General features: G+C 37.4%; 1 protein-coding gene and 3 pseudogenes across 1 annotated transcript; all 4 read left to right on the top strand.

Annotated features, from left to right (window-relative positions):
* Positions 1 to 23,597: 23,597 nt before the first annotated feature.
* Positions 23,598 to 24,533, top strand: LOC138429698 (olfactory receptor 4C13-like; annotated as a pseudogene).
* Positions 24,534 to 37,060: 12,527 nt separating this feature from the next.
* On the top strand, positions 37,061 to 37,990 carry LOC138429759 (olfactory receptor 4C6-like; annotated as a pseudogene).
* A 16,487-nt stretch (positions 37,991 to 54,477) lies between these two features.
* Positions 54,478 to 55,416, top strand: LOC138428634 (olfactory receptor 4C15-like). Its single transcript, XM_069569355.1, has one exon. It carries the CDS (start codon positions 54,481 to 54,483, stop codon positions 55,414 to 55,416), a length of 936 nt encoding a protein of 311 aa, XP_069425456.1. The 5' UTR covers positions 54,478 to 54,480.
* A 10,741-nt stretch (positions 55,417 to 66,157) lies between these two features.
* Positions 66,158 to 67,067, top strand: LOC138429574 (olfactory receptor 4C11-like; annotated as a pseudogene).
* Positions 67,068 to 72,089: the final 5,022 nt, after the last annotated feature.

The raw sequence follows: 72,089 nt of genomic DNA, 5'->3' as shown, positions 1-72,089 counted from the left end.
GCCCAGGTCCAGATGGCTTCACAGCTGAATTCTACAAAAAATTTCGAGAAGAGCTAACACCTATCCTACTCAAACTCTTCCAGAAAATTGCAGAGGAAGGTAAACTTCCAAACTCATTCTATGAGGCCACCATCACCCTAATACCAAAACCTGACAAAGATGTCACAAAAAAAGAAAACTACAGGCCAATATCTCTGATGAACATAGATGCAAAAATCCTCAACAAAATTCTAGCAATCAGAATCCAACAACACATTAAAAAGATCATACATCATGACCAAGTGGGCTTTATCCCAGGGATGCAAGGATTCTTCAATATCCGCAAATCAATCAATGTAATTCACCACATTAGCAATTGATTTTTGTATGTTGAGTTTGTATCCTGCAACTGTTGAATTTACTTATTAGCTAAAACAATTCTGACACAATTTTTCATATATTTTGTATGTTAGATCATATTCAGTATGTAGTCTTTTAAATCTGGCTTATTGAACTTAGTTTCATGCTGTTGAGATTTATGTGTATTATTGTATTTATCAATAGTTTATTTATTTTGTTGCTGAGTGGTGTTCCATTTAATGGATGTATCACAGTTTGTTTGTCCCTTGCTCCATTAACTGATTTTTTTATTGTTTCCAGATATTTGAATTTATAAGTAAAGCTGCTATAAATATTGATATATAAGTTTTTGGAAAAATAAGCAAACAAGCTTGAATATAGTATAGAATAATTATTTGCATGATACTAGATGTCATAAACAATTGACAGTGATGACTGAGACGTAGGAACCAAACAAGTTGAGCTCTATGATTTTTCCAGGTTATTATCTTCAAAAAGTTTCCATGATGTGGTTCAGAGAGGGATACATCAAAAGCTCTTGGGAGACTCCTGAGCTGAGGAGATGAGAGTTACTAGAACCCTTTAAAGTTCTTTTCTCCCTTCCATAAAAATATTTTTATTGCCTTGGTGGTTTTGTCATTAAGTCATATCCAATTCTTAGGATCCCATAGACTGTAGTCTGCCAGGTTCCTCTGTCCAGTGGATTTTATAGGCAAGAATACAAGAGTGGGTTGCTACTTCCTTTTCCAGGGTATCTTTCTGACCCTGGGATTGAACTTGGGTCAACTGCATTGCAGGCAGTCTCCTGCATTGCAGGTGGATTCATTGCCAACTGAGCCACCAGGGAAACCCATCAGGAACTGATACAAGAGCTTGGTAAGTTTGCAGTCCTCAAATTGCCATTCTCTGCTGCTGATGAATAAACTGGCTCAGTTCACTTCAGTTCAGTTCAGTCGCTCAGTCGTGTCCAACTCTTTGCGATCCTATGAACTGCAGCATGCCAGGCCTCCCTGTCCATCACCAACTCCCGGAGTTCTCCCAAACTCATGTCCATTGAGTCGGTGATGCCATCCAGCCATCTCATCCTCTGTCATCCCCTTTCCTCCTGTCCCCAATCCCTCCCAGCATCAGAGTCTTTTCCAATGAGTCAACTCTTCGTATGAGGTGGCCAAAGTATTGGAGTTTCAGCTTCAGCATCAGTCCTTCCAATGAACACCCAGGACTGATCTCCTTTAGGATGGACTGGTTGGATCTCCTTGCAGTCCAAGGGACTCTCAAGAGTCTTCAACACCACAGTTCAAAAGCATCAATTCTTCGGTGCTCAGCTTTCTTCACAGTCCAACTCTCACATCCATACATGACCACTGGAAAAACCATAGCCTTGAATAGACGGACCTTTTTTGGCAAAGTAATGTCTCTGTTTTTTAATATGTTATCTAGGTTGCTGAAGAAATGGCTGGCACTCTGTTTCAGGTCTATATTCTGACCAGGGGAGGACAGTGGCAGTTGGCACCCAGGAATGAGTGTTTGCTTCGAACAGTAATCCCCAGAAAGGCTGAGTATTTCTCCTTGCCCTGGGAGTAATACTGATTGCAAATTGTTTCAGATCCTTGAGAGAAATGTTAGGATGCACATTTATGCTACCTATCTCTGGTGATATCACAAAGATAGTATTGAAGAATGACTAATGACTGTTATTCAAAATGCTCTTACTTTGGAAAATCATCACACTTGGTAATTGGAAAGGGCCTGGATTTACTGAATTGAATTCTGGGATTCATTTCAAACTGCTCTTCACAAACCTAGATTGCAGTTTATCATCATCATCATTATCAGTCTCACCATTACATTAGTTGGCTTAGATTCTCACAAAATACACCAGACTGGGCAGTTTCAACAGAAGATGTTTATTTTCTCTCAGATAAGAGGCTAGAAGTCCATGATCAAGGGGACAGCAAGGCTGGTTCTGGAGGGCTCGCTTTGCGGTTTGCAGACAACTGTCTTCTCACTGTGTTCTCGCGTGGCCTTTCCTCTGTGCACAAGAGCCAGCTCTGTTGTCCCTTCCTGTTCTTCTAAGGACACCCATCCTGTCACATTAGGTCCCTAGTGTTAGGACCTCAATAGTACCAGCTATTCTAGTCCTCATTGTCCAAGGTTTCCTAGTTTAGGTACCAGATACGAGTGAATAAACATTTTAGGTGACTTCAACCTGTTTCTAACTGTAAACATATGACAGATGTGGAGCTAGAAGTACTTAACTAAGCTAAGCAAATTTCCGATCCATTGAAATCACTAACTGTAATAAAGCGAATGTTGTTGCTTTAAAACCATAAATGATGGTATACCTTTTTGGTGCTACAATAGTGTCTGAAACAGTGCAGTCATTTAGGCCCTATGTTACTGGCTCATAAATACATATACTAATTGAACAAAAGAGAAAGTTAAGAAGAAAAGAAAATATATATTTTAACATATAAAAGTAGTGGTATTAAAGGTTACTGGGAAGCAGAATAATTATTCAGTATATGTACTGGGAACATTCATTTACCCTTGTGATCAGAGAGAAATGTTTCCACTTCACACTTTGAAAAGAAACCACTTTAAAAAACTTAAAGATAATTATCTTTATAAACTCAAGGCAGCAAGAACTTTGATATGTGCATGCATAGATATTTCATCCTGGATCCACTTTCCATATCCCTACATTACACCATAGGGAACGATGAATCCTTGATCCAAACAATGTTTACTGCAGTATCCAGTGTGAGCACTTCCCATTCTCATAATTTGAAAGTATGCAATTCACTATTCACTTCCTTTCTGATTAGAGAGCTTCCCTGACAGCTCATATGGTAAGAATCCACCTGCAATGCGAGAGACCTGGGTTTGATCCCTGGGTTGGGAAAACTCCCTGGAGAAGGGAAAGGCTACCCACTCCAGTACTCTGGCCTGAACAGTTCCATGGAATGTGTAGTCCATAGGGTCACAAAGAATTGGATATGACTGATTGACTTTCTCTTTCACTTTTTACTTCCAGTTTTCTGATTAGAAGATCTAGAATGCTTTTTATTTCTTGCATCAAAGAATAAAGGGAAGCTCATTGTTGATATTTCTTCAATATGTGCTAAATATTGGGGATATTAATATTGCTAAGTATAAGTGATGCAATTATAATTTCAGAAAATGGTAAAGACATGTTTTATGCCTCAGTTCCTGTGTGCTGGGTTGAATTATAATAAGAAACATGTAATGCCAAAGACTTATCAGATGCTTTCTTAACAATCTTTGATCCCAAACTATTATAGAACCACTAAATTAAAAGCAGAAAAAAACACCTTTGATTTATCATTTAAGTCCAGAATATATAGGTTACAGAAAATCAGAAAGACTTTCACTAGTTTGTACCCAAAATGTTAAACATTCATTGTATTAAAAAAAAAAAATGTACTCTATTTAAAGTCGGCTGACTCAGGGTGTCTACTGGGATATGTGGTAAGCTTATATTACTAGAGACTTTACTTAGAATTGTTTTTACTTAATCTCTCAGACTTTGAATAAATTTTCATTTGTCTGCAAGCATTTTCCAGTTTTCTGTTTGATGATTTCACTGACCATTGCTTGTGTAGTAGTGCTAGTTCAGCCTCCATGTTTGCCTTCTTTCTCCCCCTTGTGGTTCATTTCTAGTTTCATATGCTATGGTTCGATAAGATGCTTTATATGATTTCAAACTTAAAAAACTAAGACTTATTTCTGTGTCTTCTAGAATGTGATCCAACGTGGAGAATGTTCCAATTGCCCTTAAAAAAGAAATGTATACTTCTGCTTTTGACAATATGCTGGTTGTTTGATCCAGATATTGACACAGCTGTCTGTAGGTCCCAGTGATTCTGGGGCTAGTATTGATCACTGGTGGCTGAGGCTGAGGCCTATTGGGTATTAGGGCCTGTATCCACCCACTAGTGGATGAGCCTGTGTAGGGGGGTTAGTGCCAGTCCACTGGTAGTTGTATTGGGTCCAGGGAATCCTGACTGTGTTGGATTCCTGGTGGGTGGGGCCAGGGCTTAAGGGGGTGCTAAGCTGATATTTCCCCTGGGAAGTGAGATGAGTCCTGGCATGGTGGGCTGAAGGATCTTTACAATCCCAGGGTTGGTATCCACCTATTGGTGTTTGAAGCCACATCCTAGTGGGTCCTGGACCTACCCCACTGGTGGGGGAAACTCACCCTGGGGTTTCTGTGGCAGGTGCAGGAGTTCAGAGTCTGATCTTGGCCCAGCCCACGGTGGGACTAGGGGCCAAGGAGTCATGGATCTGGAGCCCCTGTACCTGGTGAGTGAGCATGGTTGCACATGGCTGGGGTTTCAGAACTTCCCACAGTAGCCAGCATGCCGGTGGACAGGTTTGTTGAGTCTTTTTTTAACACCTTTCACCAATATTTTGTAGTTTTCAGTGTAGAAGACTTTATCTGTCACTTGTTTGCTCTTAATTATTTTGTTTTCTTTGATGCTACTATAAAGGAAATTGCTTCTTAATTTCCTCTTTGTTGTGTTCATTGACAGCATAGAAATTCAACATCCTTTCGAGATGAAAAGTTCTCAGTAAATTAGGTACAGAAGCAATGTATCTCAATATGATAAAGCTGTATATAACAGATCCACAGGGCACATAAGACTTAACATTGAAAAGTTGAAAGCTTTCCCTTAAAAAATTAAGAATAAGAGAAGAGTGCATGCTTTCACAGTTTATTAAATACACAGAACTTTAAAAAAATTTGTTTGAATTTTTAGAGTTTTCCTCAAGCAGATTGCATCATCTCTGAAATGAAGTAATTTTATAATTAAATTTTACTTAATTTTGCTGTCACAGTGCTTCCAATGTTAGAAACATTCCAGTGTTTGGATTTCAGGTTTAACATCACCTTAAAAATCATCTTCTCTGACTATATTATCCATAGCAAAATTCGTTTATTTCTGTCACCATCCTCTATTTGTTATCTTATTATCAGCGAATAAGTCTATAATTACCTCATTAACTTTTTTCCTTTATTGTTCTATTCTTCATAAGAATATGAGATTCTTGAGAGAAGGAACTTTTACATGACCCATCCCCATCATTTTACGATTTACTGTGTCCTCACTCATAGTAGAATTCCTGGCTTTAAACAAGTACTTTAAAATAGGTAAATAATGATTAAACCGATGATAAAATTATTATATATCTAAACAAAGTTAAAGGCAGAATAAACTTACTAATAATTAAATAAAAAGAGACAAAAGCTTGCTGTGGCAGTTTGGGAAATATGTCTTTAATTAGGTGAACTAGAAGAAAATGCCTGAGCTGATATTTTATTCTTGAGTTGCAATAACTTCATAATTGTTCTAAGACCATATTTTCCTCCATGTTACACTAGCTATATGCTAATGAAAGTGACTCAGTCATGTCCGACTCTTTGAGATCCCATGGACTATACAGTCCATGGACTTCTCCAGGCCATAATATTGGAGTGGGTAGCCTTTCCCTTCTCCAGGGGATCTTCCCAACCCAGGGATCAAATTCAGGTCTCCCAGGTTGCAGGCACATTCTTTACCAGCTGAGCCACAAGGGAAGCCCAAGGATACTGGAGTGGATAGCATATCCCTTCACCAGCGGCTCTTCCTGACCCAGGAGTCGAACTGGGTTCTCCTGCATTGCAGGCAGATTCTTTACCAGCTGAGCTATCATGTTACACTTCTTGACCCTAATTATATGATTTGACGTAACATTATCTTTGAATGTACAGATACTTTAAACATATAGTGGAAAACCCCAGTGAATTTAATTAAGCAAGAATCTATATTGGACACACTCCAATTTTATGATTCAATGATCAATGTGGTTAAGAGAGATAAAAGGTCTAGTTATCTTTGCCAATATCAGGACAAAGGTGATCTCCTTTTAAGAACTGATATAAAATTTTCAGGGGGTCCTTTGTTAGGCTTAAAGCATTGCATAAAAAGAGAGAATAGCACAAGAATTTCTGTCAAGTTCTCAGCTCAACTATTCTGGACTTACTAACATGATAAAACAAGAACTAAATAAATGATTGAATGATTTTTTTTTTCTTTTTTGAAAACAGTAGGAAAAGCAGTTACTAGAGAAATCTTTTTCTGTGAAATGATTGGTTGCTATCTTACTATGTAAATGTAGGATTTGTTTGTGTTTTTGGTAAATTATCCTAATGTGGTATTTTTTTTTCTGTATGTGTGTGAAATGTCTTTTAAATAACTTAGAGTACAAATTAAAAAAAATTATTTTGAAAAATCAGAAAACTCCATGGAGAAAATGAAAAGCCACTGGAGTGGTATAAACTATTTCTTCAAGAAATAATGCAGCTTTTTGCCCTCTGTTGTCAAACTGGATGAAAGAAGAATTCCAGATCCAAATGAGTGATTTAAAAACGTATTTTGCAGATAATGAGCAAGTCTCCACAGGTAATACTAACAGTGGGAAGCAGACTACATAATTGTGTGATTTTCTTTATTATGTAGGAAATTACTTTGAAAGTTATCAAATTTAAATTCAATTCCACTTTTATCATGTAAAAATGTGTGACCTTGGGAACATTAACTGGATGTTCTTTGCCTTAGGTTTCTTCAACTGAAATAAAGATTATAGTTCTTGTTGCTGTAAATTTAAATGTGATGTATTAAATTGTGAGTACATGATTGAAATCCAACATAGGAGTTTATTTTTTATTAGAGCATAAGGACTTTACAATATAGTGTTAGTTTCTGCTGTACAATGAAGTTAACCAGCTATATGTACACATATATATCATCCTTCTTAGAGCTCCCTCCCACTCCACCCTCACGAATGGGAAACTGCTATATAACACAGGGAGTTCAATTCGATACACTGCAGGAGTTTTGAGGAATGTAGCGATAGGATTAGAACAAGATTTAAAGAGAATCATGTGATTTGCTTTAAGAGAATATTTTTTTGGAGCCCAGAATAAAAGTGGAAAAGCATAGCAGGAGGCTATTGCATTGGGCCGGGAATAAAGTGGAGGGTAGAGAATGATCAAATTTGTGATGTATTTTGGAAATAGAGACAACTCGTTGCTAAAGGTATCCCTAAGCAAGAGAACAATAGGGAGTGAAGAACATTGTGAGGTATTTCTTTGGCAGATGGCGGGTAGGGGTCTGAGCAATTACATGGAAGGTGGTATCATTTAATGACATAGGGAACTCCCTTTTTATTATGGAATATTTAAAATTTATTTTTATATATACTAAATTGATATCCAGTCATATGTCCAAAGTTGGAGATGTTGTGTGTTGTTTTACAATATCTAATAGCTGTTTCCATTGTCCATCAAAACTATCAAAGTGTAACAGGTGCTGGATTCCAAAGCTTCATTTGTAATATTTTTTTTTAGTCATTGTACAGATTTATGTTGAATTTTAAAACAAAGTTGAAAATAAAAAGAAATATGCAGACTGGAGGCAAACTTAAAGTGCTTTGGCATCTCTTGGGTAGAAAATGAAGAATATTCAACTGAAGACCCTATGAAAGAAGTCTCAATGAGGTTTGAGACAATTCAGCACAGTGACCTTCTATTTAAAGTTTTATCTAGTCACAATGAATATAGAAATCAGCCTTAATGGATCTCAAGTATTATATCTTTGCGGCTTTATAAATGGTGTACCATTTTTAAGGAATTCCTTTTTCATATTCTCTTGTTCTCTTATATTTACTTTAAAGCATCTTCTGGGAAGTGTTCTCTGACTTCAGCTTGACTGATAATATATTCAGTTTGATTGTTATTATACTTTAGCTTAATTTATATATATTAATTCTAAACTTGTGTGAATATTCTTAAAAAGGCACTTACTAAAGGGTCAGGAATTTTGTGTTATATCACTGAGGTTAGGGAACTATGCCTTATTCAACTTGGTATTCACAATGTCTATGACACATTGGACACAGATAGATAATTTATGCGTTTTTAAAATAAATGATTGAAAAAGATGAAGCTTATAATGCATAAACTGCCCCCGCCATCTTGCTTTGTAGGTTCAGTTCAGTTCAGTTCAGTCGCTCAGTCGTGTCCGACTCTTTGCCACCCCATAAATCGCAGCATTCCAGGCCTCCCTGTCTATCACCAACTCCCAGAGTTCACTCAAACTCATGTCCATCGAGTCGGTGATGCCATCCAGCCATCTCATCCTCTGTCGACCCCTTCTCCTCCTGCCCCCAACCCCTCCCAGCATCAGAGTCTTTTCCAATGAGTTAACTCCTTGCATGAGGTGTCCAAAGTACTGGAGCTTCAGCTTTAGCATCAGTCCTTCCAATGAACAGCCAGGACTGATGTCCTTTAGAATGGACTGGTTGGATCTCCTTGCACTCCAAGGGACCCTCAAGAATCTTCTCCAACACCACAGTTCAAAAGCATCAATTCTTTGGTGCTCAACTTTCTTCACTGTCCAACTTTGCATCCATACATGACCACTGGAAAAACCATAGCCTTGACTAAACGGGCCTTTGTTGGCAAAGTAATGTCTCTGCTTTTCAGTATGAGCTGCCATATGACCCAGCAATTCCACTCCTGAGCATATATCTGAAGAAAATCATAATTTGAAAGAATACATGCACCCAATGTTCATTGTAGCAGTATTCCCAATAGCCAGAACATGGAAGCAACCTAACTGTCCATCAATAAAGGAATTCATAAAGAAGATGTGACATATATACATAATGAAATATTACTAAGCCACAAAATGAACAAAATGTCATTTGCTGCAGCATGTATGGACCTAGTGATTGTCATACTGAGTGAAGTAAGTCAAATAGAGAAAGAAAAATATCACACATCACTTATATGTAGAATCTAAAAAAGGTTATAAATGAACTTATCTACAAAACAGAATTTGAGTTACAGATGTAGATGATAAACTTATGGTTATAGGGAGGGGTATAGTTGGGGAGGGGTAAATTGGAAGATTGGGATTGACACATACACTCTGTGATATATAGAACAGAAATGCAATCTCACATTGCATCACAGCAAAGCAATGGGCCCATAATCCTGAAATTCACTGAACTTACATTTCCCTAACACTCAGAAACATGTTCTATTCCATTTGTTTCTTTAGCCCTTTCCACTTTTCTTTTTTCCTCCTGCTACTGCATATGAAGAACATTGATGGCTCATATTTCAATGTAGATATGAGGTGTGAGTATGTCTGAGTTGAAATTATTTGATGGTAAGGAAGGTAAGGAACTTGTACATTCCTCATGTTTGGGGCAGGGTTTTACCTCTTGTCCCATAGTCAAAATGTGAATGATAAGAGCAAAAAGGATTGACCATTAAGGATACATTCTACATTTGCTCCTACAGATGCAATTCTAATCTTTGCAAATTATTCTGGGCCCTAGGAATTTGATACCTATAAACTACATCAGGCAAGCAGACTTGCCATTTAGCTGTTGGTTGGGTCCCACTCATGGGAGCAAACAGGAGATCTGAGAGTGAAAATTAAGATCACCAATGTATTAATTCCCCTAGCACTTTCCCTTAAGAGCCACGATTTGGAATGATCATACCTTTCTAGTCAAGCCAAGGCTCCTGTCAATGATCCTTATTCTTTAGTTATAGCTATTACCATCCTCTAAAAAAAAAAAAATTCCTCCTTTGGCCTCTTCATAGCTTGATACTAGTAACTTCTCACTGTTGCTAGCCGTAGGTATATCATTATTTTAAAAAGCCTCTTAATCTTGAAAACTTTGTGAATAGCTTGCAGATGTTTCTTTGAAGACTAATATCTGTTTCTGTCAGGACTCTGACATACAGGCAGGGGTTATAATATTTAATGCACACATTTTTTATAGAAGAATACCACAAGCATTCCCATTGAAGCTGTAAATGAATCAAAATTTCCTTTTTTCAGAATTGTTACTTTGGGTTTTCCTGTATTAAGTAATATAACAATAAGCAGAAACACAAACATCTTTAGCTAAACACAGAATCTCCTCCTGTTGAAATATCCTGAACTGAAAACACATAGACATTGACTTGAAGAATAGGAATTGTCTTAAATACAAATGCATAATGCATCCACAGAAAGTTACTGTGCTGAAAGAATAATTTTAACACTTAAAAATCACATTCTAACATGTATACTATCATGTGAATTGAATCGCCAGTCTATGTCTGATTCAGGATGCAGCATGCTTGGGGCTGGTGCATGGGGATGACCCAGAAAGATGTTATGGGGAGGGAGGTGGGAGGGGGGTTCATGTTTGGGAATGCATGTAAGAATTAAAGATTTTAAAATTTAAAAAATAAAAAACTAAAATAAAAAAAAAAATTTAAAAACACTTTTCTTTTTCGCCTTAGAACTATAACTATTAGCCAAAATGACTTTCTCCCATTAATTTTAATAAAAATACATTTTCAAGATTAGCTTTTTTTTCACTTCTGAAAAGAAAGAATTCTTTTTTCTAAAGTGTGATTTTAATAAAAACCGAGAAAATTAAGTTACAAGGTGAACTTTATTTTTTTCTGGTAATGGCACAAACACCTGTGCCTTTTATTCATCTTGAAGAATTTCTCTATTAGATTGGTTCTCTAGTTGACTGATTCTAATTTTGGGGTGTTTTTGTATAAATGAAAAAAACCTTCCTGTAGAGTTTGTTGAATTGACTAAATCGTCCATTGTTAGAATTGACTGCCCATTTATAGCTTTAGGATTAGTAACAAATACATTCAGTGTGCGTGACACATTCTTATTTTTACCTACAGTTAACTTTTTGTACCAGAGTTTTGCCATATACAGTTAAATTTTTTATACCAGAGTTTATACCAGACTTTTCACCCCATAAGAGATGAGTATGACTAAATGAGGAGGTGATTAGAGACATACGTAGGAAAAGGACACATTACTAAATAAATGAGTATCCACAACTAGTTTTCAATCTAGAAGCTAATTAAATTATACATATAGTTAATAACTTACACAAAAATAAAAGTTGAGACATAAAGGTTCAATACAAAATACACCAATATTTACTTCATATTCTGTTTTGTTGTTTAGTCGCTAAGCTGTGCCTAAAACTTTGTGATCCCATGAACTGTAGCCCACCAGGCCCTCTCTTCATGGGGCTCTCCAGGCCAGAATACTGGAGTGGGTTGCCATTTCCTTCACCGAGGGGTCTTCCTGACCCAGGAATCAAACCCGAGTCTCCTGCATTGGCAGATGGATTCTTTACCACTGAGCCACCAGGGAAGTACTTCATATATATTTTCCAGTTAATAAAGGAGATGACTTTCTCCATTCAAGGGGTGGAAGAACCATTTGAATGACTCACTGAATTCTCAAATAGATGCCTTTAACAATTTCATTTTTTTAAGTTGATCATTGCTTTGCTGAAGAATAGATGCTTTTGAACTGTAGTGTTGGAGAAGACTCTTGAGAGTCCCTTGGACTGCAAAAGGATCAAACCAGTTAATCCTGAAGGAAATAAGTCTTGAATATTCACTGGAAGGACTGGATGCTGAAGTCGAAGCTCGAATACTTTGGCCACCAGATGGAAAGAGCTGATTCATTGGAAAAGACCCTGATGCTAGGCAAGGTTGAAGGCAGGAAGAGAAGGGGATGACAAAGGATGAGATGCTTGAATGATATCACCGACTCGATGGACATGAGTTTGTCCAAGCTCTGGGAGTTGTGATGGACAAGGAAGCCTGATGTGCTGCAGTCCATGGGATCACAAACAGTCCAACAGGACTGAGTGACTGAAGTGAACTGAACTGAACCACAATGTCAATAGACAAAAGCAGTTTGTGGAATTATTTACATTTTACAAGATATACACAGAGTTAATATATAAAATAAATATTTCTAAGAGATTAACTAATATGATATAAAGAAAATAAAGAAAATATAAACAAGCAGTTAACAAAAAATAAATCCAGTGGCCAACAAACATATGTTAGGATGCTGAAACTCATATGTAAACAGAAAAATAGTAATTGAAGTAACAGATTGCTTACAGAAATATTACCTTGGGTTCTTGAAAGTCATTCAATCAAGTTTCCCAGATGCTACACCACCTTCTGATTTCTAACAGATAACTAAGTATCTTTAGAGAACATTAGCAATTGAACCTATATGAGATTTAGAAATATCTGCCCTTTAAAATAACCCCAGATAGATAAACTCAAAATATTTCTGGGTATACTTAATGTTGGAGAAAGGAAATTCATTCTGTACCTCTGTAACATGAATATATCCCAAAAGAGTATTACATAATTGAATTGATCCTCATATCACATGCTAACAAGCTTGTGCTCAAAATCCTTCAAGCTAGGTTTCAGCAGTATATAAATCAAGAACTTACAGATGTACAAATTGGGTTTCAAAGAGGAGGAGGAAACAGAGTTCAAGTTGCCAAGATCACTGGATTAAGCAGAAAACAAGGGAGTTCCTGAAAAACATTTACTTCTGCTTCATTGACTATGATTTGTGATTCTTCGATTTTGTGGATCACAACATGGAAAATTTTTGAGGAGATGGGAGTACCAGACAACCTTGCTTGTCGCCTGAGAAACTTGCATGCAGGCAAGAAGCAATAGTTAGAACCAGACATGGAACAATGGACTGGCTCCAAATGGGGAAAGCGATTCATCAAGGCTGTATATGGTCACCTTGCTTATTTAACTTATATGCAGAGCACATAATGCAAAATGCTGGCTGGATGAATTACAAGCTGGAATCAAGAATGGCTGGAGAAATATCAACAACTTCAGATAAGCAGATGATACTACCCTAATGACAGAAAGTGAAGAGGAACAAAAGAGCCTCTTGATGAGGGTGAAGGAAGGGAGTGAAAACGCTGGTTTAAAACTCAACAGTAAAAAAAAGTAGATCATGGCATTCAGTCCCATCACTTTATGGCAAATAGATGGGAAAACAACAGAAACAGTAATATACTTTATTCTCTTGGGCTCCAAAATCACTGCAGGTGGTGACTGCACCCATGAAATTAAGAGACACTTGCTCCTTGGAAGAAAAGCTATGACCAACATAGACAGCATATTAAAAACTAGAAACATTTGTTTGCCAACAAAGGTACATCTAGTCAAACTGTGATTTTTCCAGTAGTCATGTATGGATGTGAGATTTGGACCATAAAGAAAGCTGAGCACTGAAGAATTGATGCTTTTGAACTGTGGTATTGGAGAAGACTCTTGAGAGTCCCTTAGACTGCAAGGATACCCAAACAGTCAGTCCTAAAGGAAATCAGTACTGAATATTCATTGGAAGGACTGATGCTGAAGCTGAAACTCCAATAATTTGGCCACCTGATGTGAAGAGCTGATTCATTTGAAAAGATAGTGATTCTTGGAAAGATTGAAGGCAGGAGAAGAAGGGGACAACAGAGGATGAGATGGTTGGATGGCATCACCGACTCAATGGACATGAGTTTGGGTAAACTCCGGGAATTGGGGATGGACAGGGAGGCCTGGCATGCTGTGGTTCATGGGGTCGCAAAGAGTCGGACACGACTGAGCAACTGAAGTGAACTGAACAGTCATCAAGACAGTATGATACTGGCACAAAAACAGAAATATGGACCAATGGAACAAAATAGAAAGCCCAGAAACAAACCCATGTTCCTATGGGTACCTTATGTTTGGCAAAGGAGGCAAGAATATACAATGGGGCAAAGACAACCTCTTCAATAAATGGTGCCAGGAAAACTGGACAGCTACATGTAAAATAATGAAATTAGAACACTTCCTAACACCATACACGAATATAAACTCAAAGTGGATTAAAGACCTAAATGTAAGATCAGAAACTCTGAAACTCTTAGAGGAAAACATAGGCAGAACACTCAATGACATAAGTCAAAGCACAGTCCTCTATGACTCACCTCTAAGAGTGATGGAAATAAAAACAAAAGTAAACAAATGGGACCTGATTAAACTTAAAACTTTTTCACAGCAAAGGAAACTATACACAAGGTGAAAAGACTACCCTCAGAATGGGAGAAAATAATAGCAAATGAAACAACTGACAAACGATTAATTCCAAACTATACAAGCAGCTCATACAACTCAATGCCAGAGAAACAAACAACCCAATGAAAACATGGGGAAAAGACCTAAAGAGACATCTCTCCAAAGAAGACATATACATGGCTAACAAACACATGAAAAGATGCTTATCATTGCTCATTAATTAGAGAAATACAAATCAAAACTACAATGAGATATCACCTCACACCAGTCAGATTGGCCATCATCAAAAAGTCTACAAACAATAAATGCTGGAAAGGGTGTGGAGAAAAGGGAGCACTCTTGCACTGTTGGTGGGAATGTAAATTGATACAGCCATTAGGAAAGATGGTATGGAGATTATTTAAAAAACTAGAATAAAGCTATCATAAGACCCTGTTCATTGCAGCACATTTTACAATAGCTAGAACCTGGAAGCAATGTCATCAACAGATGTCCATTGACAGATGAATGGATAAAGAAGTCAGGTACATATACACAATGGGATATTACTCAGCCATAAAAAGGAACAACTTTGAGTCAGCTCTAATGAGGCTGATGAACCTAAAACTTATCATACAGAGTGAAGTGAGTCAGAAAGAGAATGATACATATCATATTCTAACACATATATATGGAATCTAGAAAAACAGTACTGAAGAATTTATTTTCAAGGCAGCAATGGAGAAACAGACATAGAGAATAGACTTATGGACATGAGGAGAGGGGAGGAGAGGGTAAGATGTATGGAAAGAGTAACATGGAAACTTACATTACCATATGTAAAATAGATAGCCAAAGGGAATTTGCTGTAGGGCTCGGGAAACTCAAACAGGGGCTCTGTATCAACCTAGAAGGGTGGGATGGGGCAGGAGATGGGAGTAAGGTTCACAAGGGAGAGGATATATGTATACCTATGGCTGATTCAGGTTGAGGTTTGACAGAAAACAACAAAATTCTGTAAAGCAATTATCCTTCAATTAAAAAAATAAAACAAGAGAGAGAGAGATCACTAGAAGTCAGTAGAGCCCTGTCTTTTTATACAAACACATAGCATATTGTACAATACGAAGTCTGAATATCAAGTAATGAGGAAAAATATACATCTATATTATATATTATACATTGATTATCTATTATACATCTACATATATATCATATATTTTATCTCTATATCTATATAATACATCCATAAAAATGGCCATTTTCAAAAACAATTAAAGTTTAATCCCTACTTACTACCTTATATCATAGTGAAGATGGGTCAAAATTTACATATGAAATATATTTTTAAATGCTTAAAAATTAAAAGTCTACAAATATGGGAGAATATTTTGGTAAAATTTTAATTCGTAAATTCTTTCTTAGTAAATCATAAAAGAAATTAAAATATTGACAGATTTAAATACACAAATGTCAATATAATTGTACATGGCCTAGGATATCCTGTACCCTATGGATATAAATCAGATCAAACAAAGCATCAACTGAAAAAATAATAATTCAACACACATGGTAAATGGGATGCTTTCCTTGGTATTTAATTAAATCATAAGAATAGTATGGGAAAAGATCAGCAGTCAAATAAAACATGTGAAATCCATTCACAAGCAAACCATGAAAAGGTATTTCCATGATTTTAAGATGTGAAGAGATGCCAAAATGTAAATCTATATATTTGTATTTAAAGCATACAAATGAAACACAACAGCATTTTTAAAACTGTCATATACCAGCAATGCTTATCAATTACTGATTGTTAACAATGTGATCAAATATACACATTCCAGAATTAGGGGAGTAGTGACTTTGAAGGTCATATATGCTATTTTGGCAGGAAATATGAACATCAATATTTCAAATGTATATACTGGTTGACTCAACAATTCCACTTCTAAGATTTCACATTTAGAAAATTTCATAAAGACTTATTGTATCTCTTTCAATTCTGGTTTCCTCGGTGTGTATGCCCAGAAGTGGGATTGCTGGGTCATAAAGAGACACATGTACCCCAATGTTCATCGCAGCACTGTTTATAATAGCCAGGACATGGAAACAACCTAGATGTCCATCAGCAGATGAATGGATAAGAAAGCTGTGGTACATATACACAATGGAGTATTACTCAGCCATTAAAAAGAATTCATTTGAATCAGTTCTGATGAGATGGATGAAACTGGAGCCGATTATACAGAGTGAAGTAAGCCAGAAAGACAAACACCAATACAGTATACTAACACATATATATGGAATTTAGGAAGATGGCAATGACGACCCTGTATGCAAGACAGGGAAAGAGACACAGATGTGTATAACGGACTTTTGGACTCAGAGGGAGAGGGAGAGGGTGGGATGATTTGGGAGAATGACATTCTAACATGTATACTATCATGTGAATTGAATCGCCAGTCTATGTCTGACGCAGGATGCAGCATGCTTGGGGCTGGTGCATGGGGATGACCCAGAAAGATGTTATGGGGAGGGAGGTGGGAGGGGGGTTCATGTTTGGGAATGCATGTAAGAATTAAAGATTTTAAAATTTAAAAAAAAAATAAAATAAAAAAGAAAATAAAAAAAAAGAAAAAAAAAAGACTTATTGTAGAATTGGTTATCATCATATAAAAAATAGGAAAATATGAAGAGAACTAGATACATTAATTTTAATGTATTTTCATATAACACTTAAACAGTATAAGGAAACAGAATGAGTTAGGTCTATAGAGCCTGATATGTAAAGATTTTGAGGAAGACTAGTGAAATGCAACAGGTATACAGACAGACATGATCACAAATCCGTATATGCACGTATTTTCACAAAAAAATTTTGCTTAAAGAATTTTAGGAATAGAGTGACTGCATCTGGAACAACTGGGAGAATCTGGTTTGGTGTGGAATGAAGTTTTATTCTACACATTCCTTTTTACATGGTTTCTATTTTTAACATTTCCTATTGGCCATTATATTTTCTGTTTCTTACCTAAAAATCTAAAACGTTCCATTAAATATCACCCTACTTATTTAACTTATATGCAGAGTGCATCATGCAAAATGCTGGGCTGGATGAAGAACAAGCTGGAATCAAGATTGCAGGGAGAAATATCAATAACCTCAGATATGCAGATGACACCACCCTTATGGCAGAAAGCAAAAGGAACTAAAGAGCCTCTTGAGGGAAGTCAAAGAGGAGAGTGAAAAAGTTGGCTTAAAACTCAACTTTCATAGAACAACTGCGGTTTTAACTTTCATAACTCCCATGGTGAACCCCTTAATCTACACCCTGAGAAATGAAAAATACCATGAGGAAATTTTGCAGTAAAAATGTGACCTTAGTTGGAAGAGGTCATGTAGGACATGATATTCTTTTTTTTAGAGAATCAAAGAATATTTTCAATATCAGTGATAACCACTAAAAAATAATTTTCTTTGGGTTACTTAAACTACTTATTCCTGAAACAGCTATATGAACTAATGCTTATCCCAGTGGAATAGTTTATAGATCTTAAACACCAAGAGAATTGCATAGCTTCAATCTCTTATAGATGTAATCATACTATGTTAAGATTCTATAGTGGAATCTGATACAAAATTAACTTAAATTCTCACACACATGATCATAGCTGCATTTTCAAATCTGTGAAAAATGAAATTTGTTAACGTATACTATAATTGTGCCATATGGTTGATTTTGTATATTCTGATCACATTTTGAACTGAAAAATTAAATTGTTCAACCGCAGTCTCTGGATCACTTGGCCTCCTTCAATAATTGAAATACATATTTAAGTCATTCACATCACGTCAGGGCCCAGAGGCTGCCTGCATTACATTAAAATGTCTGGGTACGTTTTTTTTTTGTTGGTTTTTTTTTTTTTTTTAGCAAAATGAATGTTTAACATTTTGTAAACAGATGATTTTGCTTTGTATAATAAATGCTAATCTGATTCTCTGTAAGCTGTATGTTCTTGACTTAAATGGTTAATTAAAAGTTGTCTTTCTCTTCACAGCTGCTCTACATCAGACTTGGGGATCAGATATTATACTATAAACATCTTATTTAAGGCTCTGGAATTACATGTTTCCTGTTAGAACTCAACTCACAGCATAGATACTAAGTCCTAAAATATGCCTTCATCCTTTTCTCAATTCTAATTGGATTCATTTCGTGTACTTAGCAATATCAATGCCTCCACATACCTGACACACATTAAATAAAGTTTCCTGTATTTCTCAGTGGAAGAAATAAAAAAGTGCTTTTAATCTTTTAATCAGAAAGAAATCTAGGACACTAGCTTCAGAATCAGGAGATGTGGGTTTTAATTCTCACTATGCCATCGTTTTATTCCATAACCTTTAAATTTTTAAAAGTAATTTACTTAGGTAATTTGAAAGCTGTTTCCAAGTTCTGTGATTCTTCCCATGTCAATAATTTGTTATAAATATTGTTATGTTTGCTTATACTTCTATTAGAACTAAAATTATCTCACTCCCTCAACTTTTCTATTTCTGATAGATAACATAAGAAATACCTTCCTGGTATAAAACTGTCTTAGGATTGGATTAAGACATGTTGCCTCTGAGTGACAGGACGAAATGATTGGATGATATCACTGAAGCAATGGACATGAGTTAAAGCAACCTCTGGGAGATATTGAAGGATAGGGAAGCCTGGTGTGCTGCAGTTCATGGGGTCACAAAGAGTGAGACATGACTTATTGACTGAACAACAACGAGACATATAAACTCTGCTCTTGAGTGCTTTGTTTTTTGAGAGCATGTTCTTGCACCTATCCAAGTGCATAAAGCTGCCAAGAGAACACTTTGGCAGGTATCTGGTTTTTGTGATATTAGTCCCTGAGTCTATCAAAGGTCAAAGGACATCTCAGCTAGATTTCTGATCAACAGTGATATGATCCACATATAATCCTTTCTGTTTTCATTCTGTTTTATCTTTCAAGTTTGAGAATCTGTGTAGCTGTCTTTTCAGGATTTTGAACTATTCTGTCCTCTGATTTATATTCTGGGAACAGACTTTCCTGGTATAGATCCAAGAAACTCCTTTTTGAAAAATTATTTTCATGGACATGAATGGTAGATCAATTAAAAAATAAAATATCATAATAAAAAAAAGTTACCCAACTAATAGTTTATACATGCAATATTAAATATTCAGACACAATATTTAAGCTCAGTTCAGTCGCTCAGTCATGTCTAACTCTTTTTGACCCCATGAATCACAGCACGCCAGGTCTCCCTGTCCATCACCAGCTCCTGGAGTTCACTCAGATTCACGTTCATTGAGTTGGTGATGCCATCCAGCCATCTCATCCTCGGTCGTCCCCTTCTCCTCCTGCCCTCAATCCCTCCCAGCATCACAGTCTTTTCCAATGAGTCAACACTTTGCATGAGGTGGCCAAAGTACTGGAGTTTCAGCTTTAGCACCATTCCTTCCAATGAAATCCCAGGGCTGATCTCCTTCACAATGGACTGATTGGATCTCCTTGCAGTCCAAGGGACTCTCAAGAGTCTTCTCCAACACCACAGTTCAAATGCATCAATTCTTTAGCACTCAGCCTCCTTCACAGTCCAACTCTCTCATCCATGCATGACCACTGGAAAAACCATAGCCTTGACTAGATGGACCTTAGTCGTCAAGGTAATGTCTCTGTTTTTCAACATACTGTCTAGGTTGGTTATAAATTTTCTTCCAAGCAGTAAGCGTCTTTTAATTTCATGGCTGCAATCACCATCTGCAGTGATTTTGGAGCCCCCCAAAATAAAGTCTGCCACTGTTTCCACTGTTTCCCCATCTATTTCCCATGAAGTGATGGGACCAGATGCCATGATCTTCGTTTTCTGAATGTTGAGCTTTAAGCCAACTTTTTCCACTCTCCTCTTTCACTCTCATCAAAAGGTTTTTTAGCTCCTCTTCACTTTCTGCCATAAGGGTGGTGTCATCTGCATATCTGAGGTTATTGATATTTCTCCTGGCAATCTTGATTCCAGCTTGTGCTTCTTCCTGCCCAGCGTTTCTCATGATGTACTCTGCATATAAGTCAAATAAGCAGCGTGACAATATACAGCCTTGATGTACTCCTTTTCCTATTTGGAACCAGTCTGTTGTCCCATGTCCAGTTCTAACTGTTGCTTCCTGGCCTGCATACAGATTTCTCAAGAGGCGGGTCAGGTGGTCTGGTATTCCCATCTCTTGAAGAATTTTCTACAGTTTATTGTGATCTACACAGTCAAAGGCTTTGGCATAGTCAATAAAGCAGAAATAGATGTTTTTCTGGAATTCTCTTGCTTTTTCCATGATCCAGCAGATGTGCTATTAAATATCTAAGTTCATATATGATCAATTGTTTTTTTTTCTCTCATCACGTTTTGTTCTCATGTAAACAACAAGATGAAGTTCACAAAGATGTACGCTATAGAAGTTCTCTGATGTTCAGTTACCTTACTTGAGATAATTGGTAATGATGGTAAAATATCCCTTGGGTTTAATAAGCCACAGGTAAGTAACTTCATAGACTTTGCTGCCAAACAGGATATGTGGTAGCACTTTTAAGGCTCAAGAGAAAGGCCTTCTCCACAGGTACTGTTTATATCTCAAAAAAACACTTACTGCATCTGAATTAGTTGAAGCTTTTAATATTGAAATTTGCTTTTTCTTGGTGCACAAACAGCTGCCTGGGGTCCTCACTGTAGACCTATGTCAGACAAGTTCATGGGTGAGATTCCACCCCCATCCACCCCTCACCATGAAATCATACAGTCATAGAATATAAGGTTTAAATGGATTTTACAAATCATATAATCACCTCTCACACCCACCAGTCTATGATTTAAATCTCTTTTAAGCATGTCAAGCATCAAGAAAAATAGGTTCAACTACAGTGCTATCAATTTAGAAGTAAAAATATTTCAGACTTTTTCTTACTGATATTTATTTAACATCTGTGTTAAACTACACATTATTCAAAAATATGCAATATATTTTAGTTACCACTTCCCCAATGTTGAGCCTTCTGTGTGGTTTCTAAATTTTCCACAGCTCTTTTTTTTTTTTTTTTTAATTTTTAGTTTTTTATTTTTTAAATTTTAAAATCTTTAATTCTTACATGCATTCCCAAACATGAACCCCCCTCCCACCTCCCTCCCCAGAACATCTTTCTGGGTCATCCCCATGCACCAGCCCCAAGCATGCTGCATCCTGCGTCAGACATAGACTGGCGATTCAATTCACATGATAGTATACGTGTTAGAATGTCATTCTCCCAAATCATCCCACCCTCTCCCTCTCCCTCTGAGTCCAAAAGTCCGTTATACACATCTGTTCCACAGCTCTTAATAACTGTGTTGAACATATTTGAACATTTAATTTTTCTGTTTTTAAAATATTTTCCATTAGATTATTTCTAGGAAGAGTATTTTGGAGTCAATGAAAAAAAAAGACAAACTAATTTCTATTTTTTCACAATTATGTCTGAATAACTTTTATTAATTATGTCTAATTCTTACTTTCTATTCACTTTACTTTTTATGATCTGCTGAGAAACTCCACCTCAGAATAAGGAAATACAATGAAGCTGCTGTACTTTGTTTTCACTTATGTATATAATTTTCATCTTGGAAAAAGGAATAATTTTTATATTATTATGATATTTATATTTTCTCTTTTCTTTGGAAAATTTATGTCTCACCTGTCCTCATCATATTAGTAATGCAGTATCCTGTAACCAAGAATGACTGATGATGGATGCTATGGGAAGATGGGAGAAGGCAGGGGAATGCCTGTAGCAGAAACATAATGGAGTGGGAGGGTGATTTGTATCAAGGATGGATGTTTTGCTGCTGTTTGGTGATGAAATGTCAGGGAAGGGATTACAAAGACATTTGTCAGGCACACTTTTTATGACTCTATGTGAACACATATACATTACTACACATAGTAATATCCAGTAAATACTTGTTGAATGAATGAACTTGTAATATTAACAATTACTTATAGTAACAGATTTTATATATGTTTGGGTATATATGCATAGTACTTTATCTCATCCAGCAGAGTCTTTCTTTCTATTTTTCACATCAAATCTCTATTTTTAAAACTTTGAAAACAATGAGTTGCTTTGCTTGATAGATCTTATTTTATTGCACACCTATGTCACAGTTTTTTATATGTCTACTGAAGCTGTAAATTTACTCAATGTAACTATGTTAAATTGTATGTGGAACAGGATTTTGAAGAATTAAAAATATTAATTAATAAATATTGTAATTATCCTGAAAATAAAATGACCCAGTAATATACTCTTTCCTAGAGGCAATTAATGTTTTCATACTTACCCCATAAAGTATGTCAGACATTATTAAAATGGAATGCAGCTTCCTTTCAAAGGCTTATTTATGCTTTTCATAAAGAGTAATGATAAACAGAGCTGGAGGACAAGAACACTTGAATTCCTCCGGGTTTATAGTCTGGTGAGGAAAGTGTAATATTACCCATGAACAATGACAGCTCAGAAAGCATTTACTCATCATCTAACAGGTTTCAGACACTCCAGACATCCTGCCAGGCATTGTGGTAGGTACAGTGAGTAAACACACTTGAATAGCATGTGCGCTCCAGTAGGTAAAAGGGACAGTGTGTTGCTAAGGACTTATGTCCATTTCCCTAAACTGCCTGCTTGTGATAGATTTGTTGATGTGTCTTTCTTTCCACAATTAGATCTAAGAATTCAAATGTAAATTCTCAAGGAAAAGAGAATAGCTCTAAACACTGTGGGACACCTCTCAGCTTTTGAGATACATCTGAGAATTACAGTTTGTAACCTCACATACATAAAGGAGGACTTGAAATCAAGGAACACTGAGATGACATGGCAGAGTTGCAAGTAGCTGAAATCAGGAGAATCCAGGTCTCATGTAGGGAGCCTAGTGTTTTCTCAGTATATTACACATCATGTGTTTCCCTCCAGATGTTTTAACAGGTGACAGGTGCTGGGTATCTGAAGAGATGGAAAGCATCATGAAAAAAATAAGAATGATTTGAAACAATTACCGGGGTAAAAGTTTCAAGGACTTGAGTCACAGCTATAGCGACTGCTCCGTTTTGTTCTAAGAAATTCAGGCCACAAACCTTTCATGATTAATTAACAGTTGCCACTTTTTATTCCTTTGTAAGAAATTCAGGCCCCAAGAAGGTATTACTTCCTAAATGGATGTTCTTATGCCTCCCAACAATGTGACTGAATTTATTCTCTTGGGATTCACACAGAATCTACTCTTGCAGAAAATACTCTTCATTGTCTTTTCATTTATTTTCCTATTCACTGTTCTGGCCAACTTGCTCATTGTCATTACCATCTCCCTCAGTCCCACACTTTCTGCTCCCATATACTTCTTTCTCACTTACTTGGCCTTCACAGATGTCTCCTACACATCCGTCACCACCCCTAAATTGATCACTGACCTACTGTACCAGAGGAGAACCATCTCCTTGGGTGGCTGCCTGACTCAGCTCTTTGTGGAACACTTCCTGGGAGGATTGGAGATCATACTCCTCATCATTATGGCGTATGACTGCTACGTAGCCATCTGCAAGCCTCTGCACTAGATCACCACCATGTGACAGGGGCTCTGCCAGCTCCTGGTGGTGGTGGCCTGGACTAGGCGGATCATCCATGCCACTGTGCAGATTATTTTCATGGTCAACTTGACCTTCTGTGGTACCAACATCTTCGATCATTTCATGTGTGACTTCTTTCCACTGTTAAAACTTGCCTGCAGTGACACCTACAAGCTAGGTATGGTGGTGGCAGCCAACAGTGGGGCCATGTGCTTGCTCATTTATTTCCTGATGCTCATCTCTTACATAGTCATCCTGAGCTCCCTGAAATTCCATGGCTCTGAAGAATGACACAAGGCCCTCTGAACATGTGCCTCCCACTTTACAGTAGTGGTGTTCTTTTTTGTCCCTTGTATATTCACCTACATGCGTCCTGTGGCCCCCTATCCTGTGGACAAGTTGCTGGCTGTATTCTTTGCAATCCTCACTCCTATGTTAAATCCTATCATTTATACAGTGAGAAACATAGAGGTGAAAAATGCCATGATGAATTTGATGAAGAGGAGAATAACAGACTGTTCATAAAGCCAATAGTATGATGATTTTTCTATGTAGAGAGGATTATATCTATTGTAAAATATGAAACAAATTAATAAATTTTGCAGATCATTGACATTAAAAAAGGCCCAGAAATTAAAATTTGTTGAATGCTTAATGGATAGGTACTTTGCTAGGTGCTTTTAATAACTTTTAATGTACTCTGCCAAGGCTTTAACATTCATGTGCATAGATTTAGGATGTGCAATAGAATAAACACCTATGAATCCCTAGTGAGATGATTATAGAGTATGTATTTCTACTGTACTAAATTCTTCATACAAATGTTGCTTGGATGAAATTGGCTTTTCCCTAGGACCTGCCTTGATTTCAGATCTTCTTTTATTTTTACTTAACCTGAGGTAAAGCAAATAGATCCTAGAAATTCTTAGATATATAGGGAAGGGATACTTACCGAGTGAAAGAATCACTGCTAAATTTTTTTTTGCACTGTGAATTTATCAAAAGCAAAAAGAGAAACACTCACTTAAAGGAGGAAGAAACAGTTCTCAACCTATCTTTAATTCTTTTTGTAGCATAAAAAATAAACCAGAAATTTAAAAATTGTTCTTAATTTGGTCTTATTTTCTTAAATATCCTATCACTTACAGTTTTTATTGAATATAAAGGAATTGTTTTCTTTTCTTCTTACCAATACTTGAGGAGTCTTTTGAATAAAGAAGAGTAAACATTCTTTAATCACATGTCAGCAAGAAGAAGAAAAAAATCTAAGAGTTTTAGCTACAGTATTTGAATCCAGGTGTTCCAAATCTCAGGTCTATTTTCTTCAAATAAAGCACAGTTGTCTTTGATACACTTCAGTTCAGTTCAGCCACTCAGTTGTGTCTGACTCTTTGTGACCCCATGGACTGCAGCACGTCAGGCTTCCCCGTCCATCACCAACTCCTGATACATTTATGTCTATAGATAAGAAATGTATCTGTAATGTTAATGATTCACTTTCTCCTTTAAGAAGACAATCAAATTTGCTGTAGCCTTGTCACATGTGGGGCAATATAAGAGTATATATGCTTGGAACTATTTCCACTAACTGAAAGAAATCAGAAGAGAAATTTTGCTCTTATGAACAAAAAAATTACTGTACTAATGTTGGCCTTTTATGAAAGCAAAATTTTACAAAAATGTTCATAACACAAACTTTAGGAAAGTGGTGATACCTGTATTGCTCCTCTAGACACATGGAGAATACCAGATCATTCTACATTATTACCTAACACTTTATAAGTCAAAGCTTCTCTGACTATAACACTCCAACTTGTGCTATTTCAGAAATATTCCCTCAAACTCAGTAGTCATCTCTAGCCATTTTTTCACCATATTTGACCATATAGTTATGCCAGAGCCTCCACACCTATTACTTGGGGTGACTGTTTACTAGATTATGCATGGTGCCTCAAATTCATAAGAAACAGAAGCTTTTCCCTCAATGTCTAGGCCTGGAAGATAATATCATCAGCACTTAATCTATTAAATCTATCAGTTTTGCAGTTGATGGTGAGAATTAAGTACTGCAATAGAATCTACACTAAATAACATATGGTTCATTTTGCCTTATGACTGTTAGATAAGGGTTGAGAGTAATTCAGGGGTAAGTATGGAAAAAAGTATTAAGTAGCTGTCATTTCTACTCAAAGATGAAATGAATGATTTGAAAAGGAAAATAAAACCAAAGGGTCTATACCAAGGACTCAGTGTCAAGAGTAAACCTGAAGGTGTAAGAAAAGAAGAAAGAAATGTCTCACCTCAGGGGATGGAATTTTGCTGGTTTGTGAATAAATCTAGGGAATTTAAGGTATTTCTTGCACTCATCATCAAAAATCTCATGAGGACAATGTCATTTGATTATGTCTGATTCTTTAATAAATATATAAAGAAATATGTGTCTCCGAAAAATCAATGAGATAAATAATATTTGGATGTGTTGTTAAGAATATTTTCATTTAATCTGGACTTAATTTAATGAGAGTTCAGTTCAGATCAGTTCAGTTCAGTCACTCATCCATGCCTGACTCTTTGCAACCCCATGAATCGCAGCACACCAGGCCTCCCTGTCCATCACGAACTTCCAGAGTTCACTCAGACTCATGTACATCTAGTCAGTGATGTCATCCAGCCATCTCGTCTTTGGTCGTCCCCTTCTCCTCCTGCCCCCAATCCCTCCCAGCATCAGACTCTTTTCCAATGAGTCAACTCTTCTCATGAGGTGGCCAAAGTATTGGAGTTTCAGCTTTAGCATCATTCCTTCCAAAGAAATCCCAGGGCTGATCTCCTTCAGAATGGACTGGTTGGATCTCCGTGCAGTCCAAGGGACTCTCAAGAGTCTTCTCCAACACCACAGTTCAAAAGCATCAATTCTTCATTGCTCAGCCTTCTTCACAGTCCAACTCTCACATCCATACATGACTACTGGAAAAACCATAACCTTGACTAGACGGACCTTAGTCAGCAAAGTAATGTCTCTGCTTTTGAATATGCTATCTAGGTTGGTCATAACTTTTCTTCCAAGGAGTAAGCGTCTTTTAATTTCATGGCTGCAATCACCATCTGCAGTGATTTTGGAGCCCCCCAAAATAAAGTCTACCACTGTTTCCACTGTTTCCCCATCTATTTCCCATGAAGTGACGGGACCGAATGCCATGATCTTCATTTTCTGAATGTTGAGCTTTAAGCCAACTTTTTCACTCTCCTCTTTTACTTTCATCAAGAGGATTTTTAGCTCCTCTTCACTTTCTGCCATAAGGTTGGTGTCATCTGCATATCTGAGGTTATTGATATTTCTCCTGGTAATCTTGATTCCAGCTTGTGCTTCTTCCTGTCCAGCATTTCTCATGATGTACTCTGCATATAAGTTAAATAAGCAGGATGACAATATACAGCCTTGGTATACTCCTTTTCCTATTTGGAACCAGTCTGTTGTTCCATGTCCAGTTCTAATGAGAGTATTAGGCATTAAATGAGGAAGGTGAGCTCATTGTTGAAGGCCAACTATGAGGCATACATTTTGATAGGTTCTTTACATACTTTAACTCCCTTAATGAAGCAACATGTATTATTAGAGAGGTTGATACTTCATTTTATACAAAAAGAAAATGTGACAATGAAATTAAAACATTATCAAACCTTTGAAACTCTGCTTTCTCTACTTTTTCCACTTCACAAGATTTTTTCCTAGTTTGATGTGAAAATATCAAAATACAGCTCTGATCATTGGCCAAGTCATTGAAGTATTCAGTATTGTCATTGAAGTATTCAGCCTTTATTTTGGGGTAGGGGGAGGGATGGGGCATTTTCTTCCTCTCATCTCTGCATTGATCTTCACTTCCCAGGCTACTTGCACCTTTTTGATTCCTCTTGTATAGGAAAAAAAAAAAAAACACAACTGATGATCTCATTTGTGCAGATATGTTACCTTTTATGCACATCATGAAAAGTGAAGTGTAATGGACTTAAGAAATAAAAATCAGATAGTTGAATTTTGAAAAAGAGTGGCACTTAGATGAAAGAGATATTTGGACAAAAAATAAGCAGCTCAGTCATTGAAGAGACTGATACTTTGTTTGAGCATGAAGGTAGCACCTTGAACAACTATATAGGTATCGTTTCCTCAGGGCTTTTCACATTGTTATACCATAGTGTTACCAAATACTACTGGAAAAATGTCTCCATGGGCAATTCAGCTTAGGACATTTTGACATATTTAATTTGTCCAAATAATACTGTCTAGTGCCTACAGTATGTGAGAGAGTTATAGGAACTGAGTATACACTTTTACAAATAAGAGTTATGTTTGTGTGAAAGTTAATTTCCAGTGGGGAGCTGATGTATAATAAACAAATAAATAAATGAAAAATATAATTTTATTAGTAATGGGTCTGATAAAAATCATTTTATAAGAGGGTGTTGCAGGAGAGAAGAATTGGATAGAGATTTGTGCAGCTTTTAAAGTCCAGCTAGAATTGTAGTTAGGGCCAAGTTTAAATAATCACATTATTCTTCTCACCCTTTAAAAAAATAAGTAGGTTGCTCTAACACATACACTTGGAATGAAGAAAATATCTCCCCAAAGCATGTAGAAGTGTTTTCTTGGAAGATGGAAATGTCAAAGTTTTTATATATAAAGCACAGATATACATAAAACAGATAAGTGGGCAGTATACTTGTGGTTATAATATTTTAAAGGGAGTGATTAAGGAAACAATGTTTATTTATTTTTTCTTTTTTTTTAATTTTAAAATCTTTAATTCTTACATGTGTTCCCAAACATGAACCCCCCTCCCACCTCCCTCCCCACAACATCTCTCTGGGTCATCCCCATGCACCAGCCCCAAGCATGCTGTATCCTGCGTCAGACATAGACTGGTGATTCGATTCTTACATAATAGTATACATGTTAGAATGCCATTCTCCCAAATCAACCCACCCTCTCCCTCTCCCTCTGAGTCCAAAAGCCCATTGTACACATCTGTGTCTTTTTTGCTGTCTTACATACAGGGTCATCATTGCCATCTTTCTAAATTCCATATATATGTGTTAGTATACTGTATTGCTGTTTTTCTTTCTGGCTTACTTCACTCTGTATAATCGGCTCCAGTTTCATCCATCTCATCAGAACTGATTCAAGTGAATTCTTTTTAACGTCTGAGTAATACTCCATTGTGCATATGTACCACAGCTTTCTTATCCATTCATCTGCTGATGGACATCTAGGTTGGGAAACAATGTTTAAAATGTGCCTTTATAGGGCACTACTGATAAAGAAAGAAGATTAAGGACGACAGCCCAAGCTTAATACTCATGGAACAACTAGGAAATGCCATCCAAGCACAGAGGTTGGCCCATCACCTGTGCGGATTGTATTCAGTAAAACTAAGAAGCTCTTCCTTCTCAGCAGGCTTCCCAGAGTATGTTGTTAACTATGTTAACAAACCAGTTGTAGTCTGAGAAGTACATTATATATGCAAGATATTGATATTTTTTAATCAAAGTTTGAAAATAAAGAAAGCTATAACCCCAAATATTTCTAAATTGAAAGGATGTCGATTGAGATTACTATTACGGAGTGAGAGTTTAATCCTTATTTTTTCTGGCTTAGAAATATTTTAGAATCCATTATAATGGCAACTCCCCTGAAGTTAGATGTGATATAATTTTAACATGAGTCTTGAAAGATGTAGAGAACACAAGGTTAGGTGATACAAGAATTCAGCCCTAATACTACCTAGGTGGCCAAGAATAAGTCCTATTGACTTTTCTTTATCTGTATTATCCGGCAGGCAAATTATTGTATGGCTATTCTTCTACTGCAGATGGTGATTGCCATCATGAAATTAAAAGACGCTTACTCCTTGGAAGGAAAGCTATGACCAATCTAGATAGCATATTGAAAAGCAGAGACATTACTTTGCTAACAAATATTCGTCTAGTCAAGGCTATGGTTTTTCCTGTGGTCATGTATGGATGTGAGAGTTGGACTGTGAAGAAAGCTGAGCACCGAAGAGTTGATGCTTTTGAACTGTGGTGTTGGAGAAGACTCTTGAGAGTCCCATGGACTGCAAGGAGATCCAACCAGTCCATTCTAAAGGAGATCAGTCCTGGGTATTCATTGGAAGGAATGATGCTAAAGCTGAAACTCCAATACTTTGGCCACTTTATGCGAAGAGCTGACTCATTGGAAAAGACCCCTATGCTGGGAAGGATTGGGGGCAGGAGGAGAAGGGGACGACAGAGGATAAGATGGCTGGATGGCATCACCAACTCGATGGACATGAGTTTGAGTGAACTCCGGAAGTTGGTGATGGACAGGGAGGCCTGGCATGCTGCGATTCATGGGGTTGCAAAGAGTCGGACATGACTGAGCAGCTCAACTGAACTGCTGATTCTTCTACTGAAGAAAAGAGTTTAGTTATTCAAAAATTACTGAATGGTTAATATTGTGATATGGCTTTGTATTTGTGGAGTATCAGCTTTGTCTGGCTCTAGTGAACCTCTGCCCCTGAGAAAAATGGATCATTGCAGTGGTGGATTGGAATTGACTGGTATGGTGATTAGTGCCTCAGTCAGTAGAGACAGCCTCAAAGGGAAGCAGTTGAAATGATGCAAGTCTGCACATTGAAAATGGCACTTTCCCCTCTTTCAGCCCAGGTTCTTTTACCCAAGGGAGAACATCTCAATAATGATGTGTCTGCTAAGGTGTGCATTAAAAACTGTTCACAAATTAAACTCAAGTATCGCTAAATGGCAGGCACAGTTCCATGAGCAATTTCGTGAACAGCTCAGCTGTTTGCCTTATTTGGCAGCCTTCCTATTTGGATGGAGTCTGAATCACCTTGCCACATGCAAGTGGCTTCTTATGCAAATCCCTGGACTCTTAGGTCATCTGTTTAAAATCTTTCTTTAAAAACATTAGAAGCTCTTGTCCTGTCTAAATAACTCTTCATTACGTGATTGGATGTTTTGCTCCCAGTGTGGTTCTGACTTATTTGCCTCTGTGCTTGGATTTGCTAAGTTGTAACTCTAATGCGTCATGACTCCAAGCTCCTTTTTTAGAGGAAAGTTCTCATAACCACATCCTGGATGGAGCCAGATCTTTGATTACCCTGACATGGTCCTAAAATATTTACTTCCACAATATCTGCCTTGTATTTACTGAAACCATCAGGTAACTGGGTTTTAAAGGTCACAGAGATGACATGAGACTGAGTTTTGGAGGTGATTTTAACAAATATTTGAGTATTTAAGACAGTTACAGCCTTATTAATTTGAACTATTATTTTGAAATCTTTGAATGACTGAATTACTGATATGCACACACAATTATATTTAAAATGTGTTAGTAGTTCACCTGTTTTGTCTGTATAAACAAATTGTACCCTCAGGATGAAGAGCTTTGATCTATCAACAATTTTTAGCTTAATTTACTTTAATCTTTTTTGGCAATTTATCAAAATGTAAGTGTCTCCTTTTGGTCTCTGTCCAGATCATGAGATTATCAAATAAAATGGTGTGTTTATGTTTCAGAGATTTGTTTTAGAAAAGGGAGGGACAGGAGTAGTTGATATATATATATATAGGATACTTTGAAATAGGTTTTGTATTTCCCTTCTTTCATGCAATTTCTGTATATATATACATGGATATATTCCTTTTTCCTCTTGTACCAGTTTCCTTTAACTTAATTTTTCTACTAATCATCTCTGAGAAAGACATTTTATCATGATTTTCTCTCTGTTTGAATTGATTAATGATTCCAGTTTTTCAGTGATACTAAAGAGTTGACTTTAGAAATATATCTGTCTATGTAAAAATACATTCATTTGTGAGCAGCTATGCCCACAGGGATGGTGTTGGCTTTGGTGCTGAGGGTGATGTATTATTATGAGATTGATATATTTGTTTAGATTATATATCTCTATATAGACATTATATTGCATGCAATCTAAATTTATCTGGAGGCCAATAATATATTTATTATTTATGTCATTAGTGAAATTTTATGAATGAATACAAATTAAAATGAGGTGAGTTTTTACCTAGTTTGCTTTAAATATATTAGTTTAATAATGATAATATTTAGAATTGACAAGGTTGTGGGGGAAAATTTCTGTTTAAAACTCTGTAATACACAATCTATGACAATAAAAGATGTTTCAAAACTTTGAGAGGGGAATGTTACAGAGTCTATCAAATTTAAACATATGCATATTTTTGATGTGGTGATGATATATATTTCTTCAACAGAAATATTCCAACCACTAAGTAAAGATTTCTGTAAGGGATGTTCCTTATGACCCTTTATGTGAGGCAAAATATTAGAAATATAATAAATTCCAAGCAAACATGGACTTGTTAAAAGAACTATGTTGTAACCATAAAATGGAATAATGTTTGTTTGTGTGTGTAAGTTTCTCAGTCATGTTCAGCTCTTTGTGACCCCACGGACTGTAGCCTACCAAGCTCCTCTGTCCATGGGATTTCCCAGGCAAGAATACTGGCTTGGGTAACTATTCCTTTCTCCAGGGGATCTTCCCAGTGCAGAAATCAAACTCGGGTCTCCCATACTGCAGGCAGATTCTTAACCGTCTGAGCCACGAGGGAAGCCCCAAATGGAATAATATGTAGCAATTAAAATGAAGGAGAGTTCATAAATACTGACAAATAGTATTCATACAAATTTTAATTAGAATTTCATGTATATTATTACACTGTATGTACTTTCATATGGAGTAAAAAACATTACAAAATGTACATGTACCTACACACAAACGCAAATCTGAAGAGGGTGCACTAAACGGTTAATTGAGGATCCATGAGTGCTTACGATTGGGAGAGGTCCTTTGACCATAAAGTTTGTATCACTCTATCTGTATGCACTATTTTCCAATGGTAATAACTTACATAAATAAATGCTTTTCATTAAAGTTACTCTTCTTTTATTCAGAACTATGTTCTAGAAAATAGTTTGGGCATATTTTTCCTTTCAGGTCAATTAAAAAACTTACATTCTGCTAAAGTGTTGAGGAGTCATTAAGCCAATATCCTGCCAGTAAATGGAACATTTATCAGATGCATATGTAAACACATGATCCAAAGGAGGGGAAGTTTTTAAAAATAGCTTGTTGTCAGTAGCATTCTTCTCATGCTGGGAAAACAAATGAGAATGCTAATCTATCCCCTTTACATTCATAAAACAATTCAATCTTTAAAACAACTTTATCGGATGGTAATGTTACTTTCTCATTTTACAGAGAATGAAACTGAGGCACAGAGAGGTTGTCTGATATATTGCAGGTACTTAGAAGAAAAACTCAATTGCAATGTGAAAAATGAAGTATTTACATAGATTTCTCTAAGATGAAAGTTGAAAGTGTTACTCACTCAGTCCTGTCTGACTCTTTGTAACCCCATGGACTGTAGCCTGCCAGGCTCCTCTGTCCTTGGAATTCTCCAGGCAAGACTACTGGAGAGGGTTGGCATTTCCTTTTCCAGGGTGTCTTCCTGACCCAGGAATTGAACTCAGGTCTCCCACATTGCAAGCAGATTCTTTACTGTCTGAGTCACCACTAAAGCTTTTAATAATTATTCCCAGTTGAACTCCAGTCTGGTTATATGTCTCTACCTAAGATACCTCCTACCTGGGATTAGTATGGGTACATGTGACTAACTTTCATGAGACACACAACATATACCAGGACATTGTTATATTTAAAAAATATTTAAGCTATAATTTAAGTTCACATTTTTATCACATTTTAATGTCTATAAGGTTGAATATTAAAATTTAAACTATAATGCCAGGAAATTAATTTGCTTAATATAACAACTCTGAAAAAAGCAATTGATATATGGTTACTTATTGATACATCCCTGGAAGGTCCATAATGAAACCCAGATTTTCTGACCCCCAAATCTGTATAATTTTATTCTACACACCATATATTCATCCTTCTTTCTCTATGCCTTGACCATGCCATTGCCCTTGTTCATTCTCTAAACTATAACTTTATAAATTTAGAATTGTCTAAATTCTTGTGTCAAAGGCCAGCTTGTATTATCTTTTCTGAAGTCTACATATCATACTGTTATTTTCCCTTCTGAAAGTTATTTTGTACATGCATTGTTTCAGGAGTACTCATTCTCTCCCCCTCTTTTGGAGAAGGCGCTGAATTGTAATCCTTGCGCTATCAGACATGCTATTCAGTGAGAAATATATACAGTGTAGGTTTTATGAGAACATCTTATGAGCAATAGTATTTCACAGGCACACTGGAAAGAAATAGATGTTATTACAAAGAAAGTCTAACGGCAGTGACTGAACTTGGAATTCTAAGGTATGAAGAAGTTCTTGATTTTTGCTAATAAATGTTTGGGAATAAAACAAAGACTAGCAAAGACAAAAAAAAGTTAATAGGATTCTTCAACCTGACTCTCAGGGGAATAGCGACCAGGCTCTAAGAGCGGCACTCTCTCATTTCTGGAAGCAAGGGCTGGAACCAGTTTGCCTGGGCCCCAGGGTTCAATGCAGTTCCCTTTGGAAAGATTCAGTTTTATGAATGTTGTTAAATTTAATTAAATGACTTTACACACAGCACAGCATTTGATACTTGGTGGAACATGACTTACATAACCTGGGGTTTTTCAGCTAGCACCTTCTAGGTGCTCAGTAAGTATACAGAATAAGTTAATGACAATTTATAGGAAACCTTCCAAATTATTGGCTATTAGGTGTGTCCAGTGATAATGTAAGTTCAGATTCCTAACTTGAGATTTCTAAAAGGCAGCGGCTGAGAGAAGAGCTTGTGGGTAAGTGGTTCATTTGGGAAAACAGAATGAAGGCAGTAAATGGGGGTGAGCAGGACGAATGAATGCAAGTGAATCTAAGACTGTGATAAGATGGCTACCATTGATCCCCTGGCTCCTATCTACTGATGATCTAGGTTTTCCTTATAAAATAATATACAAATAAAGGCCTTTCCTTGTGGGTCAGATAGTAAAGAATCTGCTTGCAATGCAGGTGACCTGGGTTGGATCCCTGGTTCTGGAAGATCCCCTGGAGACAGGAATGGCTACCCACTCTAGTATTCTGGCCTGGAGAATTCCATGGACAGAGGAACCTGGTGGGCTGCTATCTGTGCAGTTGCAAAAAGTCTTCCTTAAGATATGTTAATTCTTTAAAATACCATGTGATTGATGGAACAGAATCTTCTAACTGTCTCAACCAGCAAGTGTCAGGAAGGAAAGCAGGAGATACACTGGTGAGAGGTGTTGTAGAGGGAATCACGAGGATCAAGCTGTTATCAGGATATAATTGTTAGCGGCTGGTTGTTGTGCAGATGGCTGGAGAAAAAGGCAGCTCAGGAGGGTGTAACAATGCAAATAATGTCCAACACATTTAGTGATTACGAACTAAACATAATATTATTTTGTAGACTTTTCAGCTTAGAGATAAGCTTAAATGAAATCAGTTCAGTTCACTTCAGTCGCTAAGTCGTGTCTAACTCTTTGTGACCCCATGAATCGCAGCATGCCAGGCCTCCCTGTCCATCACCAACTCCCGGAGTTCACTCAGACTCACGTCCATCGAGTCTGTGATGCCATCCAGCCATCTCATCCTAGGTCGTCCCCTTCTCCTCCTGCCCCTGATCCCTCCCAGCATCAGAAGGATTCAACTCATTTCCAATGAGTCCACTCTTCACATGAGGTGGCCAAAGTACTGGAGTTTCAGCTTCAGCATCATTCCTTCCAAAAAAATCCCAGGGCTAATCTCCTTCAGAATGGACTGGTTGGATCTCCTTGCAGTCCAAGGGACTCTCAACAGCCTTCTCCAACACCACAGTTCAAAAGCATCAATTCTTCAGCACTCAGCTTTCTTCACAGTCCAACTCTCACATCCATACATGACCACTGGAAAAACCATAGCCTTGACTAGACTGACTTTTGTTGGCAAAGTATGTCTGTTTTTCAATATGCTATCTAGGTTGGTCATAACTTTCCTTCCAAGGAGTAAGCGTCTTTTAATTTCATGGTTGCACTCACCATCTGAAGTGATTTTGGAGCCTCCAAAAATAAAGTCAGACACTGTTTCCACTGTTTCCCCATCTATTTCCCATGAAATGATGGGACCAGATGCCATGACCTTCATTTTCTGAATGTTGAGCTTTAAGCCAACGTTTTCACTCTCCACTTTCACTTTCGTCAAGAGGCTTTTTAGCTCCTCTTCACTTTCTGCCATAAGGGTGATGTCATCTGCATATCTGAGGTTATTAATATTTCTCCTGGCATTCTTGATTCCAGCCTGTGTTTCTTCCAGCCCAGCGTTTCTCATGATGTACTCTGCATATAAGTTAAATAAGCAGGGTGACAATATACAACCTTGATGTACTCCTTTTCCTATTTGGAACCAGTCTGTTGTTCCATGTCCAGTTCTAACTGTTGCTTCCTGACCTGCATATAGGTTTCTCAAGAGGCAGGTCAGGTGGTCTGGTATTCCCATCTCTTTCAGAATTTTCCACAGTTTATTGTGATCCACACAGTCAAAGGCTTTGACATAGTCAATAAAGCAGAAATAGATGATTTTCTGGAACTCTCTTGCTTTTTCCATGATCCAGCGGATGTTGGCAATTTTATCTCTGGTTCCTCTGCCGTTTCTAAAACCAGCTTGAACTTCTGGAAGTTTATGGTTCACATAGTGCTGAAGCCTGGCTCGGAGAATTTTGAGCATTACTTTACTAACATGTGAGAGGAGTGCAATTGTGTAGTAGTTTGAGCGTTCTTTGGCATTGCCTTTCTTTGGGATGGGAATGAAAACTGACCTTTTCCAGTCCTGTGGCCACTGCTGAGTTTTCCAAATTTGCTGACATATTGAGTCCAGCACTTTCACAGCATCATCTTTCAGGATTTGAAATAGGTCCACTGGAAATCCATCACCTCCACTAGCTTTGTTCGTAGTGATGCTTTCTAAGGCCCACTTGACTTCACATTCAATCAGCCCATAGTAAATGGGAAATCCCAACAATGTGAAGGAATTCATTCTTTTGGACATTATGAAGAATCCAGAGTTGTGGAAAAGCCTCTCTGCTGTGTTTCTAATCATATATGTATCCACCATTTTGAGAAACCTCCTCATTATGGTAACTGTAATCGCAAGTCAGAGTCTGAGATCACTCGTGTATTTTTTCGTTACCTTTTAATCCCTTTTGGATGCTACCTACTCTTCTGCCATTGCCTGCAAGATGACTGTAGACTTCCTCTCTGAGAGCGCTACCATCTCCCTGGAAGGCTGCATGTTCCAGCTCTTTGCTGAGCACTTCTTTGGTGAAGTGGGCATCATCCTTCTCACTGTCATGGCCTATGACTGCTCTGTGGCCATCTGTAAGCTTCTTCACTATGTGACCATCATGAGGCCTTGGATGTGCTGCCTTTTGCTGGGAGTGGTTTGGCTGGGGGGGTCCATATATGCAACAATACAACTTGTCTTTATGTACCAAGTACTATTCTGTGGCCCTAACATCATTGATCATTTTCTGTGAGATTTGTTCCCACTGTTGAAACTGGCCTGCGTGGACACCCTCACCCTGCACCTCTTAATCATCCTCAACAGCAGGATGATGTGTGTTACCATCGTCCTGATTCTCATCGTCTCCTATGTGGTCATTCTCTGCTCTGTGAAGTCTTGCAGCTCCAAAGGGCAGCATAAAGCCCTCTCCACCTGTGGCTCCCACCTCATGGTGGTCATTATGTTCTTTGTGCCTTGCATTTTCTTGTATTTGAGGCCTGTAGTCACTTACCCCATAGACAAGGTGATGGTTGTGCCCTTTACCATCATTGCTCCCATGTTAAATCCCCTGATCTACACCTTGAGGAACACAAAGGTAAAAAATGCCATGAGGAAACTGTGGATGAAACAAGGAGCCATGTGTGGTCATTAACTTACATGCTGAGAGAAATTCTTTCCTGAAGGATAATGAGGTCTTACATCCCATTCATTATAACCCACTTGGGACACAACAAATAATTCAAATCTGGTTAAGAATGCAAATCAATTTAAGTTAATAAAATTAGGTATTGCCTACCTCTCAAGTACATTTTATATTTCATCCCTTTTCTTAAGGCTCTTTGTCTCTCTCTCTGTCTCTCCCTTCCTTTTTAACTTATCTTTTGTATAATTCAAGTCTTCCTCAATTCAGAACTTTTGTTTATCTGGTTCCATTTACTGCTGGAATTCTCTTCTCAGAAATTTTGCTTGTCTCTTTCCATCTTATTTTACCTACTTTCAGGACAGTTGGACAAATTTTCCCTGATGACTTTTTCTAGTCATTCCCTTCTATTATTCCCTAATTCTCCATCTGGTTATATCCTTCACATTAATGATCACAAGCTGTACTTTAAAAATTGTTTCTTTATTTTTATTTTCTCTGTTTCCCCCATAAGTTTATAATCCGTATAAGAGCAGGCATTGTGTTTAATCATTCATGCTGCATGTAGGGCACTGCTAGTCACTTACTAGGTGCTCAATAAATATTACTGAGTGAATATAAGCCTAAAAGAAATATATTTTTAAATATCTGCAAATTGGGTACAAAGTAAGGGGGAATACATAAATATTAACTCTTTAGGTGATAGAATCTTCCAATCTTATTTGGAAGATAGAATCTTCCTATGGTTTTCATGCTGTCAAATGTCCTTTTTAGAAGTTCTAGAAGGCAGTGTAATTTCAAGTTAGTAGTTTATTGTTTAATATGGAAGACACCACTACAAACATTCTCTACTACTTTTTTTTTCTTCCTTTAGATGAACTGAATAAGAAATAGCCATGTCAGCATAATTCAGAATCTGTTGTGTATATCTTGAAGTTATATAATTTTTTATGAGAAGAGAGCAACTATTTAGACATAAATTTTTCTTTAACTATGGGAAGAACTATCCTTGCTGTTAAATTCGAGAGTTTAGTTTCTAAATCCAAAAGATGTTATTTTCTTCCAGATCTTGCTTTGTATGTCACTAGAGACACATTGATGCATTGCTTAAATAGAAATATGGGAAGACTAAGGTTTTAGTCTAACTTAGTGTTCCATTATGGTTTTCTTATTTTTTAAAAATATATGATGTATAAGATGATAATAATTACAGTATCAGTTTAGTATTTCATACAAGCATGACATATAAAACAGTATTTTATCTTTAAACATAGAATGTGTACATGCAAAAACATTGCAAACTATTTTTAATAACTAGGAAGTACATATACCTCTTGAAGAATCTCTACCAAGTTTGTATGAAGCCTCAGCTACTCTTACAGGACTGGGCTATACAATAATGACTAAGGCAATACATTTGACTTTTGTCCTGGAGTTGGCTTCATCCAGAAGTCAAGAATACTAAAGATACTAAAGAAGACAAAGTATTAAAATGAAAATAAGGCCATAAGTTGATAACTGATATTCAGAAAATTTTAATGAAGTGGCACATGTGTGACTGGATAGCTCTAGTTAGGTGAACAAAAGGGGCTTTTCTGAGAGTGTATGCAAAACAGGTCTGAATGATGAGATAAGACCATCCTTAAAAACACAAGAGGGAAGAACATTCAAGGCAAGAGAAAAGCTTGGGGGTAAACACTAAGATAGGAACTACCCTGAAGTGAAGATCAAGGTAATCTATATACAGAGGACAGGAGAGAATTTGGTAGAAGGTGAACTGTAAAAGATAGTCAGAGCCATGATGAAATAATTTATTATTTTCTAAATCTCATGTTCAAAAAGAGCATGGACTTCAAAATAACTCTATCAATAATAATTAAAAATCAAACCCTTCATGAGCTTATGGATGACATGGAATATTTCTGTCAAACATCTTTGCACAGAACTTCCATTTGAATTTTGCTGCATCAATGGCAGAATGTAATATTTATTGCCTGCTTACAATATCTAAAATTTGAATTTCTAGATTCACTTTACAATTCTTTTCCCTGCTTCATGTCAGAGAAGAAGAAAAAATTTATGGCAGTGTAATAACCTTGAACTGTGTAAGAACATTTGAGGATCATTTATTTTTCTCTGTTTTAATTGTGGAATTAAAGAATAGGGAAGATCTCAATGAGATCCCTAACCTTAAATATTTGTAATATTTTGATAATTTTCCAGCAGCAAGTTTAGACATAGAATGTGTCCTTTCTATTACTTAGGTAAGAGCTCTTCTGGCCATTCATGCAGAAATTATTTCCTGTCATTTAGATGTCACAATATTTTTCTCTAATGTGTTCTTTAGGTCCCCCTAATTATTTCACATGAAACAGCTTTACTCAATAAACATTTATTTAGCAGCTCAATGGATGACCTTTTTTGTCTTTTTAAATAAACCTTGGTCTTACTGCTTATTTTTATAGAAAGTTACTGTTGCTAATATTAGATTGTAAACCATATGATATCTATATCGGAATTGAAAAATTCAATATTACTCATGATACAAAAATATCAAAGTGTAGGAATAAAATGGTGTTTTAATTTGAAAGAGAGTATTGGCAAAAACAAAAAAACAAAAACAAAAAACAAAAAACTGCTGCAAGCATCAAACTTATTGGGAAACATTAGATGAACTTATTTCCTATTTCAGTTAGAAAATGTAAGCCATCAGACGAAATTTCTCCAGACTCTTACAACTTCATCTACTCATTTGCCAGCACCCATTCGGTTACATACAGGCTTCCCTGATGATTCAGATGGTAAAGAATCTGCTTTCAATGCAGGGGATGTGGGTTCAGTCCCTGGGTAGGGAAGATCCCCTGGAGGAGGGAATGGCTACCCATTCTAGAATTCTTGCCTGGAGAATTCCATGGACAGAAGAGCTTGGTGGACTATAGTACATGAAGTTGCAAAGAGTTGGACACAACTGAATGTCATATAACATTCAATTATATGATAACCTCTTGATTCTTCTAAATGCATTTTCTGTTCTATCTGAAGGCAACCAACATCATGCGCACTGGACTTCATCTTATACTTCACATGAAGACATTGGTCAAAAATAAATTGTATCTCTATTAATTCATCTGCATTTCCCTTTTCTGGAATCATATTACATCAGCAAAGAAGTAATCTATTATCTAGCTCATCCTTAAAAATAAATCTCTTGATCCCATTTCCTTTATCATCTATGACTTCATTTCATTCTCTTTGCTTTGTAACAAAAATCAGAGGATTCTGTAATACCTCTCTCCAATTTCTCTCCTTCTATTCTCTTTAACCATATTCAGTCACATTTCAGTTATTATATTAACACTGAAAATGCTCTTTTCGATGTCATCTGTGACCTCTATGCCACTAGATACAGCACTCATCACTTGCTTCTCATATTACAAAATCCATCAGCAACATTTCATCCAGTCTTCCTTGACACACTTTCTTTATTTATTTTTACTTTATAATATTGTATTGGTTTTGCCATACATCAACGAATCCACCACGGGTGTACACATGTTCCCCATCCTGAAGCCCCTTCCTACCGCCCTCCCCATACCATCCCTCTGGGCCATCCCAGTGCACCAGCCCCAAGCATCCTGTATCACGCATCGACCCTGGTCTGGCGATTCATTTCACATATGATATTGTATTTTAAAAGACCACAATTCCCAAGCTAACTCCAGGTCAGATGGCTTTCCTGAGATTGAAATCTGGAAATCCAAGTTCCTCCATAGTATTCGTCCTGAGACTAACAGATTTTTTAAACTGTGCTAAAGCTGTGCCCTGGTTCTTCCTTCATCCCCAAACCTACTTTAGTTACAACATTCTCTGTCTCAGCTGATGGCATATCTGGTCTCTCATTTTCACCCCATGTCTATCAGAAAATCATTCTGGCTCAAACTTCAGTGGTGGTAGTGGTGGTTTAGTCGCCAAATCATGTCCGACTTTTGCAACCCCAGTGACTCTGGCCCACCAGGTTCCTCTGTCCATGGAATTTTCCTGGCAAGAATACTGGAGTGGGTTGCCATGCTCTCCTTCAGAGGATCTTCCTGACCCAGGGATCAAACCAACATCTCCTGCATTGCAGGCAGATTCTTTTCTACTGAGCCACAGGGAAAACATTTAGACCTGTTACCTAGTATCAAGCTACTATCATTTTTCATCTGAATTATTGAAATGCCTCAAACCTTTTTGCTGTTGTTCAGTCACTTGGTTGTGTTTAACTATTTGTGACCCCATGGACTGGACTGCACCGCACCAGGATTCCCTGTCCTTCATCATCTCCTGGAGTTTGCTGAAATTCATGTCCATCAAGTTGGTGATGCCATCCAACCATCTCATCCTCTGCTATCCCCTTCTCCTGCCTTCAATCTTTCCAAGAATCAGAGTTTTTCTAATGAGTTGGCTCTTCGCATCAGGTGGCCAAAGTATTGGAGCTTCAGTTTCAACGTCAGTCCTTTCAATGAATATGCAGTGTTGATTTCCTTTAGGATGGACTGTTTTAATCTCCTTGCAGTCCAACAGATTTTCAAGAGTCTTCTCCAATACCACAGTTCGAAAGCATTGATTCTTCGATGCTCAGCCTTTTTTATGGTCCAACTCACATCCATATATGACTACTGGTAAATCCATAACTTTGACTAGATGACTTTTTGTTGGCAAGGTAATCTCTCTGCTCTTTAATATGCTATCTAGGTTTATCACAACTTTTCTTCCAAGAAGGAAGCATCTTTTAATTTCTTGGCTACAGTCACCCTTTGTATGATTCTGGTGCCCAAGAAGATAAAGTCTGTCACTGTTTCCACGATTTCCTCATATCTATTTACCATGAATTGATGGGACCAGATGCCATGATCTTAGTTTTTTAAATGTGGAGTTTTAAGCCAATTTTTTCACTCTCTTCTTTCACTTCATTTCTACTCTTCCTGTTTTTATTTTGGCATCTTCTGTTCTAGTACTCAATCCTCAACACAGCACTCACTATTATCCATTAAACTAGTAACTCAGTTTGTATCACACTTTACAAGTTCTCTCCATGTCACTCAAGCTAAAAGCTAAAATTCTTACAATTAGTAAATCCAGGTAGCTCTAACTGGCTGCCCTGCTGTCTCTCTGAACCCAACTCTTATGAGTGACCCCTTACTGGCACCAGTGTGTCCCTCATACTGGCCAGTGTGTTCTTGCTGTAGAGTCTTTACATGGTCTCTACATTGTATATTTCTCTCTGCATGGTATAATTTGTTCCAGTCATCAGCATAGCTAATTCACTTTACATTTATAAATGTGAAGAGCCGATATTTTAGGTAGTACTGCCCTTAAGCCCAGGCAAGCAGGGCCATTATTCTTCTCTCCATATGTTGAAGGTCTTCTGAGAATTTATCAAAACTCTCTTGCAGTATCTGGGACTAGGAAATACCTTCTAGTGGGATGTTCCAGCCAGGGTTAGACTGCGCCATTCTCATATCTCTCTTTCCCCTTCTGGGTTCTCTCTGATGCTCTATCCCCGACATGGGGTCCACCAGATATTCTCCAAGGCTCTGTATTCTTCACCTATGAAGCCATACATGGCCCCATGGTCAGGACCTTGGTTCCAGAAGGGCAGTTTAGCAAGCAAATAGCTTCCACTAGCTGGTTCTTTTTTTTTTTTATGATATTGTATTCAATTGATTACTAGGATGGTGTTCACATTGCTGACTTGGGGGACACAAGATCCATTAAGGATCTAAACTATACGTGGTCCCTTTCTGACCCTTGACTTGGGCCAGATGTCTGGCCCTTCTCAGCTCTCACCTGTCCCATGGCTGACTGCAGTACCACCATGTACAGTAGTATAGGCACACATCCTATATCCTGTTCATTTTTCCTACTGACACCCAAGAAGGTCATCCCAGTGCTTCTTTAGGCGCTATGCTATGCATCTGTCAGTTGTTCAGAGGCGGCTGTGCTTAACTTCTGCAAGGGCTTTACATTGCTCTCTAGTGGAACTGGTCCTCTCTTGCTTCCATGGATGTGGTGGCACTGTGCTTTTCTGTGCTGATGCTAAGCCATGGGGGATGAGGAATATAACTAGCATGCATGGTACCACTTTCCTTTGTCTGTAGTCAGCTCTCTCACCTATTGTGCCTACTGGTGGTGGTGAGTGGGAGGCAGGCTGTGGTCAGTGTTGAAAAAATCACCTTCTAGGAATGCAGTGATTATAGCCTAAGGAATTTAAAGGATGACATGGTTGGAAGCTGAGTAATTCTTTCCTTCTGCTGTGCAATTCCTAGTATGACCAGGAAATGAATTAGTGGTCACGTTTTACATCAGCCTCTAGTCCTCAAAATTTGTTTGTGCTCATTAATAAGGAAATATTGTTGAGAAAATAATTGGTCAGCAGTAACTGTGGGCAGTCTAATAAACAAGGCAGCTTATCAGTTATGATATAAAGCATAATAAATATATGGTAAAAAGGAACTTCAGAGGTATTATTCCAAAATACAAGGGTTCTAAAGAGAACAGGAGGAAGTGGGTTCTAGAACTGAACAGAAAGAGGTGCTTGGACACCAGGAAGTTTCTTTCTGTGCTCTTATTGGATAAAAAACAAATACATAAGTACATCTTCTTTACCTGTGATTCTAAGTTCCCAGCACTAAATCACTATATCTCACACACCCATTAATTTTGTAAAATATTTTAGTAATATTACTATAGTTTAGTCCTTTACAAATTATATGGCTTGTTCTGTACACCCCAAGAGAGACCTTGATTTAAGACAGTACTGTTCTGTGACGAACTAACAGAACATCCCTAAATGACAAAGTATATTTTCATGGAAATTGATAATCCAGCTCTAATATTTATAAGGGAGTATGCCTGGATTTGCATAGCCTTGATGATAGAACAATATAAAAAAAAAATAGAGATAGCGGACTAGACTTACTAGACCACAGGCATATCATAAAGCTTTTTTTTTTTTGTAAATTTTTTTGTGTGCCCAGTTAAGAAAAATTCTAAAGAACAGAAGAAATGACTCAAAATTGAGCCATCTATCTTCGGAGATACACATTTTGTAATTTAATTAATGATGAAGGTGGAACTTTAATCTGTCAGGAACTTTGATCTGTCAGGAAGTGTGTCAGTTCAGTTCAGTCGCTCAGTCATGTCCCACTCTTTGCGACCCCATGAATAGCAGCACGCCAGGCCTCCCTGTCCATCACCAACTCCCGGAGTTCACTCAGACTCACGTCATAGAGTCCGTGATGCCATCCAGCCATCTCATCCTCTGTCGTCCCCTTCTCCTCCTGCCCCCAATCCCTCCCAGCATCAGACTCTTTTCCAATGAGTCAACTCTTCACATGAGGTGGCCAAAGTACTGGAGCTTCAGCTTTAGCATCATTCTTTCCAAAGAAATCCTAGGGTTGATCTCCTTCAGAATGGACTGGTAGCATCTCCTTGCAGTCCAAGGGACCCTCAGGAGTCTTCTCTAACACCACAGTTCAAAAGCATCAGTTCTTCAGTGCTCAGCCTTCTTCACAGTCCAACTCTCATATCCATACATGACTACTGGAAAAACCATAGCCTTGACTAGACGGAGCTTAGTCGGCAAAGTAATGTCTCTGCTTTTGAATATACTATCTAGGTTGGTCATAACTTTTTTTCCAAGGAGTAAGTGTCTTTTAATTTCATGGCTGCAGTCACCATCTGCAGTGATTTTGGAGCTGAAAAAAATAAAGTCTGACACTGTTTCCACTGTTTCCCCATCTATTTCCCATGAAGTGATGGGACCAGATGCCATGATCTTCGTTTTCTGAATGTTGAGCTTTAAGCCAACTTTTTCGCTCTCCTCTTTCACTTTCATCAAAAGGCTTTTTAGCTCCTCTTCACTTTCTGCCATAAGGGTGGTGTCATCTGCATATCTGAGGTTATTGATATTTCTCCCAGCAATCTTGATTCCAGCTTGTGTTTCTTCCAGTCCAGCGTTTCTCATGATGTACTCTGCATATAAGTTAAATAAGCAGGGTGACAATATACAGCCTTGACGTACTCCTTTTCCTATTTGGAACCAGTCTGTTGTCCCATGTCCAGTTCTAACTGTTGCTTCCTGGCCTGCATACAGATTTCTCAATCGGCAGGTTGGATAAATCCCAGAAGGGCATATTGTCACGTATCTTCCCTCTGCCTCATCCCCGTATTTTTGTGCTTTTCTCTGTGTATCTTTCTCTCTTTCTCTGATTTTAAAGTTTTTCAAGTTCACCTTTTTTTTCTTCATCGATAACCTGCTTGTTATATGATCTTCCCCACTCCATCTTGATGCTATTATTTCAGTGTTGTCCCACTCACTTCCTCTAAGAGAAACAAATAATAAATTACTAAGCAAAGGAAGATATGCAATAAAGTAGAAGATACTAAATGTGCTTTCAAGTAAGAACTAAGGTTCCAGGATTAATTGCTGGAGTCCTGCAATTGAGTCATAACTTCAAAATATCATCTCCTTCAGGAGTGTGGCCCACTGTCAAATGGTTAACACTTGTCCCTTAACACCATAGCCAAACAAAACCTAGGCTTTCACTTTTCTGATGAATCATTTCAGAACTTTTTCTTTCTATGAGGTATAAGAATATATAGGGCAACAAAGTCCTCACTGTGGCCTGTCTTTGCAAGGACTTCATGAACTAAGTCTAGACTTTCCCAATCCTAATGCTGCATTTCATCAGAGTAAACAGACCTGTAATTCCTCCCACCTTTTTTTTTTTCTCAAAAAAATGAAAAGAGAAAAATTCCTTTAAAACTCATGGTTTATCAGGGCTAGGTACTGACGGAAGAAAATAACATCTTGGATTAATGTACACGTTTTTGTACATTTATAAAGTTTGTTGTTCTTTAATCAGTACAATTACATTCTTGTCCTGAAATGGTATGTGTCTTCATTGTCTAATACTTTGCCTAGTCCCAGAACTCACCTTTTTGCATTTAGTGCACACAAGCATTTCATCTCAATTCTGCAGAGACACTATATTTTGTCTCATACTACGATATATTCCGTAAAAGCTTAGAGAAAAATCTGAACAAACTTTTTGGTCAACCCAATACAAAGTTTTCCATTTCTGAATACGAAGGAAAACGAAAGCATCTTTAAATACAAACACTAGGATCATTTAAAAAAGAAAGAAAAAAAAAAGCCTTAAATTTGCAGGGGCCACAAAAGTTTTGCAAGCACTCAAGTAAGTCAAATCACAGATAATTGTGTCTTGGAAAATCATGACGGTAAATTGCTAAACCCTGAGGGGACTGAGAAGTAGTTGTGCAGGTTCATGACCTCAAAGGGAACCTCTTTAAATTCCAGTTGGAAGTTAAGCAAGAAACTTTTCTTCTTTCTTTATTTTAGGGACCATATTGAAGACAGCACTTGAGAAGCATCAGGAAAAAGGCTCAACTTCATCTGCCAGAGCTGCCTTCCCTTTTTTCTTAGGCATTGAAGTAAGACTTGGAAACATCTTTCACTTTCTGGCCAGCTATTGAATAGGCTTCTCTCCATAGAGAACAGGAAACTGCCATTATGAGAATTTTCAAGAAGCTGACACATGATGAGATTTATAATTCACATTTTTGAGTATTCAGAGAGGATTTTAAATGGGGATATAGTACTTAAAATTAAGGACATTGTGAAGAAGACAACCAAGTCTAAGGCAAGGTAGGCTGTCTACTCTGGGACTAGCTATATAACCGTGTTTGGCCTTAGAATTTTATCTTATTGTTTTTTAATAATTTAATTTATGTATTAATTTGGCTGCACCAGGACTCTGTTGCTCTGTGGGCTTTTCTCTAGTTGTGGGGAGAGGAAGCTGCTCTCTAGTTCTGGGCTTCTTGCAGTCACTTCTCTTGGTGTGGAGCATGGCCTCTAGGATGCATGGGCTTCAGTATCTGTGCTCCCAGGCCCCAGGGCACAGGAGCCATAGTTGTGGGCACAGTCTGAGCTGCCCCATGGCATGTGGAATCTTCACCGATCAGGGGTTAAATCTGGGTCTCCTGCATGGCCAGGTGGATTCTTGATCTCTGAGCCACCCAGCAAGCCCTATAATTTTTATCTTCAATGGAGATTATATTTTAATTACCTCAAAGACTTGGAAACAAATAAATTAATAACTAAGATTTGATTTGACAGTGCTTAACACATATTAAGTGTCCAATAAGTAGAAACTGAATGCTAACAGGTTTGGAGGGCTAGGAAAACTTATTACTTGAACTCTAATGATATTAGACCTCTCTCCAGGTTTTCTTTAAGTTAAATCCTGACAACTATTAAATGCAACAAGTGAATATTTTGTCATAACTAATCAATGATATTTTATTTTTTTCTTTTTTAGTATATTCTCATTTATCATGCATTCTTTAATACAGTCCCTTATCCTATTGATTTAGATTTAAAACTGGAACTTTTCTGAAGCTCTATAAATAATACCAATATAGGAGAATGGCAATTCAAGTACTGTTCACCATTTACAGTGTTATTGATAATAACATAGTACTTAATATTCCTACCAAAAATGCTAATGAATGGCTCAAGAAAGGACAAGAAGGATAAGAAAGTGTGTCTTAAACCACAGGGGAGAGTCTACTGATTTTAAATTTGTTCACTTAATTTTTCTAAATGCACTTGATGTCAAATAGCACTGTATTTCTCCTAGAATTGCTCAAGCATTTAAATGGATGAAGTTCTGAGCTGCCCTAGTGCTAGTTATTGTGGCTTTGTCTCTTTCTTAAAATGAACTAAATTACTAAGACAACAGAGGAAAGAAGGCTCAGGTATACATTATGAAGGACACACATAACATTGAAAGGTTATTTGAAATTCTAGAAATAGTTGATACATTTAGGAAAATCAGCAGAGCAATATTGAGAGGCAAGAAAAGGATCTGACATCTACTAAGAACACATTTCTCAGATTGTCAAGGAAAGGAATATGCTTAACTAGATAGGGAAAGAATAAATTATTCCTAGTTGAAATGAATAATAATCCTGGACCAAAAGACAGTGATTTTGATGAACGTAACAGGGAGGTTAGTTAGAATGGGGTAGTATCTTAATTTAAGCTTGAAATATAATTGATCTCATTTAGTTGCTAAGTTGTGTCTGACTCTTTGTGACACCATAGACACTCCGGGGTCTCCTATCCTTCACTGTCTCCCACAGTTTGCTCAAATTCATGTCCATTGAGTCAGTGATGCCATCTGACCATCTTATCCTCTGCCACCCCCTCCTCCTTTTGCATTCTATCTTTCCCAAGATCAGGGTTTTTTCCAATGAGTCTGTTCTTCACATCAGGCAGCCAAAGTGTTGGAGCTTCATTTTTAGCATCAGTCCTTCCAATGGACATGCAGGGTTTCCTTTAAAACACTATTTATAAGGACCAGCTTACTACCAATATCTCATATAGTTTTGAATAGTGTATATATATCAAAGTTGAAATAGGAATTCATATTATTTTCAGAATGATATTGGAAAAGTATTATTGCCAAAATGAATGGAAAGCAACAGGAAGAAGTAGAAATAGTGGGGAGACACCATTCCTGGATGGATCAGAGGTAAATGATCCACCTTCAATGCAGGAATCACAGAAGATGCTTGTTTGATCTCTGGGTCAGGAAGATTCCCTGGGAGAGGAAATGGCAACCCACCACAGTATTCTTGCCTGGAGAATCCCATGGACAGGGGAGCCTGACTGATTACAGACCATGGGGCCACAAAGAGTTGGACACAGCTGATCAACTAAGCATGAGCACGCATCCCAGGCATGGCCCAGAGTCACTAGTTCATGGTTTGAGGGGCCCTGTGAAGTCTCTCGTACAGTCGCAAATTCTAAAGGATATGGCTATCAAGAAAGGTCATGGACTCTTCTAGGAGAAATGTAAAAAGAATAAACTGTTTCCTAAATAATTATATGAAATGAAAGTTGATATCACACTGAGTATAGAGGATGGGGAAGGCTGGACCCATGACTCAGCTCTTTGTGGATGGTTTAGAATAGCTAAAAGTGTTTAGTACGTTCATTCCACCTATGAAAATTAGTGATACTGAACAGATAGTAAAATTATCCTCAAACCCCATCTTTTTCTGAACTGTTTCGGTGATGGAGAAGATGGTATTAGGGGTTTTAACCTTGATTTTTAATGTCAAAACTTCTTGTATCAAGAAGTGTATATACTTATACCAAGAAGTATATACTCAATATATGGGTATTGAGAGTAAATTCTCTACCATTTTCAAATGTTCCCTTCTTGCTTTTAAAATTGTATTGAAATGTCTATACAGATCTGCTGTTATTACAATTTTTATTTTTGTTTTTCTCATTTAACATATTGTAAAATGCCTCACCATCTATATTATTGACTAGTATTTTAGTTATAGAATATTATGTTATTAAGTTGTAGTGGTCTGATTTACATAAACATCTTATTATTGAACATTTTGGATATTCCTGAATTTTCACTATTATAAATGACATGACATCATCTTCCATTATAAAACTTATAGCATCTCATTTCACTTTTAGAATAAAGTTCAGTGTTGGGGTTACCAGTATAACAAATACAAAAACATTTATGATTCTGAAAATATTTGCTATTTATTTCCATAATAATTATGAAGAATATTTTTCAAAATGGTGAAATGAACATTTAATAATTACCATTAACACCATATTTTTTTATACTTCACTAATTTTCCCACTAAAATCTCTTTTCTGTTCTAGGATTCAATCCAGGCCAACCCATTGCATTTAGGACAATTGCCTTTTAAATGACATCAAATCATACATCTTGTGATCATGAACTATGAAAACACTGTATTCTCCATTGTCAATGTTTTAACTCTATTTGTGGAAATTCCTCTTATCTGAAAAAAAGATGGTGAATTGTTTATATTTAGTGAGCACTTTAATTTTTAAATGATATTTATCTTAAAACACCCCAGATAAGGGAGATTAACAGCCTAAGAATTATTTTTAGAGCCTTGTTCTTCCCCCTCACCCTTTACATTATTTGATTTTTGTGTGTGTGTTTTTTGTGTACAATGATGCTACCTGAAAAAGAAATAGAGACATGTGGGTCTGAAAGTCACAATAATTTGTTCAGAGTATTATGAATATTTAAAAGTGTACTCCAACATCTGAAATAGTGCATAACACATAGTAAGTAGTTTGTAAATTTATTGGAAGGTTGAATGGATGGATAAATGAATGAATCTTCTTTTTTTATTAAAAGTTCAAGCATTTAAACATTTCTTCACTATAACCAATAAAATATTTTATATTTGTGAATAAGTAAAAGGGTGGGTAAAAATACTTCCCATCCTTGATCATGATAAAGCAGGAATTAGAACAAAAAACAGTCATTTCTGCTTTTGCCAATGGCTCTGAGGACTTGTTCTTACCATTTACTGTGATTTTTCTTCTATGTTTTTAACTGTGTGTTTTTTATCAGTATTGCCTTATCGGATCCTCACAAGAACCTTATCAATAGCTGTTTTAACTATATTCAGTTGCAGAGGTAGCATCCAAGCCTTAGATTTTTAAGTTGCTTTTCCCCATCACATAGTACAACTAAGTAAAGGAGCCTAGATTTGAAGCTAGTTCAGTATGAATCTGGAGTTGATACTCCTCATTTAATTTCATTATGTCTCTTGCCTTCATCCAAGGATAAGCTGCTGCTGCTGCTGCTGCTGCTGCTGCTGCTGCTGCTGCTGCTGCTGCTGCTGCTGCTGCTGCTGCTGCTGCTGCTGCTGCTGCTGCTAAGTCGCTTCAGTCGTGTCTGACTCTGTGCGACCCCATAGATGGCAGCCCTCTAGGCTCCTCTGTCTCTGGGATTCTCCAGGCAAGAATACTGGAGTGGGGTGCCATTGCCTTCTCCAACGCATGAAACTGAAAAGCGAAATTGAAGTCGCTTAGTCGTGCCGACTCTTAGCGACCTCATGGAGTGCAGCCTACCAGGCTCCTCCGCCCATGGGACTTTCCAGGCAAGAGTACTGGAGTGAGGTGCCATTGCCTTCTCCGAAGGATAAGCTGATAACTGCTAAATCATATGTTTACTATATATATTTTTTTTCTCTTTTTTTTAAGGCCATAATCCTAGATTTTTTACTTTAATTATTTAAAAATATTTTCCTTTTTCTTTTTAAAATAATGAAAGTATGATAACACACTTACAAGCAACTTGGAAAATACAGTATAAAGCTACATATAGTTCCACTATATATTACAATTAGTTTTTAAGTAGATAAATTGGAGTTTCAATATCAAACTCTCAAAAATTGATACAGTGAATAGAAAGAAAAGTAGAAGGATATAGTTGACCTGAAAAGGACTATGAACCAATTCTAGACAAGCCCCAACATAATTCAATTTGTACAGTTTTCACACAAAAGCAGGATACTAATTCTAACAAATTGTCATTGACTGATCTGATGATCTTACATGGTTTGCTTTACATTTTTCTATTCATGGTGATGACTTGTAACTGGGTACGAAGTTCATAGTGCAGACACTTTCAGAGTGTCTATTACCCTGGGAACACAATGGAAATACATTTCAAAGTAAGTCGAAAGACAAATGTTAGTTGACATAAAACTGTATATGCTAGTATTTCTAATATTATAAATTGCTTTTGTTAGCTGTAAGTGACAGTCACAAAAATCAGCTTATTTTTATTTCTCATGGTAAGATTAATTTTTGGCCTTATTCTCTTATTTAACACACACACACACACACACTCATATGCCATTTGACTGATAAATTTCTGTTATATGTACAGGGGAGGACACAATCCTTCACAGCTATATGTTGCTATGGAAAATGAAGTCAAAGTGTGGAGTAATAATCTGAATGGCTCATGAAATCTTTGTGTGGGTAAGTTGTCTGGCTTTTTAAATGAGAGGATAGAAACTAAAATTGGTAAAGGCATTTTACCATAAGCAACATTTTCACATTTTCCAATTTGACCCTCATAATCTTGTGAAATTAGTAAGGAGGTTAGACATGATCATCCTTATATTACAATGTGCTTGAGTGCGTAGTCATCGCTCAGTGATGTCCAACCCTTTGCGACCCCAGGGACTGGAGCCTACTAGGCTCTTCTGTCCATGGAATTATCCAGGCAAGAATACTGTAGCATGTTGCCATTTCCTACTCCAGGGGGATACAATAAAGTCATATAAATTTGAAACAGATATCCTTGGATCTTGATCAGATTGGGCCACATTATATAAATCATTAGTAAAAAAAAATGAGCATTCAGACTGGCTATATTCAGCATCCTGTTTCTTTCCCTCACCTATGCAGTTGTTGCTTATCTGTATCTGTAAGTAACTGGACTGTTACCTTCTGATTCTATTAATACCTCATTTGCCCTGCATCCTTAATCAAGAGTCATCATTCAAACATGAACAGGGGAATCAGAAAGTTTTAACCTCTACAATGAATGGAGACTTTAGAAAGGCCCCTGCTTTCAAGTTCTTGCTAGAAAATTTTTGCTTCTTTCCCTATAGAGCAGCTGGGATGGACTTGAGTGTTAAAGTCAGAGATTTGGGGTTAAAATTCCAGACCCAGCACCTGCTATTTGTTATATTTTTATCTCCTTAAGAATGAATTTCCTACCAGTAAGATAGGGTAAGAAGATCTAACATGAGCTGTTTTCTACCCACTAGACCCTGAAGAGTTGCTTCCTTGCATGACTTAACTTAGTCATTATAACATACTCATTGGTAGATATTCTATTTATAAACTTCCGTTCTTGTTTTTAAATGATGAATTAGGAAAAATACAAACTCAACACACACATACTTATTATGAATGTTTAGTTTGCAGCATGGTGCTTTCCCAATGAGAATGCTTTTATATATACAAAAGGGATGATTGAATTAATCTTAAAGGCTCAATTCAGTTCAGATTTTTAAAGTTATAATTCAGGGATTAGTCATGATTTTCGAGCACCTCTATAAGCTTTGCCACATTTACTCTTCTATCTGTAGATAAGGAAGTTACCTGATCAGGGATGTGGCAGGGACGACTAATAAACTGCCCTCCTCCTTTCCTCAGAACTTTGATGTGGCTTCAGAATCTTTCTAACAGTTGATGCCGGGAAAATACTACTATGGGATCAGAGTTGGCAGTTGAGATAAAAAAGGTTTCTTATCTCCACCACAACTGGATCCTTTCCCTTCCCCTATATCGAAGCTCTGACATCTTAAAGTATTTAATAATTTATATGTACCACAATTCTTCTTGATATCCCATACCACATTCAACAAACTTCTAATTTTGTGTTCTCACTGACATGAAGATCATTAGCACGTAAGATAATTTTTCATATATATGCATCAACTTAATGATTGTAATAGTAGTACAAACTGGTCTGAAACAAATTTTTCTTTCTCATCATTGTAGATGTTACATGTTCACTGTGGTGGCTTTCATCTTTTCCTTGGAAATCATGCAAAATCACAGCTTTGTAACTGAGTTTGTACTCTTGGGGCTCTCACAGAGTCCAAATGTGCAGAAAACAATATTTGTTGTATTCTTGTTCATTTACATTGCAACTGTTGGGGGCAACTTGCTAATTGTGGTGATCATCAGTAGCAGCCCAGCACTCTGGGGCTCCCCCATGTACTTCTTCCTGGCTTTTCTGTCCTTCCTGGATGCATGCTTCTCCTCTGTCATTGCCCCAAAGATGATTGTGGACTCTCTCCATGAAAGGAAAACCATTTCCTTCAGAGGCTGCATGACCCAGATCTTTGCTGAACACTTCTTTGCTGGGGTGGAGGTGATTGTCCTTAGTGCCATGGCCTATGACCGCTATGTGGCCATCTGCAAGCCGTTGCACTATTCTTCTATCATGAACCACAGACTCTGTGTCCTTCTGATGGCGGTAGCCTGGACAGGGGGTTTTGTTCATTCCATGATACAGATTCTCTTCACTTTCCAGCTGCACTTCTGTGGCCCCAATGTCATCGATCACTTCATGTGTGACTTGTACCCATTGCTGGAACTTGCCTGCACTGACACTCACATCTTTGGGCTTTTGGTAGTCACCAACAGTGGGTTTATCTGTATCCTAATCTTCTCCTTGTTGCTTGTCTCCTATGGGGTCATCCTGCTGTCTCTGAGAACCCATAACTCTGAAGGGCAGCAGAAAGCCCTCTCCACCTGTGGATGTCACATTGCTGTTGTGATTTTATTCTTCGTCCCATGCGTATTTGTGTATGCACGACCTCCATCTGCTTTCTCCTTTGACAAAATGGTAGCCATATTTTACACCATCTTAACTCCCTTGCTCAATCCTTTGATTTACACGTTCAGAAATAAGGAAGTGAAAAGTGCCATGAGGAAAATGTGGACCAGAATAATGGTGGTTTCTAATGAAAAATAAAATGTTAAACTTTTAGAAAATTTTAAAGTAAGTGTAAACGTTGTCATACTTTCTTAGACAAAAACTTTGTGTCAAACTTATTTGACAGGTAGTAAGTCATCCAATGCTTCCCTGATAGCTCAGCTGGTTTAAGAATCCACCTGTAAGCCTGGAGAACCAGGTTCAATTTCTGAGTCAGGAAGATCCACTGAAGAAGGGATAGGCTACCCACTCCAGTATTCTTGGGCTTCCCTGGTGGCTCATCTGGTAAACAATATGCCAGGAATGTGGGCGACAGGTCATCCAATAACAGACCATTAACATGGGGCCTGGGAAAGGATGCTTTCTCTCAGATCACTTATGAACTCTAATATGACAACTCCGTTTCCTTATATGTAAATTTAAAAATAATTGAATTTTATGCATATTGGAATCTATTTTTTTTTTTTAAGAGAACCATTACTGATCAGTTCACTTGCTATTCATTTGATGGCTTATAAAATTCCTGGAGGGAAGAAAGAAAATATCTTACAAATTAGAAACAGGAGCTTACTCAAGTTATCCCAGATGAAAAGAAGTGTATATTTAGGATGCTGATTTTAGTGACTGATGAAAATCAGGACACAGGAATGGAAGAGACCAGCACAATCACAAAACTTCCACTGTAGGGGTTCCTCCAGCACAGGTTTATAAACAGCAAATCCCATCCTGGATTTCAAGGATCCCTTCCCTATTTACTCTTAGAGAATGCATACATTTCTGATATATCATATAAACTATTTATTATTGCTTTACATTACTATATTGCTATACATTACTATACATATTGTGTTAAAATTAAAGCAATTTATATTCATCTTTGAGAGAAGTGTATTCTAGTCTCAGTTCTGTTACTAACTAGCTGTGTGAACTTGGTGATTTATTTCACTTCTCTGACCCAGAATTCTTTTGTTTAGGGTAGATTAACGAAATATATATATATCTATATATATATATATCTATATATATATATATTTCTCCAGGCTTATATATACATGTTTCTTTTGCATATTCTCTGAGCCAGAGATTCTTTCTTTTTATGCTATATATTTTGGTATTTAGAGAAACTTTTTAGAAGTAGGTCTTCATATTCCCATTTAATTAATGGGTGGTCAAAGACTTTAAAGTGAAAGTGAAAGTGAGTCATTCAGTCATGTCCGACTTTTTGTGACCACATGGACTGTAGACCATCAAACCCCTCTGTCCAATGGGATTCTCCAGGCCAGAATATTGGAGTGTGTAGCCATTCTCTTCTCCAGGGGATCTTCCTGACTCAGGAATGGAACCCGGTTGTCTAGTGTTGCAGGCAGGTTCTTTACCATCTGAGTCACCAGGGAAGACCCAAGACTTTAAGGAACACATCAAAAATCTTCCTCAGGATTCTTCCAGTCTATTTGTTAAAAAAAAAAAAAAAAAAGGCCATGTGTTGGAATGTGATTTTTCCCTACAAAGTTTCTTTGAGCTGCTTGGACTTGCTGGTTGCCATTAGACCCTTTAGCAAAAGTGCAAAGCATGGTGCAATCTATTCATGGCATTCTCTCACCTCAGTTGCTGTCTGCTTTCACCTATACATACCCTGGGCCTCTCACTTCATACTTATTGAAGATACCTAGCAGGCAATGTCAGACATTATAGGTAATTCTCAGACCACAGTGCTGGTTGTAATATGATTTCCCAGGTGGGAAAGTAACATTTTGATGTAATCTAGCCTGTGTTTAATACTTCGTGCTGTGCTGTGCTTAGTCCCTCAGTCATGTCCGACTCTTTGCAACCCCAGAGACTGTAGCCCTCCAAGCGCCTCTGTTCATAGGATTCCCTAGGCAAGAATACTGGAGTGAGTTGCCATGCCCCTCCTCCAGGGGATATTCCCAAACCAGGGATTGAACCCAGATCGCCCACATTATCAGCAGATTATATACCATATGAACCACTAGGGAAGCCCAAGAATAGAGGAGTGGTTGGCTTAGCCCTTCTCCAGGGGGTCTTCCCAACTCAGGAATTGCACTAGGGTCTCCTGCATCGCAGGCAGATTCTTTACTAGCTGAGCTACCAGCGAAGACCCTTTTATACCTCACAACCCTTCAAAAGCAAAGATCTAGCTCTGTTTCTTTTAAGAGGAAGAGCATCTATCTTGATAAAGAAAATACATGAGACAAGTATTCAAGTTTCTTTCTCTTTTACTTCTTTCCTGTCTCCCTCTATAAATTGATTTAAAAAACATGAATAGGATTAGAAATGGAAGGTTTGAACATCAATAATGTTAAATTAAATAAATATTGATTATTGTTGTTGTTCAGTCCTTAAGTCTGACTCTTTTGTGAATTTTCGGAGTCTGCCAGGCTCCTCTGTCCATGGAATTCCCAGGAAAGAATACTGGAGTCAGTTGCCATTTCCTTCTCCAGGAGATCTCTGGAGGCAGAGATTGAACTCACATCTCCAGGACTGGCAGACAGATTCTTTACCGCTGACCCATAACTGCCTGTTATAAAGGGAACATAGGAAATTCAAGAGATTAAGAAATTTGCTTAAATTCACATAAAAGGTAAATGGAAAGGCCAGGTCTCAAGTTTATAGTACATATTTCATCTCTGAGCCTTTCATGGGTTTCAAATGTCCTCATGAAGAGATGGGCTTAAAGAAACCTTATGGAGAAGGAAAGAGAATTTCCTCACATCAAATCACATACGCTGAAGTGTAACTAATTGTCCCCCAGGTTTGCTTTTGCTCTTGGACTGTCTGAGCTATGTAGCTCATTGCATATCCTTTGGGACTGGTTTGGGAGAAATACTTTCCTGGAAGCTCCTGAAGCTGAAGTCCTATGTTAAGCATTCACAGACTTTTGTAGGAGTTACTATAAATATCCAATGAAGTAAAAAAAAAAAAAAAAAAAAAAAAAAGCACTTAAACTCATGATTTTCCAAAAGATATATTGTGGGAAAAGAGCTGACTTCAGAGGCATTTCTCATTCAGAATGCAGAAATAGTTTTCTTCACAAAGTCTCCAAGAAGCAAATTAAGAAATTGACCCCATTTTTCACATGACTCCTCTCAGCTTCAATAAGAGACCTTGTTCTGTCTAAACAAGTGCTTCTGAGGAGGAGCTTGTGAATTATTGCCACATGCACGGTTTCCTTTTTCCATAAACTCCTTACATCCCATGACCTCTTGTGATAAATCCCAAGATAAGTCTTAATGAAGTATAGTTTGTGTGTTTTATTCAGGTTTCATATAATTTAACTTTTAAGTAAATTAAAGTTGAAGATGTGCAAAGTATATTTTATTGGAAGTCACTTGTTTGCTCATAAGAGGTAAGTTTTTTCATTTTCTCTGAAATATTTTCTTCTAATTGCCTCCTAAAGACCAAGCTGTTAGAATCTTTAGTCAGTGTATCTTCTAACGGATGATGGAGGTCCTGGGGAGTGTTCACACCAATGAAGGGTTATGTTGATCTAGGGTTCCTAGGCTTTCCTTGGAGTTGGCACATAGCTGTACTGCTGCTGCTGCTAAGTCACTCCAGTCGTGTCCAACTATGTGTGAACCCATAGACGGCAGCCCACCAGGCTTCCCTGTCCCTGGGATTCTCCAGGCAAGAACACTGGAGTGGGTTGCCATTTGCTCTTAAATGCATCTCTGCTCACAGAGGGTACAATGAACTGGATTGAGGCCAACTTGGTATAAATTTCTCTCTTGGGGATCTTCCTGTTGAAAGTGTAGGTCATTGCTGATGTTTCTAGGGTAGAATATAAAATAGAACTGTGCTTTCTACACAGTTGAATTTTCATGCCCCCTGACAACACTTTGCTCATAATCAGACTCCCCTTTTTGTTTAGAGGAAAGTGACTGTGTGGTCAGCCAGGAAGAAAGAAGCTGAACTGTGATGAAATTTTGACTCAAACTACCCTCTCTAATATTTTTGCTCACCTTCCCACTCTTTCTGTATCCTATCCCTGACTGTTTTTCCCCTGGTTTCTGCTCACTCGCTCTCCTCTCTCCTGCTCTAACTTCATTAGTCTGCTTCCTTCCTCTTCTTCTCGATAATCCATTTAGATTCATTTAGTTTTCTGCTTTGATATTAGCCTCAATATGCAGTTTGATTAACTTGATTTTGGAGTCAGGACAGAAATTTAAGGTATCAATTTGACATCCTTCTCTGATGGCTCAGAATTTCTTTTTTAAGATGCAATCTATGTGATGACTGGGATTTGATATTTTATATGAAATGTGGGTGGGTGCTAGGCTATCTAGGTACATCCTTGTCTAGTTATACTCTAACTGCCTTAGTTAAAATACTCTGTATTACAGGTCAAACTTTGTAACTAGAAAAAGACAAATGGCCACAGTTGCCTTGCAAAAAATTATGGAAGTCAGATGAAATAGTACAAGGGAAAGCTTGTTTGAATGATAAGATTAGATGATAAAAACATTTAATCCAGTATTGCTTTATTCAATCATATGTGTATGGAAACCCACATAGTAATATAGGAGCAGAGAAGATATAGATACATGTCTCCCTGGAGGAAAAAAAAAATTACAGACTTTGGCCCCAAATATCATTTAATTGGTTAAAATTTCAACAGGTGAAAGTAAAAATCTAAGGATGAAGGAAGCAAAAATAGTCTCCTCTACCACTAGTACTACTAGTATCATTCTATTATTTCAATTTGGGAGAAACCATCTTTATTCTTCCTTATAGTATTTCTGTGCTTTTTCATATTAGTGTCGAATGACCTATTAATTTACTTAAAAATGAGTTTTCGGATACTTTTCCTCTTTCTGATTGATCACCAATCCTTCATGGCATCAGAGATACCAACAAGTCAGTCATCAGATATGTACTAAGAGACTATTCATTATACAGAGTCAACAGGTAGGGCATGGAAAAATGTCCTTAGCTTCTTCACAACAAGTCGGTGAAGTGGTGGGATGATCCAGGGATGTTTGGAAATACAGACTGAATTCTGTCATAAAGTTCTGAGGGGGTATTGATCCAACCTAATGCATAGATTAAGTCTTTATGTTCCCAAATATTTTCTTTGCTTACTTAAAGCGAAACAAAATAAAATTAGATGCACTGGTTTCAGTGGTCTATTATCTGCCCACAGATTTTCTTTTATAGCTTTCTGATTTAATGAGAGTGCAGTCTTTATGGAGAGAAGATATATTTTTCCTAAAGCAATGCATGCTGTTTTTTTTTCTAATGATATTTAATCATTCTCTCCAAACTGCTCCTCTTCTCACAGCAAAGGGCCCGCTGCCTTTTGTCTTCATCTCCTTTTGGAAACCTATTGCACTGAAATTGAACAATCATTAATTTATTCCCCTTTTAAATACTCACCAGAGATTACTGAAACTGTCATTTGGAGTGAGTGAAAGTTGCTGAGTCGTGTTTAACTCTTTGAGACCCAATGTACTATACAATCCATGGAAATTTCCAGGCCAGAATACTGCAGTAGGTAGCCTTTCCCTTCTCCAGGGGTTCTTCCAAACCCAGGGATCGAACTCAGGTCTCCCACATTGCAGGCAGATTCTTTACCAGCTGAGCTACAAGGGAAGCCCAGGAGTACTGGATTGGGTAGCCTGCCCCTTCTCCAGTGGATCTTCTGATGAAGGAATCAAACCAGGGTCTGCTGCATTGCAGGTGGATTATTACCAACTAAGCAATCAGGGAAGCCATTTTGTGATTATAGTAATTATAACATTTCTAAATCTTTCTTTTTTTTTAAAATTTTATTTTTACTTTGTTTTAATTTACAATACTGTATTGGTTTTGCCATACATTGACATGAATCCACCACGGGTGTATATGAGCTCCCAATCCTGAATCCCCCTGCCACCTCCCACCCCATATCATTTCTCTGGATCATCCCCGTGCACCAGCCCCAAGCATCCTATATCCTGTATTGAACATAGACTGGCGATTCGTTTCTTATATGATAGTATACATGTTTCAACGCCATCCTCCCAAATCATCCCACCCTCTCCCTCTCCCTCTGAGTCCAAAAGTCTGTTCCATACATCTGTGTCTCTTTTGCTGTCTCGCATACAGGGTCATCATTACCATCTTTCTAAATTCCATATATATGTGTCAGTATACTGTATTGTTGTTTTTCTTTCTGGCTTACTTCACTCTGTATAATCGGCTCCAGTTTCATCCACTTCATTAGAACTGATTCAAATGTATTCTTTTTAATGGCTGAGTAATATTCCATTGTGTATATGTACCACCGCTTTCTTATCCATTCATCTGTTGATGGACATCTAGGTTGTTTCCATGTCCTGGCTATATTTTAGCTAGACTACAAGGAAACCTAAGTTTTATTTAGATGTGTAAATTTATTAGTGGTAAGTGGACAATTTGACTTATTGATATGAAAATATTTATTCTATTCAAGGAAACCCATGAGAGGGTAACAGGCAGGAAGGCCAGGAGTCTCCAAATGGAGGAAATAGCCTGCAAGTGTCAGACATTTTTATCTCCCTTAAGTGGCAGGAGGAAACAAACTAGCAATATGTTTTTTTTCCTTCTCTATACAAATTTAAAAGGAGGTTTCTCTTTAAATTCTGTGTTGCCATGACACCTGGTTTCACCTGAAGTTAGCCAATGCCTTTTTCTTATGGAAATGTTTATCTTAAGCTATGCTAATGTACTATGCATTTACCCCAAACTCTGTCTTCAAGTTGGTTCCGCCTTTTGGGCTCAGAACCTACTTGATAAACCAGTATGTTATACTCTGATATTGTTTCTCTAATCTATGTAAATGACACTATTTGTATGGTGCTCTGCCCTTCTTCAAGATTCAAGTTAATCCTTTTATGGCCCAAGATAAACCATTTGGAGCCAAGATTATCCCAAAATACATCTTATGGGTGAGGGGCCTGGTGCCACTCTAAGTTTTGAGACATTCCTTTCTTTCATTAACAGACTGCTGGTGACTACATAACATCCAGCTAAAGACTAGCAGGGGGGTACTCTTTCTGCCCCCTTCTGATGCCTATGACAGAAGCTTTCTCTATTTCCTTTATACTTTAATAAAACTTTGTTACACAAAAGCTCTGAGTGATCAAGCCTTGTCTCTGCCCCCGGATTGAATTCTTCTCCTCCCGGGGCCAAGAATCCTGGAGCCATAATTCAACAACAACCTTTCACCCAGTATAAACTTACTGGATATTTGAGTTTCAGAGACTCTTGTTGGAAACCTCAGCTTAATGTATCAAAAGCCATAGCTCCATTTTTCTCTCATATTTGAACAGTCCAATCAATTTATTCTCCAGGGATCTTTCTACTTTTGGCATTAAAATTAATTTGTATTATCATATAGAATTGTGTGTAATTTTATGTAATTAATGATCTTATGTAGAGGAATGTTACTTCTCCAACTTGGTTGTGAAGAGGTAGAGGACATTTTTCCATTCCCTATCAGCTGACTCTAGATATGAGTAGCTTCTTAGTACATGTTTGATGACTGAGTTGATGCTGTTATTGATGCATTGAAGGATTGATAATTAATCGGAAAGAGAAAAAGTGTCTCAAAACCCATATTAAAACAAATTAAAAGGTCATTTGACATTTAAGTGAAAAAGCACAGAAATATTATAAGAAAGAATAAAGCTGAAATCTCTCAAATTGAAGTAACAGAATAAAATGGAAAGGAGAGTAAATTTGATAGATTTTAGTGTATAAAATTGAAAAAGCTCATAACTTAAAGGTATTAACATTTTATTTACAAAAGATTTACATAATTCAAAATGGATAAAATATAAGTAAATATATACACAATATTATGCACTGTTGCTAATCAAAATGCATATAATTTTAATTCAGATAATCAAGTAAATATGAGTGCCTCATGTTAGGTTTTTATTAGAAATTCATGCCCTATTGTTATAAACATAGAAATAATGGAAAAATACAATTGGTGCATAAGAAGAGATATTTAACTATATAAATACACACAAGATCCTGAAAACACTCACAGAATATGTAAGGAACTAACATTTTCATCCAGCGAGTGAAATTGGTTAATTATGAATTTTTAAGGGTACTTTTCACAGTCTGTAATCTACCATAAACTTTGGAGATTTTATTATGCAAAAATATTTATTTTATTTTTTCTAAAGTATATTGAAGTAACTAAATTGGAAGATTATTTAGTAGTTGTTAATAATTATGAAATATGCATATTTATGTCAGTAATCTCTGGGACATATTTTGATGAAATTATTAAAATAACAAAAAGTTGTATAAGAAGAGTTTATTCAAAAGTTGTTCATTAGGATGAAAATTTGTAAACAACTTAAGTCAAGATATGTGATAGAATTTATATTATGAGATTTTGGTACATTAATTTATGGTTGCTAAATTAATAATTACAGTATGGATACTCTAAAAAATGTGAAAGGCTTTTAGTAATTAAAATGAAAATTAGAAATTATAAAAATATTATAAGATGATTGAAAATTTATATATGAGTGCCAAAGAATTGACGCTTTTGAACTGTGGTGTTGGAGAAGATTCTTGAGAGTCCCTTGGACTGCAAGGAGATCCAATCAGTCCATTCTGAAGGAGATCAGCCCTGGGTGTTCTTTGGAAAGAGTGATGCTAAAGCTGAATCTCCAGTAGTTTGGCCACCACATGCGAAGAGTTGACTCATTGGAAAAGACTGTGATGCTGGGAGGGATTGGGGGCAGGAGGAGAAGGGGATTGACAAAGGATGAGATGGCTGGATGGCATCACGGACTCAATGGGTGTGAGTCTGAGTGAATTCCAGGAGTTGGTGATGTACAGGGAGGCCTGGCATGCTGCGATTCATGGGGTTGCAGAGTTGAACACGATTGAGTGACTGAACTGAACTGAACTGAACTGATGCTTATAAAAAGAATAAAATAGAACAATGGGAGATATTTGTATGTTTAAATCCTGAAATACATTTAAAAATTATGTCTTAGATAAAAATTAGAAGAGTACAAACCTCTGGAAAACAGTAGTAGGAGAATCAGATATGGGACAGGGCATTATATGAGTTTTAGAAATGTAAGAAATGGCACTTCATACTGGATCCATAGATTGTGAAGATTAATTTGATGCATTTCTTAATAGCATGGGTAATGGATTATTTCAAACATATAGTAATTTTTTTCTCAAAATGTCAGTTTCAATGATTTACTCAAACACATCATGTGCCCTAATTGGCAATGAAAGTAATAGTATAATTGCAACTAGCCTAAAAGTTGGGAAAACAATTTTTTCTTAAAGCTTACTGCCTTATGAACCAGCAATCCCACTGCTGGGAATACACACCCAGGAAACCATAACTGAAAGAAACACGTGTACCCGAATGTTCATTGCAGCACTGTTTATAATAGCCAGGACATGGAAGCAACCTAGATGTCCATCGGTAGATGAATGGATAAGAAAGCTGTGGTACATATACACAATGGAGTATTACTCAGCCATTAAAAAGAATACATTTGAATCCAGTCCTAATGAGGTGGATGAAACTGGAGCCAATTATATAGAGTGAAGTAAGCCAGAAAGAAAAACAGCAATACAGTATACTAACACATATATATGGAATTTAGAAAGATGGTAATGATAACCTTGTATGCGAGACAGCAAAAGAGACACAGATGTATAGAACGGACTTTTAAACTCCGTGGGAGAGGGAGAGGGTGGGATGATTTGGGAGGATGGCATTGAAACATGTATACTATCATGTAAGAAACGAATCGCCAGTCTATGTTCGATACGGGATACAGGATGCTTGGGGCTGGTGAACGGGGATGATCCAGAGAGATGATGTGGGGTGGGAGGTGGGAGGGGGGTTCGGGATTGGGAACTCATGTACACCCGTGGCTGACTCATGTCAATGTATGGCAAAACCAATACAGTATTGTAAAGCAAAATAAAGTAAAAATAAAAATTAAAAAAAGAGAAAGACATCTATCATCAGGCAGACTATAATACAGTGATGAAAAATATATTAAGAAGGAGTTTGATGCAGCCTTCAGGGAATTAAGCACCATGTCATTGACAAGACTGTTAAGACTTACATTGTACAAACACTAAATCAAATATCATCCAGAAGGTTGAATAACATGAGAGTGGTCAAGTTATTAAAAAAAAAAAAAGGCTTAATCCAAACATGATTTTGAACAGATCAGAAATAATGGGTGCAACCTGGTTTCCAAGTCAAGAAATGTGTTTCTTCAAGAAAGAACCCCCAAAAGTGTTATAAAATTATATAGAATATAAACTTTTATATATAAATGGATTTTATATATAAAATTCAGTAGTTGATATGTATATACATTATATGAGCATATATATCAAATACACATATATCTATTGGAACCTCTAATTGTCATTTGAAGAAAAGGCATCAAGACATTAAAGAGACCTGATCGATATCATACAACAAAGTCATAAACTCTCAGACTTTGGCAAAGAGCACGGTCATTGAGGGTTCTCTCACACAAATCTTATTCCCTATTCCCTTATTCCCTGGTTAAAGCATGACAACCAGCATAAAAAAACATTATATCATAATTTATTGCAATGCATGAAAACCTTGAGAAATAGTGAGTTATATGTTTTGATGGAGTTATAACTCTAAAAGTTATAATTTCAAGTCCAAATACATTCCGATTGCCAAGTCACGATTTCCCCCACTTCCTTTGCAGATGAACCACTTCTTAGCTATGCCTGTTTTCCAGTCACCATAACCATGGAGGTGAACAGCAGTGTGAACGAGTTCATTCTGCTTGGGTTAGCACAGAATCTACTAAAGGACAAAGTAGTATTTGTGATCTTCTTGCTTCTATACCTTGCAACTCTGTTGGCAAACTTCTTAATTGTGATAACCATATGAAATAGCCAGACACTTGGGAGCCCAATGTGCTTTTTCCTTTTCTACTTATCCTTTGCTGATGTCTGTTTTGTGACAACAACTGCCCTTAGGCTGATTGCAGATTCTGTATCTGAGAAGAAAATAATCTCCTACAATGAGTGCATGACCCAGATCTTTGCATTTCACTTCGTTGGGTGCATAGAGATCTTGGTACTTGTCCTCATGTCCATTGATTGCTATGTGGCCACTTGCAAGCCCCTGCAGCACACAGCCATCATGAGCCAGCATGTCTGTGGCACACTGGTGAAACTGGCTTGGGTGGGGGCCTTCGTTCTTCAGCACAGATTCTCTTGGTTTTGAGATTACCCTTCTGTGGCCACAATGTTATTGATCACTATTTCTGTGATACGCAACCACTGTTGAAACTTGCCTGCATTGATACTTAGGTCATCAATCTACTCACAGTGTTTAACAGTGGGGCTATATGCATGGTGAGTTTCATACTGCTGCTAATCTCCTATGTTTTCATCTTACGTTCTCTGAATAATCATAGTGCAGAAGGAAGACAGAAAGCCCTGTCTACTTGCACCTCTCAAATTATCGTTATTGTGTTATTCTTGTACCGTATATATACACATACACTCACCCTGTAACTGCATTTCCAGTGGATAAGATGGTGGCTGTGTTTTACACTATTGGGACACCTTTGCTCAACCTCTTGATTTACACTCTGAGGAATGCAGAAGTCAAACAGGCCATGAGAAGGCCATGGTGCAACAAACTCTGACTCGAGATGGCAAAGTGCAGAAGATGCCAATTGCTAATTCTGCCACAGTATAAATGAAACTGGATTGATAGGAAAGGCAAAATGTTCTCATCCCAGTGTGGACAACATAGTTCTCTTTCAGTGGGACCTGTACAAAGATAAGCAGAATCTGTGGAGCACAGATCTTTATTATTTTAACCAATGTCTCATGGAGAGACAGAACATGAAGTGCAATCACAATTGTGGGAGCACAAGACCATTCCTCACTTCTGTCATCTGCTTTGATACTCTTTTGAGGCTCGAGAACCAGATTCTGTTGTTTCTGTAGCTTTATTTTCTTATTTTGAACCCTGTTTTGTTTGTTTTTCTTTTTCATATTTCTTATTCAAATTTTATACTCTGTCCTTGATTTCTGTCATCTATTTTGTTGTTAAACCAGTGCGGGCACTACTTTGTACCATATCTTTTCTGGCTCAAGAGTCAGTCCATCAAGTCATTCCCAGAAACATTCTCTCCAAGGAGCATAAATAACAAATAGTTAAGCTCCTATTTTATGCTTGTCTCCGTCTTGAAACACCCTTAAAAATTGGCCTTTCTTTTGCTTGTGGTGTACAGGGAAATGACTAACTTTCCAATCAAACTAGACAATTCTATTTAAAACAAAAATATTTTCTGTATTGATCCATAATTTTTATATATTTTTATAATTTACATAATTTTAATATTTTTCTTCATCATGTTAACCATTATTTTATATTATTTAATTTTACGTACTTATTAATGTTTTTGTAATTTAAATCTTTGGACACTTCCCAAATACTTGGTGAATCAGTGATAATTTTATAAAATTGTAAGAATTATATTATAAAACCCAGCATGTCATTGATGAGACTATATATACAAAACAGGCAACAACTGGCATATGAAACAGAGCTAAAAAGAGATGTCCACAGAAGTGAGACTCTCAACTTGGAAACACAGAACAAAATATGTCAAGAATGAAAACTTTTTCCATCATATTTTGCTATGAAAGGGAAGAAATTAATGGAATAAGTTTCTGGCTACAAATTGGTGTTGAAAAAGTGGTATTTTAGGATGAAGGAAACAACAGTATGTTTCATGATGATGGGAATGATTCTGAAGAGAGCAAAAGGGGGTAAGGGAGGGATTATCAGATCATTGCACTTACATAGAAGGAGGAAATGGGATCTGTCTGGTACACAACTGGACATGTTGGCTTGGAACAGTGGTTACTGTTCTTTAGTGGCTAAGTCATGTCTGACTCTTTTGTGACTCTATGGACTTTAGTCTGTCAGGCTCCTTCTGTCCGTGGGATTTCCCAGGCAAGAATACTGGAGTGGGTTGCCATTTTCTTTTCCAGGGGATCTTCCCAACCCAGGAATGAAATCCCTGTCTCCTGCATAGGCAGGCAGATTCTTTACCATTAAGCCACCAGGGAAGCCCTGGGATGGTAGAGCTGATAATTTACAGCAGATAGAATTCTATAATGGACATGAAGGCTGAATAAGTGGGTATGGATGTTGGGGGTGGGAAGAAGGGGTGATGTGAGTTTGTAGAAATACTTTTTTAAATTGTTTCAGGTGTTCTCTTAAGTAGAAAGTCAAGTCATTGGTTGAGACTGAAGAAATAAAAGAAGATATTGGGATTTTAAAGATAAAGGTAAAGGTGAAAATATAACTCTAGCCCTTTATCATTACTTTCCCTAAGAGACTTTTATCCACTTTAGAACACTGAGAGGATAGATGGATGCTGGAATTGCACCATAGAAGGCTCACTTGAGATCCAGTTCAGGTATTTAAACTGAGGTTAGCTAGGGACTTCCCTGGCACTCCAGTGGTTATGACTCCATGCTTCCACTGCAAGGGGCACGTTTCAGTGCTTCACAGTATGGGGGGAAAAAAGTGAGACCGCTTAGTGCAGTCCTAAAGCACACTCATGGGATAAAGCACAACTGAGCTAAAAATCCACACAACAATTAACATTTCCTGAAGACAGGTCAATCTACAAATTCCTTTGTATTTATTTTTCCTCAAAAGAGTAAACTTTTTTTTTCTCTTGAATGTGATGGATGCCTTTATTACCTTGATTCACATAATATGTCCAAATTAATCAAATTGTAAGTGTTAATTAAGTGTAGTTTTTGTGTACCAGTTATACCTAAATAAAGCTGAGTTGCAAATTCCTTTTTGCCTTTTCATACTATCCATGGTAGAAGCCGTGGGGTCGCAAAGAGTTGGACACAATTTGAAAGTTGTTTTTAAAATACTATTCAACTTGCGCGCCACCTTGTGGGAAGACAGCATAAGGGCCAAATTAAAGGCAGAAAGTGAAGAGGAACTAAAAAGCCTCTTGATGAAAGTGAAAGAGGAGAGTGGAAAAGTTGGTTTAAAGCTCAACATTCAGAAAACTAAGATCATGGCATCTGGTCCCATCACTTCATGGGAAATAGATGGGGAAACAGTGTCAGACTTTTTTTTTTTTTTTTTGGCTCCAAAATCACTGCAGATGGTGATTGCAGCCATGAAATTAAAAGACTTCTTGGAAGGAAAGTTATAACCAACTTAGATAGCAAATTCAAAAGCAGGACATTACTTTGCCAACAAAGGTCCGTCTAGTCAAGGCTATGGTTTTTCCAGTAGTCATGAATGGATGTGAGAGTTGGACTGTGAAGAAAGCTGAGCACTGAAGAATTGATGCTTTTGAACTGTGGTGCTGGAGAAGGGTCATGAGAGTCCCATGGACTGCAAGGAGATCCAACCAGTTCATTCTAAAGGAAATCAGCCCTGGGTGTTCTTTGGAAGGATTGATGCTAAAGCTGAAACTGCAATACTTTGTCCACCTCATGCAAAGTGTTGACTCATTGGAAAAGACTCTGATGCTGGGAGGAATTGGGGGCAGGAGGAGAAGGGGACGACAGAGGATGAGATGGCTGGATGGCATCACCGACTCAATGGACATGCATTTGGGTGAACTCTGGGAGTTGGTGATGGACAGGGAGGCCTGGTGTGCGGCAATTCATGGGGTCGCAAAGATTTGGACAGAACTGAGCAATAAATTTTATACACTTTAAGGGATTTTATGTGTGTGCATGTACATATACCCAGTTAAATATTATGGAACAATGCAAGTCCTATCAGATAATTTTATTAAAGAGTTTGAGGCAAGAAGAGAATAAAATTCTCTCTTTATCACTGAGGTGTTAGGTTGAAAGTAGTGAGGGAAGGAAAATATTGATCGATTTCATTTGCTTTGTGATCTTATTTGTATTTGTTCTTGAGGTGATTTACTGTCAGTTGTAGCTGTGGCTGTCATGTCTATTTTCACATTTCATAAAAGAAGTTAATATTATAATTACTGATATTATAAGAATGTCTATCTCCTTAATGTATCATATCACAAAGAAAGCCAAAGTGGAAAAAAATGAAACCATTAAGGGGGTATTTTCTCCAGTGCCCAGAACTCAGTGCTCATTTGCTCAGTTGTGTCTGACTCTTTGCAACCCCAGGGACTGTAGACTGCCAGGATCCTCTGTTCATGGAATTTTCCAGGCAATAATACTGAAGCAAGTTTCCATTTCCTGCTTCAGGGGATCTTCCCAACCCAGGGATTGAACCCAGGTCTGTTGTGCCTCCTGCACTGGCTGGCAGAGTCTTTACTACTGGGCCACTGGGAAGCCATGTCACACCTAAAATGTTCACTAATATTTGAGAGCAAATATGTATATGTTAAAAGTAAATCTATGTCTTGTGACTGATTTGTTATAGCACCATTATGGAGATTGTATCAATACATGGCAGTAACCAGTGCAGTCATATCCCTGAAGGACAGAGGATGACAACGATGTAGACATTCAACTTGCAAATCCTGAAGTCCTAACTAATAATTGATTTCAGATGAAGACCAAGGCTGAAGCTGAACTTCAGATCATCCTTATTTAAGTGTCTTTTTCAAGATATTCAAATTTGGGAAACAACTGGCTGCACAATAAAAAGGTATCATTAGATGTCATGTATTGATACTTAAAAATGGAAACTTCAAAGGGACACAAAGCCTTCAATGTGAAGATGGTGCTGTGCCCATGCTCTGAGTGACAGGAGGCGGGAGAAGAGTTATCTTAGGAAGACATTCTAGGTAAAAGCAGGGAGTTGGCATGTGAGGGAAAGGCAAGAGGTCTTAGTTTCTATTGACTGGGCAGGGCCTGGAGACAGACACCATTCACAGCGGCTGATGCAGTGTCTTCAGAGAATCTTTTATTATGTTGGGGGAATTGAGGCCTGCTAGTAGGAGCCATTTTTAGTAGCCCCATGGTAGGATTCAGCACCATAAGTCCTGCCAAGAAACCACTGGTTGCTCAAAGAAAATTTCACTGGAGAATAAATAAACCAAAGTGACTGTTAGTGTGGATCTGGCTTTGGCACCAAGTATTCTGAGTAATTAAAACACTGTGTCGGCCGTGGAGACCGAGCCCAGGTTGGAAGGAGATACTGACCAGAGATTACCATTTACCTCAGGGACTGCACTTTTCATTCCCTGATTCCTGAATGAAAGGCAGGGACTAGAGTGCCAAGGTATCTCTAAGTGAGGCTGATCTAAAGAATAGGTTATAATCATTGCCTCAATATAGTTCATGACCCCAAGAATTATACCCTAGAGAAATACTGGGCATTTGCATGTGAAAGTCTCTACATCAGCTGCTGCTGCCACTGCTAAGTCACTTCAGTCGTGTCCGACTCTGTGCGACCCCATAGACAGCAGCCCACCAGGCTCCTCCATCCCTGGGATTGTCCAGGCAAGGACAGTGGAGTGGGTTGCCATTTCCTTCTCCAGGCATGCAAGTGAAAAGTCAAAGTGAAGTCTCATTTTCCATGCAAGAGTACTGAAGTGGGGTGCCGTTGCCTTCTCTGCTCTATATCAGCAAATAAATCATATTGGATTATTGCTTATTAAAGATTTTATTTTTTAGGATAAGTTCTATGTTCACAGAAGTAGGGTAATAAACACATTTTGCACATACCCCCTGCC

This window comes from Ovis canadensis, chromosome 24 (assembly GCF_042477335.2).
Source record: "Ovis canadensis isolate MfBH-ARS-UI-01 breed Bighorn chromosome 24, ARS-UI_OviCan_v2, whole genome shotgun sequence".
NCBI lineage: Eukaryota > Metazoa > Chordata > Mammalia > Artiodactyla > Bovidae > Ovis > Ovis canadensis.
The sequence above is the reverse complement of the archived record's forward strand: the minus strand, read 5'-3'. Positions and strand labels throughout refer to the sequence as shown.

Bases quoted from the DNA above. Each gene is read 5' to 3' on its own strand.
- LOC138428634 (XM_069569355.1), top strand. From the start codon at position 54,481: ATGCAAAATCACAGCTTTGTAACTGAGTTTGTACTCTTGGGGCTCTCA.